The following is a 72,089-nucleotide window of genomic DNA, read 5'->3' as shown; positions in this document are numbered from 1 at the left end:
GAAGTTCGCTATCTTCAGTCTGTTTGCTCTTCTCTGCTCTCTGCTGAACCTGAAGCTCACCTTTAACCTTTCACCTTTTACCTTTTACCTTCCAAATCAAATAAGTGTGTGTGTGGCCTGTAAACAAAAGGGAAGATCTGCTCTCGTCCAGATTCCCCTGTAAAGCTGCAGCGTCTCCTCAGTGTAAACAGGAAGTGATGCGGCAGCAGAGTTTGTCCAGATTAAATTCTGCTGTCAGTTTGCTCTCTGGTGGAAATCTCCTCCACACAGGAAGAGACCGATCCAGACTGAAGAGGGAAATCTAAACTGTCTCCTGAACAGCAGCGAGCGAGTCGGAGAAACTCAGCTGATGATTGGACGCTCAGCAAGCTCGTCGCCACAGCTGAACTTTTCACCATCAACAGCCAATCAGATTTCCTCGTTTCCTTGCAGATGTGATTTAGTTCAAAATGGAGGAAAAGTTGATTCCATCCATTCAAAGCTTCAGTTCTCTACAACTTTTATTTGAAAAACGACAGGAATAAACGTCTCAGAAGTGAAGCTTGGAGAACAGCTGATCCATCGATTTCTCTTTATATTCCATTAATGCTAACCTGATTAGCATGTTCCAGCTAGCTATGTTAGCTCATCACAACAACATAATGTTATGAAAGGTGAAACCAGAGCATCAAAACTCCATGATCTGCCTGTTCAAAACTCAGACCGCTGCAGAGCTGCAGTCAGAGCCTCTGGCCCCGCCCACAGCGTGCCTCTGGCCCCGCCCACAGCGTGCCTCTGGCCCCGCCCACAGCGTGCCTCTGGCCCCGCCCACTCGGTGACTCATCAACCAGTCGCTGGCAGTGTGAACGCGTGCTGTAGCCGAGGGAGCTGCTTCCTTTTTACTGCTGTTTGTTTCCTCCTCTGTTAAATCTGATACAGGATCTGATGCTTGTTCTCTCACATTGTACAGGAGACACTGTGTTCACCTTTAAAGAGATGAGATAACTCACAGGCGTGGTACTCTCTCTCTCTCTCTCTCTCTCTCTCTCTCTCTCTCTCTCTCTCTCTCTCTCACACACACACACACACACACACACACACAGATCAGTTTCACAGGCTGCAGGTAAAAGGTGAAAGGTCACAGAGAAAACCGAACCAACCTGACGATCCCTCTGACAGAGGAGACGACCGAACCTCATCCTGACTGTTGCATATGTCCAGCTTAAACACACACACACACACACACACACACACACCGTAGACCTTCCTGAGCGCTCCTTGTGTCGATAATATTCTTCTTATTTCAGCGCTCAGCTTTTAAGAGTTTTTATAGCTGAGTGAGTAAAAAAGGTTTATGTGAGCTAAAGTTACAGACAGTCTGCAATTTGTTGAACAAGGAAAGGTAAACTGACGGTTCTTCACCAAGGAGCCACAGACAGCAAATTCAGGTCAGTCAGTCCTGTGGACCTGGAGACTGTCAGACTGCATCAGACCTGTATCTGCTGCAGCTGAGTCTCATGATGGAGGAACATGTAGAACTGTGTGTTAGTTAATAAAGTGTAAATCTGTAGAACTGTGTGTTAGTTAATAAAGTGTAAATCTGTAGAACTGTGTGTTAGTTAATAAAGTGTAAATCTGTAGAACTGTGTGTTAGTTAATAAAGTGTAAATCTGTAGAACTGTGTGTTAGTTAATAAAGTGTAAATCTGTATGAAGCAGCTAGAAGCAGAGAGCAGCTGAGTCAGCTTGTTGTGGTGTGGCTGTAGATCCATTCAGTAACGTTCTCAGTAAAAGTGAATAGTGTGATAAGGTGGATTTGGTTACTGTGACACAGTAAACTGTCTTGTCTTTAGCCCTAGTCTCTACTCCAAAACACTCTGAGTTGTAGCTTGAGAAGAGTCAGCTCAGTTAACCTGAACAAACTGTTAGCTAGCTAACTAGCCGGCAAACACACTGATGTTAATGTGAACACGCTAACGCTAGCCGCTACTAGCTACGTTAGCTAGTGTGCTAATCAGATGTGTTAACAACAAGACAGTGATGTTAGCTGACCAGATACTATGGTTAGCTAGCTAACAAGCTGACATTATCTAAACACTAAATCAATCAGATGGATCAGTGATGAAATGATCAGTTCAGTCAGAAACAGACAGAAATTAACCGTCTGTCAGTTCAGTTGAAGGACGAGTCAGTTCACTTTAATCTGAACTGACACTTGGCACCTCGGTATATTTCCAACATGCTTGTCAGTTCTGAATCCGTCAGCTGGAGTCAAATCTGAAACCTGTGAAGCAGCTTTTTGTTTTGATGTGTGTGTGTGTGTGTGTGTGTGTGTGTGTGTGTGTGTGTGTGTGTGTGAGAGAGAGAGAGAGATGCTGGTCCAGCATGACACAGCTTCCTTGACTTTCTCTCTCCTTTTACCTCCTGCCTCTCTCTCTCTCTCTCTCTCTCTCTCTCTCTCTCTCTCTCTCTCTCTCTCTCTCTCTGTGGGTATGAAATGTGCTATATAAATAAAATTTGACTTGATTTGACTTGACACACATTCATACACATACACACACACACACACACACACACACACACATAGCCAAACAAACATGCACTGTGAATCAGGCACACACAGACAGTAACAAAAAGGTCACACACACACACACACACACATAAACAAATGGGCGAACAGAGGAGCCTTTGTCTCAACGCAGTCTGAGCCACATCACAGTGAATGGAACACACACACACACACACACACACAAACACACACACACACACACACACACACACACTCTGCCACTGAACAAACAGACACCCACCAGTCTATAAACAGAGCCTCCAGTCTTTTTTCCAGCCACAGTGGGCCGACTGTTTACCCATCATGCTCTCTGTTCGCCTCTCCCCTCCCTCCTCGCTCTCATCACTGTCTGATCTGATTCTGATGTTTCTGATGAAGGAACTGAAGCTGACTCTACTGTTGACTCTACTGTTGAGACTCTACTGTTGAGACTCTACTTTAACAAGCTGGAACAATCAGAGCGACAGCAGCTTCCCTCAGGAGAAATTCAGTTTTATTGATTTAAATTAAATCTGGAATCCAGTACTTTTTTCCCAGCAATAAATAGTTATTTTATTAAGTTACACAAAACCAGCTGGCAGTATCACCATGGTTATCACGCACACACACACACACACACACACACACACACACACACACACACACGCCCTTAATGCATGCACGCGGTAGTTATTATAGCAAACTAAAACTAATAGAAAAATACTGTTAAAAACCATTGGCATGAACTGAAGTAAAAATAAAACCAAGAAAAAAGTAAAACTGAACTAAAACTAACTTGTAAAACTAACAAAAATAAAAGTTTTATTTTTTGTTTTCAACTTTTTGTTTATGTGACTGAAAAATAGGATGAATTTAGTGTGTAGAAGCTAATTGAGGGTGTATTGGAAAAAAATATTTAAATAATCTTTTTTTAACAATTATAATTTATGCTTTGTAATACAAAATATCAGTTCTGAACTTCTAACATTATACCTTCAAAAAATACTAAAACTAGACCAGAAGCTAAATAAAAACAAAACTAAGACTAAACAATTGTAATAAATAAAAAATAAAAATCAATACATAAAAATTAACCAAAATCACACTGAAAACTACTGTAACTAAAACTAAACTGAAATTGATATAAAAATTGAAAACCATAAAAGTATAAAATGATAATTTGCCCTGTTAAATAAAAAGTAATGACAAATACAAAGCCATGGCACACTCACACACACACACACACACTCACACACACACACACACACACACACACACTCACACACAGTTCCTCTGTATTAGATAATAATGATTATGACTGAGGTGTTGTGTAACTTGTTTTTATGATGCTGCTGTGACACTGCAGACAAAACAGAGAGAGAGAGAGAGAGAGAGAGAGAGAGGTGGGAAGAAGAAGGGCACAAGTGAAACTCATAAGGTCAGTGTATCACACACACACACACACACACACCTATACAAACACACACACACACAGGGGAGAGAAAATGTTGGAAGCAGAGTGCTGGATAGAGAGAATGTGGCTGAAAGAACAGAATGGGGAGAGAAAAAGAGAAAGATGGATAACAGGGTGAGAGAAAGAGAGAGAGAGACGGAGTGTGTGTGTGTGTGTGTGTCTGTGTGTGAGAGAGAGAGAGAGAGAGAGAGAGAGGTAGGGGCGATGCTGACTCAGTGTCGCTTGGCTCCATCGCAGCATTATTGATCTCCTGCAGTGAGAAGGTGTGTGTGTGTGTGTGTGTGTGTGTGTGTGTGTGTGAGTGTGTGTGTGTGTGTGTGTGTGTGTGTGAGAGAGAGAGAGATGCTGGTCCAGCATGACACAGCTTCCTTGACTTTCTCTCCCCTTTTACCTCCTGCCTCTCCCCTCTCTCTCCATCTCTCTCTGTCTCTCTCTCTCCATCTCTCTCTCTCTCTCTCTGTCTCTCTCTCTCTCTCCATCTCTCTCTCTCTCTCTGTCTCTCTCCATCTCTCTCTCTCTCCATCTCTCTCTGTCTCTCCATCTCTCTATCTCTCTCTCTCTGTCTCTCTCCATCTCTCTCTCTCTCCATCTCTCTCTCTCTCTCCATCTCTCTCTCTCTCTCCATCTCTCTCTCTCTCTGTCTCTCTCCATCTCTCTCTCTCTCCATCTCTCTCTGTCTCTCCATCTCTCTCTCTCTCTCTCTCTGTCTCTCTCCATCTCTCTCTCTCTCAGTGTTTTTTTCTAGATAAATTCATTCTCATACCTACAGCTTTATGTAGCCTTATATAACCATATATGTTTACATCCAGCCTTATATAGACTTTTAGCCTTATGTATCCATATAAAGCCTTATAAACATGTATAGCCTTACATAGTCTTATAGTGTTATACAGCCTTATATAGTCTTATAGTGTTATACAGCCTTATATACTGTAGTCTTATAGTGTTATACAGCCTTATATCCTGTAGTCTTATAGTGTTATACAGCCTTATATACTGTAGTCTTATAGTGTTATACAGCCTTATATCCTGTAGTCTTATAGTGTTATACAGCCTTATATACTGTCGTCTTATAGTGTTATACAGCCTTATATACTGTCGTCTTATAGTGTTATACAGCCTTATATAGTCTTACAGTGTTATACATCCTTATATAGGCTTATAGTGTTATACAGCCTTATATACTGTAGTCTTATAGTGTTATACAGCCTTATATACTGTAGTCTTATAGTGTTATACAGCCTTATATAGTCTTACAGTGTTATACATCCATATATAGGCTTATAGTGTTATACAGCCTTATATACTGTAGTCTTATAGTGTTATACAGCCTTATATACTGTAGTCTTATAGTGTTATACAGCCTTATATAGTCTTACAGTGTTATACATCCATATATAGGCTTATAGTGTTATACAGCCTTATATACTGTAGTCTTATAGTGTTATATAGCCTTATACAGTGTTATACAGCCTTATATAGTCTTATAGGGTTATACAGCCTTATATACCGTAGTCTTATAGTGTTATACAGCCTTATATACTGTAGTCTTATAGTGTTATACAGCCTTATATAGTCTTATACAGCCTTATATACTGTAGTCTTATAGTGTTATACAGCCTTATATACTGTAGTCTTATAGTGTTATACAGCCTTATATAGTCTTATACAGCCTTATATACTGTAGTCTTATAGTGTTATACAGCCTTATATACTGTCGTCTTATAGTGTTATACAGCCTTATATAGTCTTATAGTGTTATACAGCCTTATATAGTCTTATAGGGTTATACAGCCTTATATACTGTAGTCTTATAGTGTTATACAGCCTTATATACTGTCGTCTTATAGTGTTATACAGCCTTATATAGTCTTATACAGCCTTATATACTGTAGTCTTATAGTGTTATACAGCCTTATATACTGTAGTCTTATAGTGTTATACAGCCTTATATAGTCTTATACAGCCTTATATACTGTAGTCTTATAGTGTTATACAGCCTTATATACTGTCGTCTTATAGTGTTATACAGCCTTATATAGTCTTATAGTTATACAGCCTTATATAGTCTTATAGTGTTATACAGCCTTATATAGTCTTATAGGGTTATACAGCCTTATATACTGTAGTCTTATAGTGTTATACAGCCTTATATACTGTCGTCTTATAGTGTTATACAGCCTTATATAGTCTTATAGTGTTATACAGCCTTATATAGTCTTATAGTGTTATACAGCCTTATACAGTGTTATACAGCCTTGCTAGCCTTATACAGTGTTATTTAGCCTTATGTAGCACTACAGACTTGGAAAACCTTATATAGCCATATGTAGTCTTTTACAGCTTTATATATACTGTATATGTAGTAGTTTTACATAGTCTTATACAACTATATACTAGCTTATATAACCCCCCCCCCTCCACAGGCAGGTCAGGGGTCAGAGGTCAGAGGTCGGAGGTCAGGGGTCAGGGGGTGGAGCAGGTTGACCTGCTGCTCAGCCTCAGACTGCACCTCAGCTGTTACTGATGAAATATTAAATATTAATACAGACAGAATCTGTTCTATTGATTTCTGCTGCTTTACTTCTGTCCAGCAGACTCACATGTTTCTAATGCAGAGAGGATTTATTATTCATTATTTATGATTTATTCAGACAGGTAAAGAGGATTAATAGACTGATGTTTTATAACAGTCTGCTGGTTAAAGTCTCTGTGGAGGGAAATAAACCTGACGACCCCTCGACCTCTACCAGCCTGTCAGTTAACCAGCCGGTCAGTTAACCAGTCAGTCAGTTAACCAGTCAGTCAGTTAACCAGCCTGTCAGTTAACCAGCCGGTCAGTTAACCAGTCAGTCAGTTAACCAGTCAGTCAGTTAACCAGCCTGTCAGTTAACCAGCCGGTCAGTTAACCAGTCAGACAGTTAACCAGCCGGTCAGTAAACCAGTCGGTCAGTTAACCAGTCAGTCAGTTAACCAGCCTGTCAGTTAACCAGCCGGTCAGTTAACCAGTCAGACAGTTAACCAGCCGGTCAGTTAATCAGTCAGACAGTTAACCAGTCAGACAGTTAACCAGTCGGTCAGTTAACCAGCCAGTCAGTTAACCAGTCAGTCAGTTAACCAGCCAGTCAGTTAACCAGTCAGTCAGTTAACCAGTCAGTCAGACAGACAGACAGTCAACCAGACTGTAGTCAGTTCTATTCTATTATATTCTAGTCTATTCTAGTCCAGTCTAGTCTATCATATTTTTGTCTTTTCTTCTATTCTCTTCTGTTTCTATTCTATCTGTTTAAGGACAAATCCAAACTCTGTTGAAGCTCTTCTGCTCATTTCACTCCCAGTTTCTGAGTTGTTTTGTGTTTTTTTCCTCCTTCTTCCAATATGTGAATGTGTATATATATACTGTATATACTGTATATACTATATATACTATATATACTGTATATACTGTATATACTGTATATATGTGTATTTGTGAAATTTCCCTGTGTAGGAAATGTGCCATATAAATAAAATGTTACGTACTTTCTATTCTGTTGTAGAGATTGTAGAGATCTGAATCTGCTCTGAGCTTCAACAACAAAACAACACACACACACACGCACACACACACACACACACACACACACACACACACACACACACACACAACCTCCGTACTGAAACCATGCAAAGGCTGCAAATAAACGATAAGAGGCAGACAGATAAAACCAGATGAGATGAAATGAAGCTTCAGCAACTCTCCTGCTCCACACACACACACACACACACACACACACACACACACACACACACGGGGGGGGGGGATTACACAGCATTTTTCACTTATTCTATCTATTGATGTCTGCTCTTCCACATGCGCTGCGTATTTATAACTACAGAGCTGCTGGGCTGTGTGTGTGTGTGTGTGTGTGTGTGTGTGTGTGTGTGTGTGTGTGTGTGTGTGTGTGCACGTGCCGTCACACATCCTTCTCTGACTTTATCTCTGTCTGTCTGCCTCCCACTAACTCATGACTGAGCTTATTACATCAGGAATGGGTGAGCATCTGTTGTGTGTGTGTGTGTGTGTGTGTGTGTGTGTGTGTGGTGTGTGTGTGGTGTGTGTGTGTGTGTGTGTGTGTGTGTGTGTGTGTGTGTGTTCACTCCAGTTGATATTTCCATGGATTAGAGGCGTTGTTGCCACAGACGTTTTGCCGCGGTTGAATGGAAAATATCCCATAGAGCCGCGTTCTGCAGCTGCCAGGGGGCTGATGGGAAATATTCCTGAGCGGGGCGAGGCAGGGACACACACTGACACACACACACACACACACACACACACACACACACACACACACACTGGGCTTTTTCCATTAGAAATATATTAACTTTTTTTATTATAAAGCACTTCAGGTGATATTTCACACTGTGCAATTAGGAATTATTTTTTTTGGCATAAAACAAGATCAGACGGGACTTTATCATCCAGGAGGAAATGTTCCATCGACAGAATTGATCTCCAACACAGAAATGTCTGGCACATGGAGCTGCTGATCAATACAGTGACTCATTGATTATCTGGCAGCTGCTGACAGTTCTGACTTTCAAAACCCCCTTTCTGTCCCGGACTCTGTTTGGAAGAAAAACTCCCAAACTCCCCCCTGTTGGATTCAGATCTGATGTTTTTCATTCATTCAATTTGATTTCTGATTACAATAATATGAATTAATTAATTAACTTTATTTATGCAGCAGCTTTCATACACAGAATGCAGCTCAAAGTGCTTAAAATTCAGCATCAAGTTTAAAACACATACACAAGAAAAAGGAAGAAAATCAAAACAATGGGTGTTACTGTTGATGATAAAGCATTTAAAACAATTTAATATAAACAAGGAGAGAAAAATGCAACATATGCAACATCACAGCATATATGGATGGTCAATACTACTAATACATAATCAATACTAATCACTAATAATCAGTACGAACAGAAGGAAGCAGCAGACAGAAGAAGAGACACTCAGGTGTTCTCTGATCCGATTTTTGTGTTTGGCTGTCAGTGTTGTAGAACTCAAGTTCCAGTTTTGATGACTTGTGACTCGAGTCAGTATATTGAAAACTTGTGACTCGAGTCAGTACATTGAAGATTTGTGACTCGAGTCAGTATATTGAAGACTTGTGACTCGAGTCAGTACATTGAAGACTTGTGACTCGAATCAGTATATTGAAGATTTGTGACTCGAGTCAGTATATTGATGACTTGTGACTCGAGTCAGTATATTGAAGACTTGTGACTCGAGTCAGTATATTGATGACTTGTGCACTGAGGGTGGGTCCAAGCACTACTTCTCCTTTAATGGTTCTAGGTGTGAACGGTCCTCCAGCTGGGATGGTGAAATACCTCAGTACAAGTCCCAACTGGCCTCAGTGGTTAAGAGAGAATAAGAAAGTCACTCAGGACATTTTTTTATCTATCTATCTATCTATCTATCTATCTATCTATCTATCTATCTATCTATCTATCTATCTATCTATTTATCTATCTATTCTTCCTGTCCCACTGAATGGTTAGGAAGAGAAAAAAGTTTGTTTCCATCATCGATCGGGTGTCTACTGCAAAGAGGCAGGCAGACAAATGGAAACACACACACACACACACAAGCACACACACACACACACACACACACACACAACTCTTTTGTCTTCATTAATTTCAGAAACATATTTATTTCAATTATTTATTGAAAATTGCTTAATTCTGACCTGCTCTCTCTGTGTGTGTGTGTGTGTGTGTGTGTGTGTGTGTGTGTGTTAGAGTGTAATTACACTGTAGTCTGAAGCCTCTAGAGATCAGTAAAGCAGGCCGTCTGTTCTCCTGAATATTAAAGTGTCGCTCCAGGCTTCAGCTCTGACTCAACACTTTCTGTTCAGCTCATCTGAGCCGACAGAGAAATACCTCCAACCCTGCTGGAGCTCCAACAGCTCTGCAGGCGGAAACCTGCTGCAGCTGAGTCTCATGATGGAGGAACATGGAGAACTGTGTGTTAGTTAATAAAGTGTAAATCTGTAGAACTGTGTGTTAGTTAATAAAGTGTAAATCTGTAGAACTGTGTGTTAGTTAATAAAGTGTAAATCTGTAGAACTGTGTGTTAGTTAATAAAGTGTAAATCTGTAGAACTGTGTGTTAGTTAATAAAGTGTAAATCTGTAGAACTGTGTGTTAGTTAATAAAGTGTAAATCTGTAGAACTGTGTGTTAGTTAATAAAGTGTAAATCTGTAGAACTGTGTGTTAGTTAATAAAGTGTAAATCTGTAGAACTGTGTGTTAGTTAATAAAGTGTAAATCTGTATCAAGCAGCTAGAACCAGAGAGCAGCTGAGTCAGCTTGTTGTGGTGTGGCTGTAGATCCATTCAGTAACGTTCTCAGTAAAAGTGAATAGTGTGATAAGGTGGATTTGTTTCCAAATGTAGGTTACTGTGACACAGTAAACTGTCTTGTCTTTAGCCCTAGTCTCACACACACACACACACACACACACACACACAGAAACAGAGATACAGAGATACAGAGTGGAGAGGGAGCAGGTGAGAAGCATTTAGACTCTGTGGTTCAGCCAGTTCCTCCTGAGGGGACGGCCCATTATTCCGAAACCCCAGTAGTCTGAAAAATGTCCCATATTGGACCGAAAGACCATTTGTCCGACATCCCGGAGGTGGTTGGGTTGAGGCATGGGGTCACTGAGGTCACTGAGGTCACTGAGGTCAGGGTCAGAGCGAGCTTACGGTCAAGGCTGTCAGAAGGAGCCAGGCGAGGAGTTTTCAGACTGTTGGGGTTTCAGAGTAATGGCACGGCAGACCAGGCAACAGATCCTGGTTTGTGCTGTCTCTTCTGCCTGTTTAAATCAGAGGTGGATAAAAAGAATGAAAAAAACAGGAGGGTGATATATGTACTTGTAAAAGAATACACCAAGTTTTTGGAAGACTGTCCCGTTGGTCCACTTAGCCGAGAACACAGACACCAAAATCATCCATGTGTCTCTAGATCACTGGCTTTGGTGCTCCACGCTAACACTTTAGCACACGCTAAGTTGAGTGACGGCAGCTCCATGCTAACACTTTAGCACACGCTATGTTGAGTGACGGTAGCTCCACGCTAACACTTTAGCACACATTATGTTGAGTGACGGCAGCTCCACGCTAACACTTTAGCACACATTATGTTGAGTGACGGCAGCTCCACGCTAACACTTTAGCACACACTATGTTGAGTGACGGCAGCTCCACGCTAACACTTTAGCACACATTATGTTGAGTGACGGCAGCTCCACGCTAACACTTTAGCACACGCTATGTTGAGTGACGGTAGCTCCACGCTAACACTTTAGCACACGCTATGTTGAGTGACAGTAGCTCCACGCTAACACTTTAGCACACATTATGTTGAGTGACGGCAGCTCCACGCTAACACTTTAGCACACATTATGTTGAGTGACGGCAGCTCCACGCTAACACTTTAGCACACACTATGTTGAGTGACGGCAGCTCCACGCTAACACTTTAGCACACACTATGTTGAGTGACAGCAGCTCCATGCTGTGGAAACAGAAGTCTAAAGTCCACCAACAGAAAGGCTCTCCAGCTTGGTAATAAGGTTCATTATAACTCAGTGGAAAACCACTAATAGAATTACGCTACATTTGTTTGGCTAGCTCTGATAAACAGGATGTGAGTGGAGCAGCTGACCTGAGGTCAGTGATGCTAACAGACAGCTACTGATAAAAGATGAAAGATACTTGTGAAAGAACAAGTTTGTTTTCCTATCAGTCGTGTCTCCATCTTTCTGATTGTCATGTGTTTATCATACAGAAGATGATCAGCCGGTCACCCTGTGTGGAGATCTGCACACTCTCTGAAGAGACAGTTACTTCTCCCTTGCTTTTTATGCTGGAATAAAGCTTTGTATCAACTAGAGGAGACCTGATCCACTCCAAGGTTCACAAGGACACTCCAAGGACACAAATTATATGAAAATGACGTTCCTCCACCATGAACTGGATTCTGTGACAGAAACATCAATTGGACATTTTCAGCTGCAGGTTGACTAACAGTTCAGTTTAGGCAAAGGCTTGGGAAAAGGCTAAAGGTCGGTTAAATAAGAAAAACTTTTGCTAAAAACTTTACTCATGGTAGAAATCTTCTTGGCATGACTTGGGAATCGAATCAGGGTCAAAGCACAAAAAGACAGAAGAAATCCGCACTCAACAAACAGGAGGTAAAGTAGCTACTGAGAGAGAGAGAGAGAGAGAGAGAGAGAGAGAGAGAGAGAGAGAGAGAGAGAGAGAGAGGGAGAGAGAGAGAGAGAGAGGCACAGCAGGCTCTTGTCGTAGAAAAATAATGTTGTGCCTATTTTGAAATGGAAAATCATTTTGGAAACTCTTCATCCGTGTCTCTGTGTTTTGTGCATGAGCTGCAGTGCTGCACCGAGTTCAACTCATTTACAGACTCTTATTCACTCTGTCATGTTTAATTTATTTCATTTTAATAAGTCAGCTAAATTTAAATTGACCCACTTCCAGCTCCACTCTCTCTGTGTTTTCCTACAGTTTCATATCCGTTTATTTGTTCTTCATCAGCCGTCTTCACACCCGGTGTTAACATGCATCTGGTTTCCAGACTGTGTCTAGATATGATTTAGTTATTTACACCTAGAATTAAAATGCATCTCCAGTGTTTACATTGCATTTCAATTGCTCTTTCATTCAATACTCAGATGACAGTGTAGATCACGTCCTCTGGTCATATTTACATCGTATTACAAGAGAGAGAAATAAGTTATTGGGAAATCATGTTGGTAGATAATTTTTTGTTACTTTTCAAAACAGAAACAGTTTAATATCAGAAACAGAGGAGAAGGCAACTTTTCTTCAGATTTTGTATTTACTATTAAAGGGGCAGTACGTCGGGTTTTTCCTGCCCATAGAACAAACAGACTATAATCTCTGTGGGGCTGATCGAGCTGCTGATCAATACTGTAACAGTGACTCATTGATTACTTGTCCAGCTGCTGAGATTTCTGCCTTTCAAAATGCACTTTCCAGTTCGTTATTTGCTTTGACCTGCAGGGTTTTCCCAGCTGGTCTGGGATCTGAACAGCCGATCAGCCAACGATGATGCGTTGTACCAGATTTAGCTAATAGCTAGTTTCCATCTGTAGTTCCTGGACAGGTGAACATAAATACAGAAGAGGATTAGAGCCACGTGAAAAAAATATATGAGTCAGAATCCGGAGAATCTGAGATGAAAGTCTGATTTTAATCTCAGGATTCTGACTTTAAACTCAGAACTCAAATAAATGCTTCACATGTGGCCCTAATCCTCTTCCGTGCATAAAATACATAATACAAAAGAAACAATATACTGTAAATACAACTAACAACTTTTTATTATTAAAAGGTCAGTCTTCAGTGACCTGCTGACCTGCTGTCATCAGGTCAGCGGTCTGGATAACTGCACTTCCTGTTTCTCAGAACACTTCCTGTATTCGTCTATAGATATTATATTGACCATAGATATTTATTCCTCATTTACTAACCCACTCATCCCTTTGTCATCTCATTTCCTGTTTTGGTGCTTAATGTCACTGTGAGGCTCTGTGTGTGTGCGTGTGTGGGTGTGTGTGTGTGTGTGTGTGTGTGTGTGTGTGTGTGTGTGTGTGACTCAGCTGTCTGGCATACAGTAGCTGATGTCATGGCCTGTAACAGCCATGCAACAGCACAGTCACAGTCAGAAAGAGGTGGTGATGTCATCAGGACTCAAGTCAACTTTATTTATAAAGCACATTTAACACAACCAAAGTGCAGTACAATAGATAACACACACACACACACACACACACACACACGTTTACTCTCCCTTTGTTCTCAGAGACAAGCTGCTGCCTGGAACAACGTATCACATCATGTTGAATAAAAAAGTCACATGTGAATTCAAAGCACACGTGCTTTTTGGACACATGTTTATTTTCATATGTGAACATGTGAGATTTCCCATTTCCCGTGTGAAAATGACATGTTCACCTCTCTTTGCATGTGAAATAAAGTTTTCACATGAGAAACTAATATTGTCAGGTGAAAATGTGAAAAAATTGTTCACATGTGGAATAAAACACTGAATGAACCGAAATGTAAAAACTCACGTGATGTCAACCTAATGTGTCCAAAAAGCACATGTGTTTTGAATTCACATGTGGGATTTAACATGTGAGCGTTGCTGTCGGTGTTGTGAAGCTGCTGGAGACTCAGTGTGAGTGTGACTTGAGTGTGAATCCTTTCTCTATGTGCACTATGTCTATGTGATTCCACTGAAACACAGTAAACAGTCCGGACTGTCGCTAGGCAACCGCCGCTAATCAGAGCAGCTGCCATCATCCTGCAGCGTTCCTTCAGGAGGACTAAAGATAACTGAGCAAGACACACACACACACACACACACACACACACACACAAACCTTTAAAGCTGCGATAGACAGGCAATATTGATTATATAAACTAAACTAATCTGCTTCAACTTCCTGTGTCTTTATCTAACATGATGGACTTGTGTGTCTCTTCTTCTGTGGTGTTCGTACCAGTGAAGAACACATGAAGAAACAGCTGAATATGAGCATCAGTCCAGACTTCATTTTGTTCTGCTAGGCTTTACAAGCGTCTCCTTCTACCCATAATCCCTTGTGTTTCGGGGTGGTTTCCTGTAGTTGGAGTTGCAGTTCTCTTGTTAGAGGACTGAGACTCTCGCTGCCGTTATTTGGTGCCACCAGAGGTCAAAGGTCATCGTTCTCACCTGGACAAACCAGCTGAACTGAAGGAGGAAACACTGCAGAGAACCACAGCAAAATCATGTAGTGTGCGTCCGCCACTCCTCTTCATACCCACTGCTGTTTATTTTTAAGGAGCTACTGACAGGTTGTGGGGTGGGGGGTAGTGGAGGGGGTGGGTGGGTGGGGGGGGGGGGGGGGGTGTCACATGTCTCTGTGATCTCTCCTGACTGTAAAGTATTCTGAGGTGCGTGGTTGCAGAAAACGAGAACATGTTAACAAGAGTCTGAATATCAGGAGTCACGAGTCGAACTCTTATAGAGCCATGGAGTGTCGTGCAGAGCGTGGTTTGTTCCCTGTAGTGATGTATTTCTGAATGAAACAGGGGGGGAAGTGTCAGTGGGCGGGGCTTATTTGAATATTAATGAGATATGGAGGAAGTGGTTGTGGAGGAATATTCTCCTCCTCCGTCACACGTCTGGGAGAAGAGATTTAGGTGAAGCAGCCATGATACAAAAACACTCCTTTGTCCATGTTGAGCTGAACTGAGCTGCATGCTGGGTAAATATAGTGGGGGGTAGGGGGTTATCAAAATTTGATTGGATGAAATGTTTGTCTTCGACCCCGAGTGCAGGATGAGTCATCAACAGAAATGTGCTGTTTACTGGAAAGAGACACTCTGTTCATTTTGATATAATATTTCTAGAAATCATCATTTTTAGTCACATTGTTTGGTCTCGTCCCTCCACTCAGAGTCTGGTGTTTCCCTCGTCGACGGCTTGTTCTCGCTCGGAGAACCAATCAGAGCGCTTGTGGGCGGGGCTAAAGTTTGAACGGTTCCTGCAACAGTTTTTCATTTTGCCGTTTCAGCAGAATAATATTCGTTGAAATCACCTCCTTAACCAACAGATTGTTTTTGCAAAAACAGATATTTATGTCAAAAACGACCGACAGTCTTGGTGAAGTTAGTAAAGACGCCCAGCATCATGTGACTGAAGTAACGCCAGAGCGGCCGTCAGAGAAAGTCGTTGGTTCAGAGAAAATCCCCCCCCCCTCCCCCCCCCTCTAATGAGGAGGAAATCTCAGCTGAATAATGAAGTGGAACCAGATGGACGTTCAGTCTGGAGATCTTTCACTCTCCTCCGTGTTCAGGTTCTGTCAGCAGGAAGAAGAACACAGATCGACCTGCTGATGAGACACAAGAAACCTGACGATTCGGTTAAAGTTCAAACTCCAAAAAGACTAAAGAGACTGTCCTGTGGTTCCACTCAGCCAGCATCATACTCCTGTGTGACTCAGTAGAATGCTACAGTGTGTGTGTGTGTGTGTGTGTGTGTGTGTGTGTGTGTGCAGTGTGTTGGGAAACACCAGTACACACACCAGGACATTTCAAACAGCAGGTTAAAAGTCACCAGCAGCATCACTGACCGGGTAGACTTTGTCACTATCAGCACAGGGATGAGTCAGTTTCCATGTGAGCTCACTGTGTGTGTGTGTGTGAGTGTGTGTGTGTGTGTGTGTGTGTGTGTGGTATGATCTTGGTCTTTCCTCTCTCCATCCTGGCTGCTCTGTTTCTGTCCTGTTAGAACCTTGCATCCAAAACTAATTAAAACTTTTAATTCTTCTTCTTCATCTTTAATTCTGTCTTCTTCTGTTTATTCACTGTGATTGACAGCTGGACCTGACCTTCCAGTGACAGGAAGTCTCTGAAAGTCTTCCTTGTTATTCCCCAAACTCAAAAATTGGGCTTGGATGCGACTCTGGTGTTCATTTACTGTACGACAGACATGTTCTGTTTTGTTCTGTTCTGTTCTGTTCTGTTCTATTAGGTTCTGTTCTGTTCTGTTCTGTTCTATTAGGTTCTGTTCTGTTCTGTTAGGTTCTGTTCTGTTCTATTAGGTTCTGTTCTGTTCTGTTCTGTTCTATTAGGTTCTGTTCTGTTCTGTTAGGTTCTGTTCTGTTAGGTTCTGTTCTGTTCTATTAGGTTCTGTTCTGTTCTATTAGGTTCTGTTCTGTTCTGTTCTATTAGGTTCTGTTCTGTTCTGTTCTGTTAGGTTCTGTTCTGTTCTATTAGGTTCTGTTCTGTTCTGTTAGGTTCTGTTCTGTTAGGTTCTGTTCTGTTCTATTAGGTTCTGTTCTGTTCTATTAGGTTCTGTTCTGTTCTGTTCTATTAGGTTCTGTTCTGTTCTGTTCTGTTCTATTAGGTTCTGTTCTGTTCTGTTCTATTAGGTTCTGTTCTATTAGGTTCTGTTCTGTTCTATTAGGTTCTGTTCTGTTCTGTTCTATTAGGTTCTGTTCTGTTCTGTTCTGTTCTGTTCTATTCTGTTCTGTTCTGTTCTGTTCTGTTAGGTTCTGTTCTGTTCTATTAGGTTCTGTTCTGTTCTGTTCTATTAGGTTCTGTTCTGTTCTATTAGGTTCTGTTCTGTTCTATTAGGTTCTGTTCTGTTCTATTCTGTTCTGTTCTGTTCTATTAGGTTCTGTTCTGTTCTATTAGGTTCTGTTCTGTTCTGTTCTGTTCTATTCTGTTCTATTAGGTTCTGTTCTGTTCTATTAGGTTCTGCTGTACTCTGTTTGTTCTATTCTATTGTGGAGAGAGAGAGAGAGAGAGAGAGAGAGTGAGAGTGAGAGAGAGTGAGTTCCCTCAGGGATTCTGACTGTGAAAACGCCCTGTCAGTGACAGCCGTGTGTGTGTGTGTGCGTGTGTGTGTGTGCGCGCGTGAGTGTGTGTGTTTTTGTGTTTGTGTGTGTGTGTGTTTGTGTGTGTGTGTGTGTGTGTGTGTGTGTGTGTGTGTGTATGTGTGTGTCAGGATGACTAGGACACTTACCAGCCGAGGCAGAAACAGCCACTTGAGATTTTTTCTGTCTCTTTATCTGTCTGGCAGCAAGACTCCATGACACAGATAGAACACCAGACTACTGTGTGTGTGTGTGTGTGTGTGTGTGTGTGTTTATGTATATATGCATGCATGACCCAATTGCCCACAAGGATCATTACATATTTAGATAATGTCAGCTTGTTAGCTAGCTAACCATAGTATCTGGTCAGCTAACATCACTGTCTTGTTGTTAACACATCTGATTAGCACACTAGCTAACGTATCTAGTAGCAGCTAGCGTTAGCATGTTCACATTAACATCAGTGTGTTTGCCGGCTAGTTAGCTAGCTAACAGTTTGTTCAGGTGAACTGAGCTGGCTACAACATCACTTTTCACATGGAAACGCAGTGAAAGAGCCTTGTTGTTTTTCTGAAATGTGAATGGCACTTCAGACTGTCTCCTAAAGCAGGAATATAAATCCTGACTGACTGTTAACTGTCCTTTACACCTGCATTAACATGCGTCTCTTATCCAGATTGTGTCCAGATATCTTTTAATTTACAGCTGCTGTTAATATGCATCCCGTTCATCCACATTTGGATCAGTTTTCTCTTTCCCTCACCAGATAGTCACGAGTCCTCTAGTAATATTTACATCCTTTAATCAGAATCGACAGTAAACGCCTCGTCTCTCCTGACAGTCCAGTTCTGGTCACATGTTCCTGCCCTGTTGGTTTGTTTTGCTTGAGCTTCCCACTTGGATCCGTGCAAGAAACTTTATTGCAGTTAATGCAGCTCCTACATGTGGATTGAAGACTCATCGCATTCACACTACTTTGTTAAAGGAATAGTTCACCCAAAAATGAAAATTCAGTTATTATCTACTCACCCCCATGCTAGTAGAAAACGGGGTAAAGTTTGTTAGTCCACAACAGTCCCGGAGCTTCCCAGCAGGACTCTGCAGCGTTCTCCAAAACAACTGAAGTTGCTGCTCTTGTCTTCAGAGTTAAAAAAGTAACAGCAAATAACCATAAGTCAAGTCAAGTCAAGTCAATTTTATTGTCCCAGATGGGCGATTTGTGCTGCAGCAAGTATAAAACACATATGACAACATAAATGTCTCCATGCAGCTCTTCCAGCATAATCCAAGTCTCTTGAAGCCAACGGATCCCAAAGTGACTTGAAAAGACCGACATTTACACCATTAAAAAGTTCATGTTTTTTTATACACACTCAGCTCGACGAGAACGAGGAGAAGATGTGTAACTCTAGCTCAAATTACCAGAAAACAAGACTTGCTGTTTAGCCTTCAAAATAAGAGATTTTAAACATGTAGAAATACTGTTTTAAAGCAATTACTTTGTATTTAATCGTCAAATTCAATAAGTGAGCAGTGCACCCATATTAATGTTTCATGCCACTTTCGTCTGTTCTGTATGTATTCTGCACAGTGTAATACATGCAGCATTTATAATTAAAATGGCACGTTTTATGGCATTTTTCATTATTATTATGACATCAAATATTAATATGGGTGCTCACTTATTGAATTTGATGATTAAATAACCTGAAACCTCTCTCTCTGCCTGCCTGTCTCTCTTTCTCTCTCTCTCTCTGTCTCTCTCTGCCTGTCTCTCTCTCTCTCTCTGTGTCTGTCTGTCTGTCTCTCTCTCTTTCTCTCTCTCTCTCTCTGTCTGTCTGTCTCTCTCTCGTTCTCTCTTTCTCTCTCTCTCATGTAGAGTGTAATGTAGATCTCATGATAGCTTGTTGGCAGAGGAAAACGTAACAGGATCAGTCCACACTCACACACACACATGCTCTCTCTCTCACACACACACACACACACACACACACACACAGAGAGAGAGAGAGAGAGAGACAATGTGAGGCTGTGTGGTTCTGACTCTCCTCAGGCTGTGAAAACATTAGTTTAGCCTCAGCAGCGTGGAAACCAGATTGGAGCCGGCTCAGACGGCGAGAGGTCAGAGGTCAAAACCAATCTGACTCCACTTCCTGTGACTTTAGCTCTTCTTCTGTGGTGTTCACACCAGTTAAGAACAAATGAAGAAATAGCTGCATATGAGCATCAGTCCAGACTTCAGTTTGTTCTGCTAGGCTTTCCAAGCATGAAGAACCTGCATCTGTCTCCTTCTACCCATAATCCCTTGTGTTTCGGGGTGGTTTCCTGTAGTTGGTTGGATTAACGAACCGCACCGCAGTTCTCTTGTTAGAGAACTGAGACTCTCGGAAGACAATAATAAACTATCTAAAGACGTGAATAGTTTGATTTGTTTGATGGATGAAGATGGAAAACAAGGGGAAAATGGCGGAGTTACGCTTTAATCTGTATTCATGGAAAACTGTCTTGAGTCACTTGGTTCCTGTGGCCCGGCTGTAAGGAAACACAATGTGAACTGAATGTGAACGACAGGAAACTGAATTAAATTCCATTAAATTCCATGAATTTCCACTTCTAAGAGAGTTTGTCTCGACTCTAAACATTATAAATCAAAACATTATGAATCAAATAAAAGACAGTTCAACAAATCAAACACATTCAGTCATAATGTATGGATTACCATCACATGTTCTGTTGTCTCTAGTCTCTTGTCTGTAGTCACTAGTCTGTAGTCTGTAGTCTGTAGCATGTAGTCTTTACTCTCTAGTCTCTAGTCTCTTGTCTGTAGTTTCTAGTCTGTAGTGTCTAAACTCTAGTCTGTAGTCTCTCGTCTCTAGTCTGTAGTCTCTCGTCTCTAGTCTGTAGTGTCTAAACTCTAGTCTCTAGTCTCTAGTCTCTTGTCTGTAGTTTCTAATCTGTAGTTTCTAGTCTCTAGTCTGTAGTGTCTAAACTCTAGTCTGTAGTCTGTAGTCTCTAGTCTGTAGTAAGAGAGTTTGTCTCGACTCTAAACATTATAAATCACACATTATGAATCATGGATTATGTTATATGGATTACCATTACATGTTCTGCCACAAATACCAGCTGAAAGGTTCCTTTAACATGTTATGATATTCAGTATTGATAATATATAACACTATGTGTAATCTCAGATATGTGGGAAGAAAAAACAAAAAAACACTGCTGCTATCTGCATTCATGTCAGTTGAGACAGAGAGGAGGGAAACTAAACATCTCATCACACAGGTTGGACCGGTGAGGGTTTTTGAACCCTGAAGCTGCCGATAGCTGATAATCAATATCTGTAAATTTAACCATTCATTCATTTTCCTTACGCACCTATTCCTTTTAAGAGTCTCAGGAGGCTGGAGCGTATCCCAGCATGCACTGGGTGGAGGGCAGTTTAGAGTCGTGCAGACTGCACACAGAGCGGACCGGGAATCAAACCTACAACCTTCTGGCTCCCCTCTCTCTCTCTCTCTCTTTCTCTCTCTCTCTCTGTCTCTCTCTCTCTCTCTCTGACAGACACTAATGCAGCCATGTGGGGACAGATGTATATACTTACATTTTATTTTTAGAGCCAAGTCTATCCTTAGCATACAGCGGAGTGGAGCCTGTGAAACCCTATAGCTCAGACTGAAGAGAACCACAGAGACTATCTATCTATCTATCTATCTATCTATCTATCTATCTATCTGTCTATCTATCTATCTATCTATCTATCTATCTATCTGTCTATCTATCTATCTATCTATCAAGAATCGCATGGAAAAGATCACAGCTAACAACGTTCTCTCTTCTAAAAAGTATCTCAGGAACTTTTACTCTGAGGACATTTTAAATGAGACACTTTTTACTTTTACTGCGGTAGATTTTTACACCTGTACTTTTACTTTATTTCAGAAGGTTAACAGTGGCCTACTTCTACTTGAGTAGGATGTTTTAGTTCTTTTTCCGCCCCTGGTTGAGTGATATGTGACTTTTTTTGCCTCAGGATTTTTTCCCCCCATTTAACTGTTTGTACAGCATTTCTCAGAGTTACAGGACTGGCTTTACACTAGCTGTAGGAGGAGTTTGTGTAATAAAAAACCCCACAGTAAGTTAAAGTTATATAATATTGCTCCACACACACACACACACACACTGAACTGAGCTGAAGTTATGTCACAGCAAACGGGACTGACAAAACTCTGCTCCTCCTTAAAATTTTGGACAACTCCGCAGCGGTGGAAGGCTTCAGAAAGGGGCGGAAAGTTTACTCCCACATCCAGGTGGGCGGGGTCGGTTGACTTCGGCACGCACTGATTGGTCACGGTCGGCGTCGCTCAGGTGAGACTCGGCATGTGATTGGTCAGCGGAGTTCCCCTTCTCCTTTTCAACATTGTGGAGGCTGTCTGGGACTCGGGTCCGATCCGATCTGAGGTGGCGGTGGTGTGGCGCACTTCTCCAACTTTGTCCGGTCTTTAAAAGTAGAATTTCACGGAGAGGGGAGTTTACCGGTGCGTTTTAGCGGCGTGTGTCGGTGGAGTTTTGTTGCCGGATCTAGTTTAGCGGAAAGTTAATCGGATCTGAAACTTTTTTTTTTTTTTACCCTCGGGAGACAGTTTGAAAAAAAGATGGCAGACAGCGAGGAGCAGCAAGTCTCTTCCACCACGTCGTTCGGCGAGGAGCTGATCCACCTGGTGGACCCGGAGCCCGGGCAGGCCGAGCTGGGCCCGCCGAAACAAGACCTCTTCGACGCGGATGAAATCGTGGACTTGGTCGGCGGGGCGCAGGACGCCATCGAGCGGCACATAGCTGAGGACAGTGTGCCGAGTGAGTTCACAGAAACTTCCTTCACTCCTCCAGAGGAACCGGTGTCGTTACCCGAACCTGTCTACGTAGCCGAGCCAGAGCCGGAGCCGGAGCCCGAGGTAGCGCCACCGACCCCCTACACCCCACCGCAGGAGGAGGAGGAGGAGGATGCCCCGGTGACAAAAAAAGAGGAGGTGATCCCAGACTCCACCACCACCCCTGTTGCTCCAGAGTCTCTTCTTCATGCAGAAGAGCCTGTGGTTTTCGCCCCCAAAGCCGAACCGGAGAGTGCTAAGATCGTAGCGGAGCCAGAAGTTGTGCAGCAGCCGGAACCCGTCCCGGAGCGCGGTTCCCTCCCACCGGTTGAACCCCCGACCGCAGCCCCAGCCCCCGCAGAGGCAGCAGAGGAATCTGCGGTGACAGAGGAAGCACCGGCTCCAGCATCTTGTGAGTATCCAGACGGGAAAAAGATGATAAATAACTGGGGAAACTGTGTTTTTGCTCATTTGACTTGATCCACGACCCTAATTCATCTTCACATTGATATGGGTGAGATTGTATTGAATTGGGTTATTTTTTATTCATCTTGCCAGTTCCCGTTTCTGTACATCTGGGCTAGGTTAGCATCGTGCGCGTGCCAAGACCGGGACATGATGATGAACAACTGGGGGAAATGTGTTTTTTTTTCTTCGTTTAACGTTTGTCCACTAGTATAAGTGAAAGAATGTTTTATTTGTGTTATTTTGTCTAGTTTGCTGTCATTTCTTCAGTTAGCGTTACATGGCACGTTAGCCGGTTAGCTGGGTTGGGGATGCTAGCCCGAGGGGAGCGGTGGGCTTTCAACATTATGCTGACTAGCTGTTTGACATTTGGGTGTACTGTGAATGGAAATTACACACTTTTTTACTAAATAAGCATATTTGTTTTGAAAATTATGCTACGCGTCTTCTTTTCACAGAAGATTGTATCCAGATAAGCTAGCAGGTTAGCAGGTTAGCTTGCCTTCTGCTGTGCAGAAGATGCGGCCCACCTGTTTTGACAAATAAACGGCAGGAAGCATAATGTTAACTGTTGACTGGATGAGCTGGCAAAAATGCAGCATTTTGACTTTCTCAACGATTTATCAACAATAAGTGTTCACAAATATCGCAGCCATGTGTTTTATTAACGTTTTATTGGAACATGTATATGATTTAGACCGTATGGATGCATTATTGTCAGGCTGAGCAGCGCCCATCTGCTCCGCCTCTCCCCGCTGCGTGGCCGCTGTTGCTAACGGCAGTTGCTACTACGGGTTCCATTATCGGCCACGCATTTTACTCGTATTTCGTTCGTATAACCGCAAACGACAAACGAGCCACTACTGACACAAGGCTGCTGGGCATCTGGACCGCAGCACTGCCCGCTAATACAAGGCTCTGGAGTCGGAAAACAGAAGGAACCGTGCAGCGTTGGGCGATTGCGCGTGTCCGATTTCGGTAAGCAGCGATCAAATTGACTTTGTACTCCGACACATGTGACGTGATGCATAATCACAGGGACAGTATATCCTTCGGCGAATGTGTTAAACACTGTGGAATTGACTATTGTATGTGTGTGTGTGTGAATTTGGGGCAAGAGTGTCGTCATCCAAATTTTGCGGATAAAAAGGGGGAAAGAACCACGTCAGACAGTGATGTGTCCGATAATGGAAGCAGCACGGCGTTAGCACAGTAACGCTGTGTACCAAAGCTGTAACCCAGAGATTAGTCACAACAAAGGAATCCGCTCTGCGTCCACTCCCTGCCGGCTTCCCATGTTTTCCACATTATACTGAAGCCACTTTAACACACGAAACCAGTTAAATTTAATCCCGTTTCCGACCTGGCTTCTGCTTTTTAGCCGGCTGCCCCCCCCCCATCCACACCCCAATATATGCACATTATTTAGCAAGAGGCCTGTGAGCCTATTTCGGGCTCCCTTTGAGCTATAGAAGTGGTCTTTTGACGTTTTATTATAATGTTGTGGGCTGTTGGAGTTGTGCTAATTATTAGGAAGTGTGTATTGTGAGCGGTTAGTGTGGTTTTTGTGTGGATGAGGCAGATAGCAGGTAAACAGGCTGTAATGGTTTTCCCAGACATGAGGCAGCAGGAGCGGGCAGGGTGGGGCTGGGCTTGGCACGGCTGCTGATGTATACTGGTAAATAAGAAGGCTGGTGATTAAACCTTCACCTCCCAGCATCGCAATCACCAGTTTATACAATAAAAAACAAAATCAGATTCATTTTCAGATGGAGCTGAAACTATTAGTCAACAGAAAATTAACTGATTTAATAGGTTAATCATTCTAAAAATATCAAACATTTGCTGGTTGCAGCTTCACAAATGCGGTTTTCATATCAATATAAAATGAATGCTTTGGGTTTTTTGGCTGCTGGCCAGACAAAGTAAGACATTTGAAGAATCGCTTTGGGCTCTGCTGGCATTTGTCATTATTTTTGACATTTTATAGACTAATCGTTTAGTGGAAAAAAAGAATCGATAATGAAAATAATTGTTAGTTGCAGCCATAGTTTCAGAAAAACCTTAATTATGGCTTTTCCCTCTTAAAAAGACCCTGCCTTTGCTTCAGTTGCATCAGTTTGATGCTACTTACGATGAGCTGGTTCTGTGAGCTTTCAGGTTTGTGTCGGCCTAAAAATGTGTTTAAACTGAGCTTTACCCTCCACACCCCGTCCCTGTTGTCGGGCGTCTGTCGCCCAGACCTGTGACTGACAGGCCGGTTAATCGTCCCGGGACTCGACGATTACTACTGGCCTACATCTTATTTTTGGGTCGCCTACATCCGTCACTCTCTGTTTGTAAAGTGCTGGTCAGGTGGATTAGATGGAGAGGGGGGGATGTCAGATGCACAGGCACAGTGGCTTAAGCTGTGTGTGTGTGTGTGTGTGTGTGTGTGCGCAGTGTTGTTGTTTCTCTGTCTCCTAGTGAAGGCCACAGATGAGTGGGGTTAAGTGCAGCAGAGTCAACATGCGTCTCTCTCTCTCTCTCTCTCTCTCTCTCTCTCTCTCTCTCTCTCTCTCTCTCTCTCTCTCTCTCTCTCTCTCTCTCTCTCTCCCCCACACACACACACACACTGCCAGCACAGCAGCTGGCCTTTAGATCCAGAAGTGAGCTGTAGACACCGCAGAGTCCGGCTCCTGAATATGATGAGGACCACATGGTGATCTGTTTTAAATCTCACTGCTTATCGCTGGGATGTTACCCACCGGTCCTGTACCGATGTGTCAGATCCACGCTGACTTTAAGGCCTTAAAGACTTCAATGTAAGAATTGAGCCGAGTTATGAGCCTGAATCAGGAAGTGGATCAGGAAGTTGCAGCAGAGGAGAGTGTCCAATTACAAATAATTGAGACACTTTGCTCTTTTTGCCCAAATCATGATTATTATTATTATTATGGTGCCAAGTATTTGGATGAAATGTTGGGATTCAACAACAGATCCTGCTGCTGTGATGTTCAGTTGACTGTGGGTCGAATGTTTTAGAACATAATTTCACTAAATAGCATTTTAGAAGAGAGAGAGAGAGAGAGAGATAGAAGAGAACGTGGCGGAGGGATACCATTTAGGAGAGGTAGTTCCTGTTTGGGAGACCGGATCTACTTTTATTTTTAAATGCTAATTTTAGTGTAAACCAAGAATAGAAATGCAAAATGAGGATGGACCAGTTACTGCTTTGTTGTCTTACAGCAGGATCGTGTTACATGTCATGTTTTCAGTCTATTTTCGTGGCTTATTCAAATTAATTTGTAAGTAAAAATCTGAACGCTACAAACTGGTCCAGCTGCATCTGATCTTGGTGAGGAGATTATATTCTGGTTTCCACGTTAAAACTAAGTGGAATATTGCTCGAAGTCGTCAAAATGCAAACAGTTACCTCTCGCTGCCATGTGGGGGCGCCAGAGTGTGAAATTGCCTCGCGCAGCTTTAAAAGGAGTCAGACGCCATTAGAAAGCTTTTAAATGGGTTTTTGATAACGGCAACTCACACTTTCTTCATGTTTATGGTCATTTCTACTGAAGAAATCAGTTTAATGTGTTTTGATTCTGCTGTATTTAGGTTCGTATTCATTAGAGATTTCATTACAAAACTCAATATTCCTTTTGGAAAAAAAACATAATTGCCTGAAGTATTACCATCATTCACCGTGTCTGAATTAGAGAGGATCCGGTCTGTGAAAGTGTGTCATCATGTTGTGTTGAAACGTCTCACAAACCGCCCGCCGTCCCGAACGAGACGACAGCAAACCGACAGCGGCTCGAATGCTGAAATGTTTTCTGTACTTTCTCTCTGCAGTTTAACAGAATATCTCCACACTCTGGGACTTTGGCAATCCATTTTCTTTTATTGTTGTGAAATTCTGGATGGGTTTCCACATTCCCCTGCCGAAACCTGTCTTTCATTATGTGACTGAGGCAACGTGTACAAGGTTGAGCCCCGGGGCCTCGGCTGTGTTAAAGTACAGCCTTCACTTCTGTAAATCAGATGCGTCAGCACTTCTCTCCGGCCAGCAGCAGCACCAGATCTTACCGGGATCAGACCCGGCTCAAATCGGAGAGAACTGGTTTGGATTCACTGCTTCAGTACAGGAGCTGGAGGCCAGTCTCTCTCTCTCTCTCTGTTTCTCTCTCTCTGTAGGCAGGAATAGATTATATGAATGAACCAAAGTCGTATCAAAGCAGCTGGACTCTGTTTTTTTTTTTGTGTGTGTGCTCCTGTCAATGTTTCCCAAACTGTTTGATGTCGAGGACCCTTCAGCAGTTACATACCGGCTCACAAACCCCCATCTGATGAGATTTTAAGTATAAATTAGGGCAGAATTACATAACTGTCTAGTTGGTAGATGGAAAAACAACAGTGGAGAGAGAAAAATCAATTGTCAAAGTCTCATGCAGCCTGTTTAACGAACCAGCAGGGGAGGAAAGGCCAAAATATATTCTAATCTACTAGAATATTTACCTCAATATATTGCTTTCAAATTAATTTTGATACCATAGTATAATGGCTGTAGAAAAATGAGACCATCACGGTGAAAATTGGTTTATTCTTTATGGAAGAGGATTAGGGCCACATGTGAAGAATCTGAGTTTTGACTTTATTCTCAGAAGTCTGACTTTATTTTCATCATTAATCTCAGAACTCCAAAAAAATGTTCACATGTGGCCCTAACCCTCTTCTGTACTTCTAAATGTGTTGCTTTCTATGTGTTTATATCTCCCAAAATGTATAATGAATTGAAACCTACTTGAGTAAAAGTAAAATCACTGACTTGGAAAACCTACACACTACAAGTACAGGAACTAGAGAGGGCTTTGGGCTTTGGGCTCTGACAGGAACCATACATTTAGTTCTTTCTTTTTATGAGATGGCAGCAGGTGGGTGTTGTCCTGAAGTCGTATATCAGGGTCAGGCTGTGTAGCGTTCCTCAGTCCACTTATAGTCCGAGGAGACGAATCCCTCGCAGGGTTAGAAGTCGTTTCATCCTGCGGAGTTCAGTCTGTAGAGCAAGGCACTCACACTGCCCGGGTCGGGGGTTCAAATCCCACTGAGGGCCGGTACGTGATCTGAGGTTCAGGATTCAATACAACCAGGATACGATGTGATCAATAAAAGTTCAGTGGCAACAAAGTCTGACTGTGCAGAATTCTGTTTATTTCTGAGCTACAAATCTTTCTAGCGATGCCATTGGCTGCTAGAATGTAAACAACAATTTAAAAATGTCGTTACAAAGTGACAATAATATAATTTGGATGGAGAGCTTGTGAAACTGTGATGGTCAAGAGTCTCATTAGTGATTACTACAGCAGAATAACATGGAGCTAGTATCGCAATATATTTTCGATATATCTAAATGGCTTCAATTGAAGTTGAATGTAGAAAGCCAGAAGAATGGATCTGTAAAAGAATGTTTTTTTGTACTTGCTTAAATTTTGAGAGGATGTTTGATAAGGAAATGAAGTTCTGAAGTCATGAATCACTGTATCCAGCTCATAGTTCATATCACAGCCCATTCATATAGCCTGTCCCTAGCTGTTATAAATGTAGGTTGGTGCATGTGAAGTGAGGATGACACAGCATACAACTCAATCAGTTCATTCAGGCCGTTTTTTTCTGTTCCTGCTTTTTTTCCACATCTCCTCCTGCATTTTTTTTCTTGTCTGACCCTGATACATGGCTGGTATTTAAAGCCATAATGCAGTTGTTATTGATAGAAGCGGAGCAGTTGCTCTGCTCGTACGCCTCCTGTCTGACTCCTCCAGATCCAGACCGGATCACATTACCAGGCCTGCAGCCAGCCTCTCAGAGCTCCATATGGTGTGACGTGAACTGACTATAGCTGGATACACTGACGACTTCTTAACTTCATTTCCTTAGCAAACAGACGCCGTGCGAGACCTCCAACATGAATCTGTAGGTTTGCCTTTCTTACCGTGAGATGGGTCTGCCTGTAGGTCTCATGGGTCCAGATGAGGTGGATGATGAATCAAAAAGATAGTGTAGGTTAAAGAAAATGATTCACACGATAAGTTCAAAGTATCAAATCAACAAACGGGAATAAAAGGTAATCAACAAAATCACTGCAAGTATATTACATCATGTTTAGGCTCAGCCAGTAGAACTGTTTACAAAATATTTACAAGATGTTCATTAAAGGTCCATATGGTGTAAAGCAGGACTCCCTCTCCTCTGTGATGATAAAGGAGTTGGATGTGTATCTAAACATGGTGAAAGTATCAAAACTAAATCCATACAATCCATATTAGAAAAGCGAGCCTCTAAACGAGCCGTTTGGACTTCCGTAACTTTGTGGCGTCACAAAGGTTCGCTCATTATCGTTTCTGTAAGAAATAATAGACTAACAAAGTGTTTTTTTCAAAGCGGTCGAGCGGTCGTCATCGTTTATTACCGGAGAGTTTTCCCTACCTGTAGCCGCCGGGCCGCGGCGTCTCACGTTTCACTCTCGAAACGGTTAGCCGATCGGAACGGAGGGGTCGTTAATATTAATGAGCCTTAAAGACACGGCGACAGAAACGGCCTGTTCTTGGTAAGGCTCAGAGAGATGCTGGAAAATGAACGTGGAGAAATGGATTGAGAGTGTTTTTGGTTCATGACACCACACACACAGCTTTGAATGGACAGAAAGACACTAAATAAAACTGGACAGTGCAGAACATGGGACCTGTAATTGAAATGGCTCCAACATCCATTCCTTTGAGCACTGTGGATTTGACCCTTGACCTCCTTACTTTTTGGTTGCTTATAATATTTGTGATCAAGGAATTGAAGCCTATTCTACTGTAGTATTCACTATGAGACAAGACAAGAGTGTCAGCTTAAATGCCTGAAATGTAAATATATTTTTGAGCTACTTGAATGGGAACATTAAAAACCTTTTCAAGTTCCAGTGTCTTCTAAGTATCAGGTGATTTCCAGAGTCTGTTTTGTTGTTATCTGTTCCACTGAAGACGAAGAGCTTCAGAACCCAACATGTTGAAGCGGTGTAACATCAGTACGCATGATTAGCCTGAGAGCGAAGCGTGTTAGTTTCCTCCGGCTGAAACCCGACCGCAGCCGCAGCCGAGTCGAAGCGAGCCTCAGGTTGCACGGGCTGCTCATCCTGCCGTGACCTTTCACCTTCCACCAGCCTTTACCTGCTCATGTTAAAGGACCTGGGCAAGTATAAACTGTAGCTTACCTAGCACTGGGTCAAATTAATGTAGGTTTTTCACTAACTATTTTTTTCGGCATGTAGGACACTTTTGATGTCGGTGGTGAATTCCCTACAGACTGTAGAGACTAGGTTGAAGAAATTTGTCGACTGGAAGTCCGGTCTGTTGGACATGGCGTTTGCGTGGGACGCTGTAGGCGATACCCAAAATGTAATATTGCGTTGCTGTCCCACTAAAATATTGCGATATACCATATTATTGCGGGTGTGGGTTTTTTTTTATTTTATTTTTTTATTTTATTTAATTTCTTCTAAATCACATGAAAAGTCTAGGCTACTAATAATAAAAATGAGAATAAGAAGAGTTATTATTATTATTATTATTATTAATAATAGCCTAGAAATTCAATCTTACTATTCAAGCCATATTCGATACCGCAGAAAATATTGTGATATTCGGTCATAATGAATATTGGCCGGTGCAAGCCTGCAGTATAGTGTGGATACTTCAAGATTCCTGCGTGTTAAAGCTACAATATGCAACTTTTCTGCTCGAGACAGGAAGTGTATAGTTAGCCCCGCCCTCCTCCCCCTCCCCACCACCTGTCAGTCATCTTGATGATGTCATCTGTCCTGAGGCTGAGGTCACCCGCAGCCTAAAGTCCTTTGCTCTTCTTTCTTTTCTTCTTCTTTCCTCCATTGTTGTTGTTGCTGTGACTTCCTGCTCTGCGGCCGCTCGCCTCACCTTGACAGACACAACTGGCTCACCGCTGGCCCCGCCCACAAGACACGCCCACAGGAAATGGTTTACACCCCCCTAAACACCCCAACATTACTTAAAAGACAATTTCAGACAAACTGGAGATTTAGGCCTGAACTCGCAGACTGAGAATGTAGAATAGATCCTATTTATTGGTATTTTAATGTCAAATAAATTGCATATTGCAGCTTTACTGCAGGCTGAGTAATAAAAATTTGAATGAACACCAGCCAAAGTCTTGGCTGTAGCTGATAAGTTAGTTATTAAATATAATAAAGATAAGTTAGTTACTCTACCAGCCACTTTGGCAGGTAACCAGCCCTCATTTGCAGGCCCTGTTTGACTCTAAAAGTCTAGTTGGCTGGTAAAATAGTGAAAGTGGCTTCTGAATTTTTACATTTCCCAGCTAATTTAGCCAAGGATGTTAGCTTCCTGCCCTGATCTTTAGATTAGATTTAGATTAGATTTTATTTCGAACATGTTAAAAATAACCAATAAAATTAACAGAAAACATATACAGCAAACTCTCAATAAACAACATAAATTAATTAAAAAAGTATTTCATGTCCGAAAAGGAGCAGGAAGAAGTGAATACTTATGAAGTCCTGTCCCCTCTCTTCGCCGTACGGCCGGAGTTCCCGTCCTTCCAGCTCGGGTTCAGATCCGCCTGCTGAGAGGAACGCTGTGACGGGATGTTCGCTCTCATCTGGTTACACTAGTCGAGCGTGGCCCAGTTCCCGCCGTGTGAGGTCTAGATCTTGTAGTGTGTGTTCGCCCTCAGCAGGACAGATGGATTGGGAGTTAGCGTGGGCTCCAGTCATACTGCCGTCTAAATTTGTGCTTCACGACTTCTTTTTTTGGTTTCGTGACTCCCAAAGATGAAGAGAGGCGTACATGTGACGCTGTAGCAGACAGAAACACACCGAAGTTTGACTCCTAATGATGATTTTTCCTTTTCAGACTATTGAACCAATTTTTGAAACGAGACTAGAGGCAGTACATAGCCTATTCATTATTAAACAAGAAAAATGTATGATAAATATTAAAAGCATGATAATACATTTGTAAAATAGAAATATGAGCATCAGACCAGACTTCATTTTGTTCTGCTAGATTTTCCAAGCATGAAGAACTGCATCTGTCTCCTTCTACCCATAATCCCTTGTGTTTCGGGGTGGTTTCCTGTAGTTGGAGTTGCAGTTCTCTTGTTGGAGGACTGAGACTCTCGGTGCCATTATTCAGAGTTCAAAGGTCAATGTTCTCACCTGGACAAACCAGCTGAACTGAAGGAGGAAACACTGCAGAGTTTGAATAAACATTTGAACCCCTCTACTGCCGTCTAACGCTGAATGTCTCGTTGGTTCGATCCTAGGTCCGCTTCACCGCTGGAGCCTGAACAGCAGAGGTAACCCAACAGAACGGCCTAATCTGAATAATCATTGGACCCAATCTAATCATTATCAGATTAGCATGGGTGCAAAGGCGGAGATTTAATTCTCTTACGCTTTTGATGCACATTAAACCAATGGATCGGATAATCAATAATCAAACTCGTATGAGACGTAGGCATTGCTTATGATGATTTCTGATTTTTCATTTTTGAAGCTTCATTATGATTGTAGAACTCATCCAAGCTTGATTTCTGTGCTTCACACTCAAACCTTTGATGGAGCCGGCCGCAGTGCATGCTGGGACTAATTTCCCACTGGTTTACAGCAAAATCCAGAGTTCAGATAACGGGATTGGAATTATAAAACAAGCTTAGTGAACGTTGTAATTTTGATCATCTGTATTACAACAGTAGATACTCCTGATTAGATTGGCTTTGCTTTAGATTTTCTTTATTTACCCAAGGTACAGTATGTATGACTGAGCCCCACCCCACTTCACATTCATACTGGGAGTTGCCCAGTACAACCACAGCCTACTGTTGGCTACAAAGCAGCTCCACTGTAGTATTTTAGGGGTTAAATGCCTTGCTCAAAGGAACTTGTGTTGTTTTTCAGGGAACATCACGTTTGGGTTGTCTGTATTTTTATTGTCCTGCCACATGCAGTTCTCTGTTAGTGTAATAGAATTAGGCAGATTGGGTAAAAACACCAGAAATGGGAAAGTATTTTAAGCATTCTCCTCTTAGTTTCAGTTAGTTTAATTTGTCTTTACAAGCCATCTGCTAATGGGTTGAACTTATTACTTTACACAAGAGCTCCAAATTAGGTTTCTTCTCTGTGGAAGCATCGCTGGTGCAGGGTTAAACTTAATGATTATTTTAAAGGTAATTCTATTTGTGGATAGATTTCCTGTTTCTTACATGTAACTTGATTTGTAGGTACGGGTGTTTGTACACATGTAGTTGCAGCATCCAGGTTTCCGTTTTGCAGCACACTCCAGTCAAATCCCAGGATTACACCCCACTAAACATAATCCCTTTTCATTCCCTCCTGATCAAAGGTGAATGCTTTCCATTCTTGTGGCTTCCCTGAGATCTGTGTCTCTCTGTATGCTTTAAATCTGTTTATCTTCCTCCTCAGCGAAACCGTCAGCAAAGTGACTGGCTGTTTGTAACTGTCTCTTATGTCATGCTATGGCACTGATGTTGCTTTCATTCCTTCTTATCTGACCTGTTCTGTCTTCCCACTGTCGCCAATGAAACCTTGAGCTCTAAACAAGCCTGGACCTACCTGAGAGAATTTTTGGGTTAAGCAATGTGGAGGTAGCTTTACCAAATCGCTTGTGGCTCCGATGCTGCGTTCCACAGATGTTGGAAATTCGGACTTCCTTCCAGGACAGATGCGATGGGATGGCCCTGAGGTTTCCGAGATGCAGTTATCCTTGTCTTGTCAACCTGGTGACATACACTGTTAAGGATAATTTATACTTAGGCCTGTGCGTCGAAGCTACGCCGTAGAGTTTCAGAGAATGTAAACACGACTACTTCTTCTGCTATTACTTCCGTACTAACAATACTCGCCACTGCCGTCGAGCGTTTCGGCAGCCTCTGCCAACACAGAACTGTAAATGCTCGCCCCGCCGTAGCGATGCCGTCGACACCTACGGCGTATGTTCGATGCAGAAGTATAACTTTCCCTTTAATGCTACACAGCAATATTTTTAACATGTCTATAATCCCCAAAATACAACCCCAAACCCAAATCTGTGGTGAAGCCTGACATCTAATGGTGTAAAGTAGGGTACTGCACTGGCACTCTGCTGTTGGCTGGTCTTTGTGCCAGGTGATGTCACCGCCTGTTGTACTCTATGGAAGGTGACCTCAGCATTCAGTATTGCATGACCTTAAATCTATCAAACCACCTGCATGGTTAATAAATTAGAGATGTAAACTTGTACTTACTGTACGGTGGCTAACGTTCTATGCCAATTGGCTAGCTACTGCTGCCAAATATCACTGACATGACTTTAGCTGTTGCATGGGGAACAGTATTTTACATTTGGTGAAGTAAATCCCGCAGGCGTCCATGTTTCCGCTCTGGTTTGTCTGAACTAAAGCTCTGGAATGAACGGAGGCTGTAATCTACCAGCTGTGAATTTCTGACTTCCGCCATTGAATGGAACGCAGCATTAGGTCGCCACAAGGCCATCGTGCCACTCGAGGTGTAGCCTGTAGATTTTTTATTTTTTAGGTTTTAGGATGCGCAAATCCCAGTCTTCTGTAATGGGAGATGCACTTCTGTCTGTTTTGGTGTCCTGGTCACATCCCTGCAGGCTTCATTGGGCAGTCGGGCTTTCCTCTTATCTTACATACTGACCTGTTTCCCTCTCTGCTGCTGTCTCTTTGTCTTCCACAGATGCACCTTCTCTTCCTAAAGCTCAGCCTCATCCTCTGATGCAATTCCCTACAGGCAAGTTCTCTCTGCTGGTTGTGTTTCCCAGCCTCCCTCTTTCGTTCTCTCCTGCAACTTCTTTAGTTCATCCCCCCCCTTTGTCCTTAAAGCACTTCATTTTGACTGACAAAAAAAAACCCATTGCATGTAAGCTGTAGATTTGTTAGATTTAGCTTTTATGTAGGATTTTTGTGCATTTGTCAGAGTAACTTTGCGTAAATTTGATATTTTACATTGCTTGTGTTTGTCTTGCATTGTGACTCCCATGCAATCGTGGTAGAATAGATTGAATTTGTAACTTTGTATTTAAAATATACAAGTAGTGTTTAGTGAAATAATGATTCCCCTCATTGATTAGCAGGCCTCTTAATTATAATCCACAATATACGGCCTAACTGAAACAAACTTCTGTTTGAGACTGTAAAATAAGATTGTTTCCATGAATGTGACTATATTTTAAAAATGTGTTTTATTTTTGAGAGGAATCATTATCTGCCTTCACTAAACAGCTTGTGTTTGTAAGGCACACTGGGCATGATTTGTTGGCGCCAGACCTGGGCAAAAACTATATTACCTCGATACACCTGACCAGTGTGGTGAACCACTCCCCAGCCAAATACTGGAAAATTTTGATTGTGGCTGGGAAGTTAGTCTACTTTCCCAGGCACCTTGGCAGGTTACTGGCCTTTTACTGGTAGTATTTTATTCTAAAAAAATATAGTTATCTGGTAATGCTCTGAGAGTGACCACAGTGGCCTGGAGACAAGTTGGTTTCCTTCTCTGCTTTTCCCAGTTTGGAATCCACCAGCCACTTTGACCGGTGGATGGTTAAGTTAAATGCTGTTCCTTATTTTACCAGCTGAAATGCTTTTTGGAACGGAAGAGATGCTTGGTCACCTGCCAAAAATGTCTGGTAAAACAGATTAAAGCTACCAGCCACACCAACCTTTAGCAGCATTTGGCCGGTATTAATCTCCCACCCTCATTCCAAATGTATTCAGTTATGTTCTACCCAGGTGTGGTGGGCACTGTATGGAATGGAGTGTGTCTTTGATATGTGCTGTATTGCATTCTCCCTCCTCCCTCTCTACTCAAGCACTTGGGCAGAAGGGTGATTCCCCTGCTCCCATCTCTCCTCTCTCCCCTCTTCACTCTCCTGACTCTCTGGAAGAGCTGTCTCTGACCGAGAGTCCCAACCAGCCCCCTACTTCGGCATGTGCTGCACCGTTCGGCTCCTCCTCCGCCGTACCCCCCGAAACTCGTTCCAAGGACATGCCTTGGGATGGTGAAGAGGGTGACTCTGGACCGGGCCGTAGTAAGAATAAGGAGGATCTTCTAGATCCGTTAGCTGGTCCTTACCTGAGTTTAGGGAAAGACCCAGGGCCCCAGAATCCATGTGAAGACAGCGGAGTTTCCGTTTCCCCTGAAGACAAGCTGTTTAGCTCAGACAGGTCCTCCACCGGCCCCTCTCCCATGACCCCCCCGATGAAGGTCCCTGAGTCTTACTCTGCCTCCTCTAACCCAACAGAGCACTGGGATTCACCGTTCCTAGCATCTCAAGACAACTCCAGAGTCTCCATGGATACCTTCTCCAAGGACACAGCCCCCCGGTACGAGCCCGACCTGCACGGCAACCAGTCTGACGAAGACGATGACTTGATGTATGAGGTGAAGAAGAATAATAACCCATTCGAGGGCTATTCCCCCTTGGCGGATGCTGGCTACTCCCATTTTGGGGACACCAAGTCTGACAGCAGGGCTGCCAAAATGTCAGAGAGTCCCACTCCGGATCTGGTCCAGTACGGACAGACCGGAGACTCCCAGGATAGCCCGCCATCTTTCTTTGACGAGGGCAAATTGTACGAGACAGGCAAGATTGCCGCCGACTCGCTCATGCAGTCAGTGAATCAGTTCTCGTCCAATCTTAAAGATGATGATGATGATGAGGAAGAGGAGGATTCTGTTCTGCCGCCGTCTCTACCAGACATCCTGAAGTCTTCCCCTCTCAACCCTGACAAAATCGACTCTGGCTCCTCTGAGGGAAGCCCAGAGGAGCAGAGCCCCGTCCTTGAACGGAGGATGATGGAGTCGCCCAACCCTCCAATCAATCTGTCAGTTAACAATCCGTTCGCTTTTGATTCCAAAGTGTCCCTGTTGAAAGAGATGGCCGAGGAGACGGAGGCGAGAGCGGCCGGAAAAGCGAAGGGTGACGACGACAAATGCTTTGGCGCATTCGACCTCGTCAAAGAGGCAGAAGAAACCACTCCGACTAAGGTCAAGGAAGAGGAACCCGTCAAGATCGAGCAGAAAGATTGGTTTTCAAGCCATGATTCACCAAAAATGACCGACAAATTTGAGCCGCTCGATTTCCAGAGCAAGAAAACCCCCGCTGAGGATTCGGATTCTGAGTCGCCGACAGCGGACTCCCTGTCTCCAGTTCTAGAAGCCATGGCCAAGAACCCTGCCAGCTTCCAGGTGGAAATGGAGAAGAAGGACCTGAAGATGGAGGTGGAGGAGGTGGAGGAGGTGGAGGAGGCAGAGGTGGCGGAGGAGGTCTCCGAGCCCGAGGTCTCCTCTGAGGAGTTCGAGTTCATCGAGAGACCACCCAGGGGCGTGATCGACGAGTTTCTGGAGGCTCTGGATAATTCCAAGTTTGCCTCCTCCAAGGCACCGGAGATGTCCATGGATGACGATCTAAGCTTCGGGAAGAAAGATGTGGCTCCGGTTTCAGCTCCGGCTCCGACAAAAGTAGCCCCGCCCCCAGAGATCGAAGAAGAGGCTCCAAGCCAGAGCTCCTACCTCCTCCTCTCCCAGGCCTCCCCCAAGTCCTCCCCGCAGAAGGGCAAGGCGGAGCTGGAGAAGCCCGAAGTCCAACCCCCGTCCCAAGCTCCGCTCCTCCACTCCCCTGTCCGCAAACCAGAGGAGGCCGTCGCTAAGAAGAGCGCGGAGGGCGGCAAAATGTTTCAGATGCCAAACCTGAGCGCAGAAGCAGGTAAAAATAAATCCATCTCGGCATGGAAACCATCCCCCCCCATCCTCCTCAGTTTTCATTGGTTCTTCCATGTTCGCCGGCATCATTTTCATCATCACCATTAAGTTCTCCTTGGTCATCTTCTCCCACCCACCCAACCGACTACCGGCAGACATCGTTCACTTTAGACCCTTTCAGTTTCTTCTGGGTGTCACCTTTCTTTTTCTCTCGCATCGTCCTCTTTTGCATTTTCTTTGAAATTAACCATTGCATTTTGTGTAGTGTGGTCTGTGTGTGGTTGTATGTTCCATCGTAGTTTTGCCTTCTTTTTGCATTTCTGCTCAGTAGAAAGACAAATCATCTCTATACTTAAATATTTTACTGCTTTATTTAATCTTGAAATGCGGTAAGTACAATATGTTCACTTTCATAACTTTTTTGTGTTGAAAGTATGACCACCTTCTCGCTTTCTATTTTAAAACCATTGGGGGGGAAAATCCAAGACATTCTCTAAGGTGTCTTGTCTTAGAAGGAAGGATTCATGGGAACCAGACTTGCGATTTAACTACTGAGGGGAAGAGGGCGCACACACACATACAGCCATTTCTGAGTATTTGCCTTGAGAGCATTTTTGCTGTCGAATTGGATTACCTTGCCGTCTGGTTTTAGCCCCTCTCTGCTCTGGAAATAACCCGAGATGCCAGTCAGAAACCCAACACCACCTGACCGACCCCCCCCCCCCCCCCCCCCTCCCAGAGACCCCACCCAGCATGTTCCCCCAGCGACCGGCCCCGCCCTGCCACTGACTGAACAGGCAGCCGCTCTGATTATTATGGGCTGTGTAATATCTACCACACCCTAGTTTTTATGTACCTGAGGCTAAACATTATGTTCAGAGATACGCCTGTGCTAATGTAAATAGTCTAATCATGTCAGAGGGTATTGAACCTTTTCATCCACCAATCACAGTAGCTGTTAGGTTCCAGATTTCATCTACTACTACTACTAGATGGATAGTGAGCGTTAATTTCAATTATTATAGAGCGGTATGGTTCCCTGTTGATCCTAACTTGAGGTGTTGTGAGTCCAATTCAACCAAATAACAGTGATGGAAGGAATCCACTTCATATAATAGGGATGGGACGATGCACTTATTTTATTATGCGATATGGGGTTCATGATGCGATACAACCCTAAATAAAAGTTCGATGAGAGCAAAGCATGACTGTGCAGAATTATGCTTATTTCTGAGCCACAAATCTTGTATGTAAATGCTAAAAACAATTTAAAATGTCATTCCAAAGTGCAAATGATGATGGTCAAGCCGTCTCATTTATGATTACTACAGCAGAATAAAATGAAGCTAATATCACGATTCATTTTTCTGATACGTATTGTCACATGTTTATTGTAATATATTGAATTTCGATATATATCGTCCTACCCAGTGACACCTGCTCTTGTCCACCACCCCTTTCCTCTGATATCCATTTCCACATGGGCCCTCACTGTAAATAGCGCAGGGGACAGATGGTTACATAAGAGCCTGTGTTTCAGTTAACAAAGCTTTTTGATCTCCAAAACCCCAATGTTAGAATACATCTTGTGTTTTTGCACCCGTGGGTGAGTGTTAGAGGTGAAACTGCAGCGTAATGATATTTCTCAGCAGAAAGTGTCTGTTAGACGGAGCATCAGCCGGCCGGACCCGGCTCCTTCAGCGGGGCTTTTAGAAAGTGATGGATCACCTCTCTCTCTCTCTCTCTCTCGCTCTCTCTCTCTCTCTCTCTCTCTCTCTCTCTCTCTCTCTCTCCTCCCCCCCACGCTGCTTAGTCTTCATTTTAATGGATGACTCAGTTTTATTTAAACTGCTATTGATCCCTTAATATACACACACACTAATGGGATTCATGCACCATAGTTCTCTCTCTCTCTCTCACACACACACACTGCTACTGTATGGTTGTAGGATGACATAACTAGTGCAGTGGGACTTTGCTCTTTGGGATTAGCTGGCTGTGTGTGTGTGTGTGTGTGTGTGTTTGAGGAATCTCCTGTTAATTAAAGCCCTCCTCCCTGCATTGCGACACTGGCCGGCCCACACAGGGTTCTCCCTCCCAGAAACCCCTCAGCCAGCGTTCTTCTTCGTGTGACTTGAGATGCAGCGCTGCAGTCTGAACACAGAGGTCCCTCTTTTAGCCGGCGGTGCTAAACAGATGCTAGCAGGAAGCGTCGGTCGTGGCTCCTGCTGCTTCTCTGACCCGCGTTCACACTGTGAGCGACTTGGGTACTGTGTCGCTCTGATCTGACTGTTTGTGGGCGGGGCCAGCAGCTCAGTCATGCAGCTCAGTAGTTTGCCAAAAAATAGTCCCTTTTTTCAGACTCCACCCTCAAATGCTTTCTGTGACAATTCAAACATTTCACAATATCTTTACTATACCAACTCCCTAATTTGTGTCTAAATGACTCCTCAGATTTGTGTTTTTGCACCTCAGCAGTAAAAAGGTGCAGAGCAAAGTCCTCTAGAGACCGGCATCAGGGTGATGAGTCACCTTGTGCTGCGTGTTGCTCTGAGTATGACTGGCCAGGGCGCGACACCCAGCCGGCCAGAGAGACCTGAACTTTGTACTGCCTTCATGTGTAACTGACTCTTTCGCCATGGAGATTACCTTATTTCACTGTGTCGCAAACCGCGGGTCGTGGGCTTGTTTCGGGCCGGGCTCCAAGTGACAGAAGAGCCAGCAGGAATTTATCAGAAACTCTGAGGTTAAAGGGCAAATCTGTCAGGGTCGGTTCATTCATGAACTGAACTGAGGATGCATGGTCAGCTCAGCTCCTGCAGCAGAGTGAGAAAGTCTCAGCTGTAAGGAAACGCAATGTGAACTGAATGAGAACGACAGGAAACAGAACTGAATTCCATTAAATTCCATTAAATTCCACTTCTAAGAGAGTTTGTGTCCACTCTAAACATTATAAATCAAAACATTATGAATCAAATAAAAGACAGTTCAACAAATCAAACACATTCAGTCATAATGTATGTGTTACCATTACATGTTCTGCATCAAATACCAGCTGAAAGGAACCTTTAACATTTTATGATAGTCAGTATTGATAATAGGTTGTTAGGTTATAGGTTTTTTCAAATTCCGGTTCCTCAGTTGAGTTGGAGCTGATGAGTTCATTCATGAATTGACCCCAAACCTGCTGGTTAGAGTCTGTCCAGAACTGAAAGGTCACAGGTTCGATCCCCGCAACCGTCAGTGTGTGTGTTCAACTAATCAGCAAAATGCCTAAAACACTCAGTCCCTGATTTAAATACATGAAGTATACAACGTATTCGGACCACTTTCCTAATATTGAGTTTATCCCGTTTTGCATAATCCAAGTCTCAGTTTTGTCAATGTTTAAACTTGGTAAACTAACAGGTGAATCAGTCAGAGATCAGAGCTCCACCTGGACTCACCTGCTGCATGAGAGAAGCTGATGGGTTAGTGCAGGAATCATAGTTCTTTATGAAAGTGTCTGAAGTGACTCAAACTTCAGAGTCACTTCTGTATTTGGTGTTTCTGACAGTTTGAGGTTGTGAAACAGAACTGACGAGTCATACTGAGGAGACCAGGAGCCTCATTTAGAAAATGTTAGCACAGACAATTGCTTTGCTTATGACTCAGTCCTAGTTATTTATGGGGAAAGTGATGTTGAACCCCAAATCTGGCAGTTAACTCTGATTTTCTGTCATGTACACTCACTGGCCAAAATAATTGGAACAGCAGTTTTCCATAAAATATAAAAAAAAAAAACCCCTGCAGCTCCTGTCACTTCACTCTTCAAGGACCAAAGACTTTCTGTATTAGCTGAATATTGTACTCACATTATTACTGACATGATAGCAACATTTGATTCATAAATTATTGTTTGATAATAATATGATTACCAGTCAATTATGATTAATTGCCATACTCAACAAAAAACTGAGTCATAATCTAAAAGTTGCACATGAATGCTTTATATAATCAGATTCAGAAAATATATTTAACTTGAGTTACCAATGCCATGAAATCTATAGATATATATTTTTAGATATGAGTTTTCCGTCATCTTTTTTTTTTTTTTTGTTATTTTCTTTGAAATGATGATGAAGTCTCTTAGCTGGAGTGTGAGAGGAGGACAGGCAGAGGGTTTATGAGATGAGGCAGCTGCCCTCTAGTGGAGAGACTGAACCGTTACACACTGAAGTCTGTCAGGACTCATTTCAGTCATCCAGGTAGAAAGATCCAGGGAACAAAATCCACTGGAAATCCACTGAAAATGAAGAGTTGACATTGTTTCCCCGCTCATCCGAGAAGCTTCTTCACTTCTAATTAGTGCCGGGGAATATTCATTCATTTTAATTTTGAGTCCAGTTGATTTTGTTTCTTTTTTTTTGACAATTACCCCTCTTAGTTCATAATCCCAGTCAACTCCCTGCTAATGTAAAACCATGTGATGAACAACTGTCCAAACCAGCCGTCATCTGAGTCCTAAACATTTAGTCGGATGACAGAATAGTGAAACCGGTTTGTAAGTTTAGGACTTATTTATTTTTTAGAGACAGTGTATACGAATGAACATTTAAAACCAAATGTAAATATGCCAGATTTATCCACCAGGCTAATTTTCCTCTGTTGTCCCCTGGCAGGTCGATGTCGCAGTTAAAATACATTTCACAGTTTCATGAATCCACATAAAATAATTATAGTAGTAGTTGAAAGTGACTTGTGGTATTTACCTGCCACTGAGTACTTTAAGGTGCTTTTACAGCGTTTGTGTTTTCCCTGCAGCGACTTCAGTATCAGCAGGTTTTTGCTTTTCACAGAAATCTCACACTGTCGTGTCACGCTGCAGCAGGCAGAAGCAATCAGTCCCAGAACAGGAAATCAAATCCATTTCAAATTCCTCGAGTGACGGGGATCGTTGACCCCGGTCTGTCTCCCTGCTTCGTCATCAGATTTGAGGAGGGAGGGATGACAGAGGGAAGGAAAGGAGAGATAAAGGGAGGGGAAGAAGGGAGAGAAATGAGGGAAAGCGAAAGACAGAATGGAGGGTGAGAAGGGAAACCTTGCCAAAATGCCGGGACAGAGGGGGAGAGGAGGAGGAGGAGGGGGGGAGGAGGGGAGGAGGAGGAGGAGGAGGGGGGTGGAGGAGGAGGAGGAGGAGGGGGGAGGGGGGGGCAGAGACGGTTATAGGCGCTGCGTCAGAGTGCTGGCAGATCTGAGGCAGCAGACAGTCAGCTGACAGCCGGCCTGCAGGGGAGAGAGAGAGAGAGTGTGTGTGACAAACCAAGTGTGTGTGTGTGGCTTGGAGAGAGAGAGAGTTGGTTCCCTCACTGCAGTCGTCTCCCTGGAGGAAGTCTTGCCTGGGTTCCCCCCTCCCTCCCTCCCTCCCTCTTCTTCTTCCTCCTTCACCGCCTCCTCGTTTGCAGCCGAACACACACACACACTCACTCTCTCTCACACACACACACACACACACGTTTACCGCTCCTGCCGTGTCTTTCTCTGTGGAATGTGTGCTTGCTGATCGGACAGCATGGAGAACGCGGACAATTCAGCGGATAAAATGGACTGCCAGCCGTCCTGCAGGCACTGGAAGGAGCAGGGTAAACCTCGCCTTTCATCTAGCTGCTGCACACCTTTTCTTCTTCTTCTGGGTTTCTTTTACAGCCCTTCTGTGGTATTCTAGCTGTGTGTTGCGGTACACTGCCAGGGTTAGGGGTTTGATTCCCATGCTTAATGTCGCTGCACTTTAGGTAAAAGCCTCCACCAAACGGCTTGCCTTTAATAGCTTGGGCTCTTTTTATTATTCTGTCTGCATGGTTAGTTTGTCTGCTGACTGTGGGGGATCCAGGTTTGACATTGATCCTAACACAGAGAGGTCTTGTTGGACGTTAATTGATTTGCAGTACAGGAGTCAGACATTGCATACGGCTGATTTCAGCGCAGCAGCTTCACTAGTAACTCGTTAACTTGGAAACGGGAGAGCGGCTCGTCGCAAGTCCTGCCGTCTCGCCCGGGTCATGCGAGAGACTTTCCGCCGGGTGGCCGAGCGGCCGGCTGCGACCACTCGGCCGTGTGCTTGTGTGTTTTTGAAGTGACGGCTCAGGACTCCAGATGCATTATTGCAGGTTTTTTTCCAGACTGCGTATCTGTCTGTCCTTGGCTGACTGCAGTAGCTGCCGGCCTCGCTAGCAGAGAGGACCTTTGGACAGAGAGCGGCCGCTGCTGCTGACGGGCGGACCGTGGCCAAAGGTAGACGGGAGGGAGGGAGGGAGGGAGGGGTTCCTGACCGGGGTGACGTCAGCTGGAAGCTTAATGATTGGCTAATGTGCCTGGGGTATGCTAATGATCTGGAGGAGAGTCAGACCGGCCTCAGAGAGAGAGCCAGGCTGACCCCGGCTCCTGCTGCCAGTTCACAAGACAGACTTGGTGTTGGACTGACTGCAGGACTGTTTGATCTCATACAGCAGTGCTGAAACCATTAGTCGAATAATCAAATAATTTTTGGTCAAAATGTAATCGATTAATTGTTTTCGTTATTTTTGAAATAGAAATGCTAAACATTTCCTGGTTGCAGCTTCATAAATGTTAAGATTTGCTGCTTTTCTTTGTTTCATCTCATTATTAAATGAATCCTTTGTTTCTGTCTGCTGGTCAGACAGGAAGAAACCTGAAGAAGCACTTTGGACTCTGAACTGAGATGGACATTTCTCATAATTTTTGACATTTTATAGATTCAATGATTAATCGATAATGAAAATAATCGTTAGTTGCGGCCCTATTATACAGTTGATGTTTTAAAGGGTTTCATAAGCTCAGGGGTTGTAAAATGTCGCCCACATGTCAAAACATGAAAATAATCTCAGTTGTAGTCGGGAGGTTTTCACCTGATGTCAGCCTCTGTAACCGAGCGTTCACACTGCGAACTGATTGGTCGATGTGTCACTTGTGGGCGGGGCCAGAGCCTCCGGTCTGCAGCTACAAAGTTTTCAAAAGGCACATCATGTGTTTTTCTGCTTTGGTATTGTCTTTCATAATGTCACGTTGTTTTGATGCGTTAACATGGCGAGCTAGCAAGCGTAGAGTTAGCTAATAAGGTGGAGTTCGTCAAAAATAAACAAAAAACTGACTTCAGATCTTAGCATCGACCCCAAAGATGGATGCAACCGTTCTCCAGGAATTGTTTTTGAGATGTTTGTTCCTGTCGTCTTTCAAATAACGGTTGTGGAGAAGCCTGTGAATCTGATTGGCTGAGCTTTTCACAGTCGTGGCGAGCTTTTCTTCTGGTTTTCTTTCCCGGGTCGCTCAGCTGTGCAGGAAGTGAATGCACTGGACTTGTTGACGCGGTGTGGTGTTTATGTCGTGTCACTACAGCTTTCTCTAGTCATGTGAGGGTCAGCAGCTCGATTCAGACGCTCTTCAGTATGTAGAGCAGGCAGACAGAAATAGTCCAGGATCTACGCTGCAGGTTGACAGAACTGTGTTGGATAATAATGCCAGTAGTGCTAATATGTCAGTAACACCAACCTGAGAAATCGAACCGCTTTATTGACTGAAGGAGAATAGCATCGTGTCATATAACAGTATTTCTTCATAGCTAGCGTTAGCATGAATGTGGTAAACCATCTCCTGAGGTTACGGAGGCTGTGAGTCTGCTGCTCTGGAGAACTTTCACCCAGAAAGTGTCATCAGGCTTACATCATCACTGAGTCAACACCACAGGGTGATGGAAATGTACAGACTAACGGTTTATTAGTGTGTGAGGAAAGCATGGAAACCCAAGGATCAATATCAGTACAAGTAACCAATTAAGTTCATTTACAATTTAGGTATTTGCTTGTCCAGAATGATGATAAGTGGTCAGTGTATTGCTCCGGGACATTTCTATAGGACACATTGGCTGTTGTGGGAATTTGGGATTTGAACCCTAACCTCTCTGTCAGTGACGGGACGATACGCTTCTCTCAACCATATGTTTCGATACTCGATCTGAGGTTCAGGATTCGATACAACCAGGATACGATGTGACAAATAAAAGTTAAACGACAACAAAGTCTTGACTGTGCAGAATTCTGTTTTATTTCTGAGACTCAAATCTTTCTAGCGATGCCATTGGCTGCTAGAATGTAAACAACAATTTAAAAATGTCATTACAAAGTGACGATAATATAATTTGGATGGAGAGCTTGTGAAACTGTGATGGTCAAGAGTCTCATTAGTGATTACTACAGCAGAATAACATGGAGCTGATATCACCATTCATGTTCCTGACAGCAGAATAACATGGAGCTGATATCACCATTCATGTTCCTGACAGCAGAATAACATGGAGCTGATATCACCATTCATGTTCCTGACAGCAGAATAACATGGAGCTGATATCACCATTCATGTTCCTGACAGCAGAATAACATGGAGCTGATATCACCATTCATGTTCCTGACAGCAGAATAACATGGAGCTGATATCACCATTCATGTTCCTGACAGCAGAATAACATGGAGCTGATATCACCATTCATGTTCATATGACATATTGAATTTTGATATATGGTCCCATCACTAATGTTCAGGCACATAATGATAAACACGGTACAGGACAGTAGAGTCTCACATACAGTAGACTGTACAGGTCAGTCTGTGTAGACAGTGCTCTAGAGCAGTGGTTCTCAACGTGGGGTGCAGGGACCACCAGGGGTCCTTGAGGGGGTTCCTGGGGGTCCGCAGCAAATTAATGAAACGTTAAACTTCAGCATTACTTCATTTACAAGAAGTGAACACAACTAGAGAAAGTAGAAGAATGACTGTTTTGATTATAGTTTCTCTGTTATCTCTCTACCTACAGTACAGATAGTCATGGAGTTCTGGACAAAATCATATCTGACAATAAAAAATATTCCCAGATTTGGGTCCGAGAGACAAAAATCTCATCGAATGGGGTCCGTGGCCCTAAAGTGGACTACATTTGGGGTCGTAGATATGAAAAAGGTTGAGAATCACTGCTCTATAGAGTGTGTGTGTGTGCTCTCTGTCTGCTGATCATCATGCGTCCGGTCGTCGTTGCATCATCTGAGGCTGTAGCACCGCCGCCGCCGCTTCATGTTGCAGCACTGAGGCTTTGTGCTCCGCGTGTGTCGGCGCTCTGCTTTATAACGGCGTGTCGACCGCGTGTGACTTGATTACCCATCAGTCACTCTGCTCGGTAAACTACGGACGGCCGTGAACTGACGGGACGCTTTCGTTCCAGTACAGCGCTGTGAAAGAGGCAGTTGTGTCGCTATCAGGCAGGGTTTTTTGTGTGTGTGTGTGTGTGTGTGTGTCACTACGAGGCTGAGTCACACTGTGACTAAGCAGTATTGGGGTGTGTGTGTGAGAGAGAGAGAGAGAGAGAGAGGGAGAGAGAGCCTGAGTGACTGCAGCAGTAGTGCAATAGCCAGGCTTTGTGCTGTAAACCAGACTGAGCAGAATGTAATCCAGCGTCTTCTTCTGAACTCTCACACACTTCACTGGCAGAGTGACTCATCTTCCCCTCCTTTCCCATCTTGGGCCATTTTGAGGTTTTAACTGGATTTTACTTTGAGAGTTAGGTGACTTGCTAAAAAAAAAAAAGGGAACAAGCTCTGACTATTCAGCAGTCACAGTGTGCATCTTCTGAATGTTTAATAGCAACACCAGTTTAAAGCTGCAGTAGCCAGTTTTGTACGTTAGTCCCAAATGGCAGCGAGAGGCAACTGAGTGGAATTTAAGGACTTCAATACCCAGAAACCCTGTAAGGTGACGTCACTTTGGTCTTAATCCAGTTCTACACATTCACACTGGGAGCTGCCCAGTACAACCAGTCTTTGATCCAGGGATTGGAAGCGTTAACCCTCCGCTCCCCAGCTGCCCTCTGACCTCTGCCCTCCGACCTCCAGGCTCCTGCCGCCTCACATGGGAATATTATTCCAGTTTCTCAGGTTCTGGAAGCTTTTGCACCTCTGCTGCACTGTTCAGGTTTCAGACTTTGGACCGGCCAGGAGTTGCAAACAGTTTGGTTTTAATTAGTTAGTTAAAAGAACAACATGCACCCTCCAAAAAAGTCTAATTCGTTGTGGTGCGGGGGGTCAAGTGGCCCCTTGTTTACTATGTCACACAAAAAAAAACGTACTCCTGCACACAGTTATTCTGCTGTCCAAACTGATGATAAGTTAATTTTATTTAAAAACTCTGACAAAATAAGACATGGTAGGAATATTAGTTGAAAATGTCAGTTTTGTTTGACATCACACCTAACATTACCATTTGGTTCAGTGGGATGAACATTAATTTGATTATTTAACATGTGGTTTTGCACATGTGAGCCATACTGTGTATATATATCGATATCGGCGGCCCTAGTCGCCTGGTCCCAAACCATAATGAATGTATAAAGAGTAAACTTGGGTCAGGCCTAACAGTTGAACCCCAGTAGATTTGTACTGACTGTTAAATTCTTTGTCTATTTGCCCTGGTTTCAGTTTTGGCTCATTTTTTGGGCTTGGGAAAGAAAAAGCTTCACACTCGCAGCCTCCATGTTTTTCCTGGACAGATTTCAATTCCTTAAATGGATTTTTATTCTCTGCCCACTGCCTGACGTAAAATCTGTAGCTCGTACTCAAGTCCCAGTTGGTTGGTTTTGAATGCCTGACTGTCTCTCCTGCTTGGCATTTCTGCAGCTAGTTATCCTTTTACAGCCTTTTGCAGTTATGCAACACACATCCACACCCTCCCCCCTCCTCCCCCCCCGCTGTAATACTTGTTATGAGACTCATTTCTTCTGTGATAACAGATGGCGTTTCAGACATTAACCCGTCTCTCTCTGCCTTGGTTGAACGTTGGGACAGTTTGCAGTGTGAAGTGGGTCTGCTGTCACCTTCCTGTTTCAGTAGTTATGAAGAGAGAAACCCAGCCAAACTCACTTCACCCACCTTGATATCTGCAGCATAGAGTTTAACCACAGACAGTATTGTATTACAGGGACTTTGGTCAGCCTCCTCTGAAGGCTGGTGTTAATCTTCATGATGTAAATTCATCGTATACTTGATGCTAATTGGTGTCAAACTGATGGATGTTATGAGGATTGGGGCTTTGAGAGAAGTGCATCAATTAATGCTTTTCAGAAATTTTTTATTTTTTTGTTTTTTGTATATGTATATATATTCTGCACAGTCAATGATTCAAAAAGCCAGATCTGGCATGAAACAGTACACCAGTGTACAAAAATAGATGAGCAAAACACTTCAGATCTCTTTCCATTGGCAGAAAATTTGACGGATTTAAAATCCTCAGACACAGAAGAAAGGTTTTCCTTTTGTCTACTTAGGATAAAAATAAGATTAATTAGAAAAATTGGCTTTTATATCTACTGTTGTAGTCAAGGAAGCCAAACTAAACATTTTTGAACAAAAGAGAGAAATCGTCACAAATGTCAATTATAAATCTGGAGATACATTTCCATTGTTTTGGTTTTTGTAAAGGTGCAATGTCAAAGTAAATGTAAAATAGTCTTGAATGTTCTTTATAGAGGAAGCAGGTTGCATCAATATAACATTTAAGTTATTTAGCTGGTTAATATCTGAATTATACGAAATTAAACTTTTTTTTTCATTATTGATTGATTGATTTTTATTTCAATTTGTTTGCCTTGTTTATCAGATCATAGTTTACCCTCCTTTTTGTTTACCACTACGTCACTGCTTGTGAAGCTTTAAAGTGGATCTTCTCTAAATTAACTAAAAGTAAATATGTGCACTTCGTCTCACCCGCCTTGATTAATATTAATATCAATCCAACATTATTTTTCATCCGCATTAGTTGAGGGCCTAATTGTCAGTATAGGTGAGAGAGACGCCGAGCTGCGCATGTCCCTCCCTCTCTCGGTCTGTCTCTAGGTCTCTCTCTCTTTCTCTCTCCCTCTCTCTCTCCTAACGTCAGCCAGACAGAGCTGCGTGCTGCATGCTTAGCGGAGGTTCAAGATGGACGCCAAACGGGGTTAGTCTTGTCATAATCTTTTGTTTACCGACCTTCCCTTCCTTTACATAACGCATTTGCGTACGGTTATCTCGCTTTTACGACGGGTTTTCTATTTGCATGAGTACCGGGAGCGTGGTTGCAGACAGACCGGGGAGGGTTCGGGGGAGATCGGGCCGCCGGCGGAGGTCAAGCCGGACGGTTTAACGTTTTCCCCGGCGGTGAGGACGGGGCTCCCGGGGGCTGTCAGACGGCATCCCGGCGGAGATAACGCGCATCTGGATATTTACAATGTCGCAGAGGAGGGGGGGAACGGGCTGATGATTGAAACATAGTGTGTAATGAAACGGGATCAGCGGCCGGGGTTTATGATGCGCGGTCTATTTTTAGCGAGGCTCCGGCGATGCTAGCTCACGCCTGCTACCATATGTAGCCAGACGGCCACATTTGGACCGAGAACCACCTCCTCCTCCTGCTCCTCCTCCCGTGTCGTCTGCTCGGCCCCTGGCTGTACATCCACACAACGGCTGTCTGTCAAAACGACGGTTCACAGCCGCTGTTGTCGGAGCTGCTATGTGGCTAATACTGTCGCTAAGCCTTTCAGTTAGCATGCTGTGCGGTGAGATGATGAACAGATAGCTAGCTGTCAGCTAACGCGATAGCCGCTGTTAGCCGTTAGCCGCAGCTAGCAGACTGGCTGTCAACGCCCTCATTTACACCCACAGCACTGACTGAGCGAGGAAGCTTCCCGAAGGTGAAGCCATTCTGCTGGTTTTAATGATTTCGGTGTGTAATCTAGAAAGCCACTCGACGCCATGCTATACACTGACTTCAGACCAGCTAAAGCGTTTTCTGTGTTTAAAACCCTCGTGGTTGTTCCAGAATGTGGCTCATTTTCATTATAAAAAGGCAGCAGCACCATTATATTAATACAATTAGTAACTGGGCTGGGTTTCCAAAAAACATCTTCATCTCTATTCCATTGTAAGGGAATGTAGAAAACACAAACTCTGCTTTTGTGAAACCGTCCTGCTTCATACATTTTAATAGACAAAACTAACGTTACTTTACATTAACATTAGTTAAACAAAGACGTTGCTATCGACACATGCTGGTATGAGTGGTTATTAATATTATGCGGTCACAGGTGTGTTTATATATATATTAGAATATATCAATATTTAATGTTATGTGGTCGCAGGTGTATATTTATTTATTTATATATATTAGAATATCAATATTGAATTTAATTATGTGGTTGCAGGTGTGTGTTCAACTGGTATTTAACAATTGGCTTCAGACATTTTTCAGCCAATCAGAGCTGAGGATCAGAGCTATCCTGTTTGTTACTAGCCTTAATATATTTTTATTTCTGTTTGGAAAGCATTGAGCCAGCATGCTGCCTGTTGATTGGTGTTGAGCAGGCTCTGGTCCCTCGCAGTGAGAGCGGTCGGCAGGATTTGTCCACTTGGCAAGAACAACTTGTTGCTGGAAATGTGATTTGGGACTTTCAGCCTCATAAGCTCATTTATTGCCTGTTAAGCCATTTTCAGAAATATTCTGGTCGGCTGCCAGATGTGTTGCGGCCGGCCGGTCGGCGGCGGTGCTGCAGCACGGCGGCCGGCGGTCACAGCACCTGCCCCTCTCTGCATGGGACAGAGCGTCAGGTCAGACTGAGGCCCGAACTTTGCATTTTAATGCTGCTTTACTTATCAGCAAACATACTTACATTGTAGAACAATTCAAGACCTTTGACTTGAGACTAGGGATGTCAGTTTAGGTTAATTTTGCTTTCGATAGGCCGACACCCATTAACCGGTAACTAACCGGTTAATTTTGAAGAAAAAACGCAAAATGATGTGAAATACAAGAAAGTGCCGCTTTCCTTTTAGTCCGGCGCTCCACTGACTCAACTGCAGTGCCCGTTCGCCCCGCTGCTGCACAGAGCGCTGTTCACTTGTTTATTCAAAGTTCATTAATAATGAACGTGTCGCGCCTCCAAATTGCACCAAATCCGACACCGCACGTCCTCGGGTCCCCAGCGATACACCCGCCAAGTGTGAAGTAGATCGGACGAACGGTTCTCGAGATATGTGAAGGACACACACACTCACACACTCACACAGACTCACAGACAGACAGAGATTCCTTGCTTTAGTAGATAGATGAGCTTTGGCGCCACATTTCGAAGCGCTGTCCATTTGCTGTAATTTGCATATAAATATCTGCACTTGTTATGCACGCCGCGGCGTAGCCCGTTTTAATATTCAGTGCTGACTCCGCCCACCTGGGCCAGTTTAGGCATACGCCGGTAACAATTACAGGTGGACCCTATCCTACAGTCCCTGCTCTCAGCGGAGGGAGGGGCTACGCTGTGATCATCAGACCTCTCTGGATTAGACAAGCAAGTAGAGAAAACCGGCATCAGCCGAACCAATTTATTGCCAAATGCTTTGGGATTCAACACTTTAACATTGTTCCCCATGGTCAGAAAAAGTCGCCAGATTTGTCGCTAGTCGCTTTTGAGAAGTAAAGTCGCCAGGGAGGTCTGAAAAGTCGCTAAGTCTAGCGACAAAGTCGGCAAATTGGCAACACTGGTGTATGCAAATTAACCTATAGACCGACATGCATAACCGGTCAAAAATATTCTCGGTGGTTAACCGATTAACGGTTAACCGTTGACATCCCTACTTGAGACCTTCTCCAGATGGTTTGAGTCCACACTTCAGTTCATACATCTGATCACCATGCAGTACTTACTTCTATACATTTTCACTGTCTAGAATTGGTTCACCTGTTATAATTTAGCCCTTTTTTCCACCCAAAAACACTAAAAGCCGACATTTTATTGAGGGAAGTGCTGCTTGGTGGGTTGGATGCATGCTGAATTGAAAAGTGAACCCTAACTATTTGGAAAAGGTCTCCAGTCACGTTCTGCGAGGTTTGAATGTTTGCCGATAAGCAAGGCAGCGACATGAAACCGTCAGATTCCAGCGTGCGGCTCGTCGTCTCTCTCTCTCTCTCTCTCTCTCTCTCTCTCTCTCTCTCTCTCTCTCTCTCTCTCTCTCTCTCTCTCTCTCTCTCTCTCTCTCTCTCTCTCTCTCTCTGGACGGAGAGAGAGAGAACGGCATGTATCGCTCAGCGGTGAGCGATGTCAGAGGAACAGTCAGTCCGCAGGTCAGCACACGTCAGCCTGTAGGAAACCCGCGTCTCGTCCACTTCTAATATTGTCCGCTGACCTGCCTGGAATTCCCCGGTGAAATGTAAGCGTGGTCAGTCGGGTACCGACGCCCTGAGCTCAGCTGTCCCAGGAGACTCCCACCCCCCACCCAGCACCCCCCCAGCACCCCTCGACCACCAGGGAAGCAGCACCCTGTTTCACCCTGGTTCACCGGTTCTCAAGAGCAGGGCTGAAAGATATCAACAAAAAATCTAATTACGATTATTTGACAGAATATTGCAATTTCGATTAAAGTTTTTCTTGTCGTAATGTTTTTTTAACACTTTAAAATTGAAGAAAGAAAAGGTGATTTTGTTAAAAAACTAGATTTACTGAGTTTGAGTCTGATGAAAGGTTTTGATTCTGAAACTCCTCGTTCACAAATCCAGTTTGGACCAAACTCTCTCTGAAGAAACTAACTGCAGCCTCTGAGATTTGGAAATAGCAGAAGTTCATATTGCGATTTCGATTTTTTTTTCCGATTGTTCCGTTCTACCCGAGAGTCTGCAGATTTCAGTCCTTAAAGTGCTTAAAATCCTTGAATTTAACTTTTCAGAATTTAAGTACTGGAATACCTGTTATTTGGGGAAGTGCTTAAAAAGACCTTGAAATAAATAAATGAATAAAATGTTTGCAGTGTTTGACAGAATGCAAGTCCATACATAAAAGAAGACCGACATTCTAGAAAAAGACGACTCAGAAGCACGTGAACATGTGATTTAAAGCACTGACGGTTGTTAAAACGCAGTAAGGTTTACGGAAATGTTTCTTGCTCTTGTGTGAAGAATTTGATTTGATATAGTCTGTATGAACCCTGCAAACGCTACAGAAGCTGATTTCACAAATTAGCACGACTTTAACCAGACAGAGGAGCTAACAGTGCTGCAGTGTTTGTTTGAAATGAAAATCTGTCGGCTTTTAGCTCAACATGGCTCATGGCTGAGAACCGCTGCCCTGGTTCACCCTAGTTTGGGCCGTTTTTGTGGTTTATTCCAAGTAAATTAAGTCTATTTGAAGACTTCTCTTCCGAAACTTCTGCAAGATTTTAGGGATCATTGCCTGAAGCTTATCATTCAGTATCTCTAAAGTACAGTGCATCCGGTGTGCCACTATGTCAGGGACACAAGTTACCTCATTCAAAAAGCACCATAGTTTGCTTTAATTTTTTGTTAACAGTCATTTTGTTGGTGTCACTAAAAGTGTCGAAAGCTGGAAATATTTTGGAGCAAAGGTTCATTTCCTAACTGGTGATGTCTGGGTAATGGTTACCTTGTGCAGCCACAGGTATTTCAAAAAATAGATTTTTTTTTGGCAGTCAGAACTTGGCAAACCGACAAAGCGGGAGGAGGGAAATGAGCTCCAGCGTGTAACCGCAGGAATCGGTGACATCACCTGAAAGCCCTCTGCATGATGCGAGGGTGGAAATGGGAAGAAAGAACAATCTAGAAGTGAGAAGGAGGAAGTTTGATGGGGAAGTTTGTGAGTCAGAGGCGGAGTGAGTTTCTCCTCCGTCTGAATCAGCTGGACCGGAGGCCGCCGGGCTAGAGCAGCAGGACGGGGTTCAGTTTAGACAGAGTCAGATCCTCCGTACCTCCAGATCATCACATGTAACAGGCATGTGACTGCTGACTCGGCTGAATCAGCAGAAAATACTTCCAGCTGTAACCTGATCCAAGGCAGAAACCTGTTTGTATGCAGGAGTGGTTTTTGGCTGATTTGAGATGAGTTTGTGAGACTGTATGTTTTGACTGAGCCCAAAATGAATTTACTCCATTTAACTTTGACTTCCCATCGATCCATGCGATCACCTGGCGTACCCATAATCCCTCCCTTCCTTTTCTCATCTTGCATATTAGACAGATGAGAGTCGCCGCACATTAAATGAGTTGTAACATTCAGAAAACGAGTTGGTTAACGCTCCAGACGCGGGTTAAAGGCGCTCTGTGATGATTAATTGTGGAAACTAAAATCACAATATATCATGAATAAGTGAACAGTAGAAGCTTGTGGTTTTACTGGGCTGGCTGGAAGAAGGGCTGCTCAATTAATTATGTTTAATTGTGTATTGTGATTTTTGGCTTTCACAAATATTCATAGAATATTGGCATATCAGCAATACTGAATCATTTCATTTCACTCAAAATGCCGCCTGTAGTGGAAAACAGTCAAGCTTTTGATATAAGGTTTTTGACATAATTTTGTTCCTCAAATCTTTTTTTTAAGGCTATCTTTTTTTGCCTCTTTATTAGAAAGTTCAAATTTGAGAGAGTCAGGAAATATTGGGAGAAAGAGAGGGATGACATGAGACAAAGATCCCAGGTTCAAACCCGGGACGTCCCGGTTCCATGGTGCCGCCTCAGACCGCTGAGTCACCAGGACGCCTTTTTAATTAATAATGGTGATTATAATATGTAGCTACAGTTCAGCAGAAATCGTGCAGCTCTAGTTGGATCAGTGTGAATGTGAAGCAGGGTGTGAGTTCAGTCAGCAGTTAATAACCCCCCCCCCCCTCCTCCTGCAGTGGTGGAGCTCCTCTACTGGCGTGATGTGAAGACCACGGGCGTGGTGTTCGGCGCCGCCCTGCTGCTGCTCCTCTCCCTGACTGTGTGCAGCATCGTGAGCGTCTGCTCCTACGTCGGCCTGGCTCTCCTCTCAGTCACCATCTGCTTCAGGATATACAAGGGCATCCTGCAGGCCATCCAGAAGTCAGATGAGGGACACCCCTTCAAGTGAGTACAGGGGAACATGTCAAGAAACCACTTCACTGACATTTGACCGGCCATTTTGGAGTAACTTTCATGATCCTTGGGCCGTTAAACCTCAAAAATGCACGGTATAATATTGAAAATACACGGGAATCATTAAAAAAATAAGCATTCCTTTCTTCATTCCTGAAAAGAAGTACGTTGTGCAGCGCTCACCTGCCGCCATTTTGGTTCTCTGCTAGTCGTCCAGTGGCACAAGAGGAAACTGTAGCCCGAGCTCGAGATGAATCTGATCAGACATGGTTATTAATTATTATTGAATATAGAATTGCAACATAAATTTATGTTGCAACTTTGATTCACTGATGAAATGTTTTCATCATGAAAACTTCAGACCAATTAACAGGGCAAAACAATACTGGGTTTAGTTTGCAAGTACAATAAATCAAATGTGTGCTTTATTAAAAAGATGAAAAATTAAAAAATAGTGCCTTAACATGCTTCAATTACTTAAAAAATAATTTATCATATCAATCACAAGACAGTTGACTTTTTTTACTTCAATTACAAAATTATAAAATACTGGTTTAGCTTATAGAAACTGTATTTTCTAATCATTTTTGTCAGTTGTGATGGAAAAATCCCAAACATCTAGTACACACTATCAGGGTGAAAATATAAAATCCACATCGATGTTAAATTTACATTTCAGACATTTAACTGACGCTGTTATCTTACACTGAGTGCAACTGTAGAATAAACCTCAATTCCCAGATCACTAACATTACAACCAACCAGCAGTGAGGAGGTCAAAGGTCACAGCACCCACATAATAGATAGAAGAAATGTTCCCGTGTCTCCAGAACAGTCGTGTCAGATGGAGAGTGTGTTTTTCCCTCATCAGTTGGAGGTGTAGTGAGTTTTCTTGTACGCTGAACTCTCTGAACTTCCTCCAGTCATCCTGCAGCCTGGCTGTTGGACAAAACCTTCTTACCAGTTTTCCCTGCCAGCCAACAAACTGACCCACAGCACATTAGGGGCCAATTAGCTCGGCTTAAGATTAACTGAGGAAAGTGAGCTCAGAGAGTCAGAAAGTCATATCACAAGCTGGTTTTACAGATCTGAAGGGTTTTGGCTTTGGGGTTTAGACCTCGGTGAAAGGGATTTACAGCTGTGTTTCTGAATTTGCATTGAGAGAAGAGAAATGTCACGATCAAAAACACAAACACACCTCATAAACATGTCAGCAAAGATCTTTAGGTGACTCGTAACTTTGATAATAACCCATAATGTGCTTTACTTTCATGTGAGCAGTCGGTGTGCAAGAGTAGGCATCAGCTTTTAAAAAATTGTAGATATCTTATTTTAGTGGTTTTAATAGGATAAAAACTTGGTAAGAGCATCATGAGTTTGATTTCTATAATCAGTTTCAACTTCAATAAATTCAATCATTCCATACAAATTCAGAAAACAGAATTTAAATTCAGTCGTCCGCTGGAACAAATCTCATCACTTTCAATCTAAGTCATTTACACAAACACAAGATCTCAAGTCAAGACTTTAGAAACCTTTTCAAGTCATCAAAGTACAAGTCAGAGTCAAGTCCCAAGTCACCAGAACCCAAGTCAAGTCAAGTCTCAAGTCTTCTCTTCTCTTCCCCCCCCACAGGCAGTACCTGGACCAGGAAGTGGCTCTGTCTGAGGACACGGTCCACAAGTACAGCGACGTGTTCCTGGCTAAAGTCAACAAGACCATCGGTGAATTAAGGCGCCTGTTCCTGGTCGAGGATCTGGTCGACTCCATTAAGGTGAGGACGGTTTGATCAGATGATGCGTAACTGAGTGTTGGATATTTATTTCTAATTTCTGTCATCCTGATTAGTGATCGGACGGTACGCCTATCTTATGGGGTTCAGGATTCAATACAACCAGGATACGATGTGATCAATAAAAGTTCAGTGACAACAAAGTCTGACTTTTGAGACTCAAATCTTTCTAGCGATGCCATTGGCTGCTAGAATGTAAACAACAATTTAAAAATGTCATTACAAAGTGACAATAATATAATTTGGATGGAGAGCTTGTGAAACTGTGATGGTCAAGAGTCTCATTAGTGATTACTACAGCAGAATAACATGGAGCTGATATCACCATTCATGTTCCTGACAGCAGAATAACATGGAGCTGATATCACCATTCATGTTCCTGACAGCAGAATAACATGGAGCTGATATCACCATTCATGTTCCTGACAGCAGAATAACATGGAGCTGATATCACCATTCATGTTCCTGACAGCAGAATAACATGGAGCTGATATCACCATTCATGTTCCTGACCCACGATGCATATTATCACATTTTTATATTGAGATAAATTGAATTTCGATTCTCAATTCCATTTTCCTGGGCAATATGTTTGTGAAATACACCACACTGCCCAGGAAGATGGAAAACCATATTCCACACTACAGATATCACATTAAGTGAAATAGTGAGTTTGCATATTACTGGAGGTCATAATGCGCTGGGACTGAAAAGGTTTCCACAGCTCAGTGGAGGAGGGAAGAGCCGCCTTCCAGAGCGCTGCAGCTGTCCGAGTCCTGTCATCACCCCCCCCACACACCTCCACACCTCCACCCACCCCCCCATCCAACCCCCCCTGAACCCCCTGTCCAGACCTGGAGACAGTTTAGCCAAGAGAGAATACATAGGAGACTCACTGGTGGAGGAGAAATGCCCTTAGAGGGAAGTAAAGTTTGATTTTTTTGATGTTTATAATTCTCTCAGGAGTTCAGAAGTACATGTAAACCCACAAATACTCCACTTGATGCATATATGATTTATGATTGGCTTATTCTGACGTCTGCCCACTTACCAGTCATGAAGGGTTAGGGTTAGCACACCATGAGCACACCAGTAGATCCAGATGATCATGATGCCTTCCTCACCCCCTCAGGCAGAAATCAAACCCTTTGCCATCTTGGGGTTTTGCCCTGTTGCTGCTCACTGGCAGCCATGTTGGCTCCACGGCTGTTGCCTGGTAACCGGGGGGGTCCTACCACTCCCTCTACAGTGCCAGGTCTCTGATCATAGAGACACTGTGAGCTGTTCATAATATTGAGCGGAAATCTAGGTGTTAACTGGGTTTTGCTTAGACCAGATAAGACCGAGCTCTGATTGAGACTGGATCAGACTGAGCTGTTTACAGGCCGTTTGATACAGTGAGTATCGTCTTAATCAGGATAGTGTAGTTAGTGTGCATGTAAACACACTCGATGTGTCCCGTTATTTTATTTAGGTGTATTTTATTTAGCAGCCAGCCTGCTGTGCAGACCGGTTTAGTCTCAGACGATTATTCATGTCTGTGTTGATGTTTTTATCGTCCGTCCCTCCTGACTGATTTGACCCGTCCCATCATTTTTAGATCGCTCTTTAGCTGGTCCATTTATATAGAGATTGACTATCAGAAGATGATTCTGTCACATCTACACATATCCATGTACGGACCCACTTTAAAACTGCAGAAGTGAATAAAGAGGTGAGATGAAACATGATCCAGATGAAGAGCAGAAACAGAGTAGTGACCTGACACAGGACTTGTTTCAATAAAGAGATTGTCTGTACAAAAACTAAAGTGAAGTGAAAACCATTTAACAACATTTTCTATGTTCGTATTTATATTCTATTTTTCTTTGCTTTCTCCTGAAGCTTATTGTACTACAGCTGTCAGTCACACATACACTAACTCTCTCTCTCTCTCTCTCTCTCTCTCTCTCTCTCTCTCTCTCTCTCTCCCCCCCCTCTCTCTCTCTAGTTTGCTGTGTTAATGTGGATCCTGACGTACGTCGGTGCCTTGTTCAACGGACTCACTCTTCTCATTCTGTGTAAGAATCACACTCACATGTAAACGAAGCCTAAAGCAAAACTAAACCCCTGCATAAATATGAACTTATATTTCTGGTTATTATGTTGTTTGAGTCAGAAAATAGGATTTTTGGATGAGGTGTCTGAATCAAAACCATTTCCAGAGTTTTAGAAGCGAAACTGCTAAGGAGTATTTTTCCACCATGGTCTGGGTGAATATGGATTCAGACGGGTGAAAACCAGAGAGGGCGATCTTTACTGTGATTACTGTTCAATAGTAATGCAACAGACAGCACCCTGCCTTTTTAAACAGCTGTTAGCCCTGAAAGAACTTCATCAGTCTGGTTTCAGTGGAGAGATAAATGCTAAATGTCGTTTCAGAGGCTTTTCCACCCAGATGAGAAGAACATTCAGGGGAAAAAACACTGAAAACTTGACTTTTTTTGTCATGAAAATGCTCAAATTCAGAGATATTGAATTTTCAAAGATACTCAGTCCAGTCATGATGTGATTAACACTGTAATGCTCAGTCAGACTCTGCAGACTCAGACATGAACCAGCATTTAAATGGAGTATTGATCTCTGTTGTGAAGTACAGTGAATGTCTGTTTCTCTTCCTGTTTGCTTTTACAGATATTTAATTAATTTCATTGTTAGAAACTATTTGTAAAGCTGGTTTCATAGAAGTGTAGCTTTCCAATGCAAAGTGTAAAAGCTAACTGAAGCAGGATTTACAACAATATGATGATCCTGTAACATAAAAATAACATCTGGTCACATCATCTCACCTTTTCTTCCTCCTCCTCCTCCTCAGGTCTGGTTGGAGTGTTCAGCTGCCCCATCATCTATGAGAAACACCAGGTAAGCACCGGTTCACACTGCACTCGTTACCCACAATGCAGTGCTTCCTCTGTGGTGTTCTGAGGTCATTCTGGTTTCCTGGGATCTGCGTCCGCTGTCTCCCCTCCTCTCTTTCCTCTTTGTCTTTCTCTGTGTTTTGTGTCTTGCTGCCTGCTGAGTGAAGCTGAGCCTCTTCTGTCTGACATGTTGACTGACTGTCTGTTGTGTCTGTTGTGTCTGCAGGTCCAGATCGACCACTACCTGGGCCTGGTCAACAACCAGATCAAAGATGTTGTTGGAAAGTAAGTGGCTCGCTGGAACTGGGTGATGGTTTTGTTACAGCAGTAAGACTGAGAGAGTGATGCAGGACCAGCAGCAGGACTGAAGTCCCAGTGAAGAACTTCCTCTGGGGGTTTATATCTTTTACCCAACATGCTACTGACTGACTTTCTCCAAAGTAATGAACACACAAGAATAAGAAACAGTAGAAAACAGAAAGACTGGTAACTAGCTTTTGGCTGATAGAAGATTTGGCATCGCAGCTAATAAACCACAGCTAGCAGTGCATTATGGGACTTAACTGTAGGGCTGGAATGTGTTTTTTATCAATCAGATTACTTTGATGAAACCCTCCATTGTGTAATTAGTTATACAGTCCTGCCAGCAGGTCCTTGCCTGCAGGGTAATTTAGATAACACTGTTGTTAGGTGAAAAGCCGGGTTTAAAGTCGAGAAATGAAAAATGCCTTTTTAACCCTTTCAGATCACATCCCCGGTCATACAATTTCTTTGTATTCTTATATCAAAATTCAATCATGTTTTCTTCCTGTAAAACAAAATATGCCGTGTGCTTACGTAAGCATGCCCGTAACTAATTTCAACCAATAATATCATGACATCCACCCATCAATCAATCTTCAACTTTTAGCGCACAGAGCTAAGATTCATTAGTTAGCTAGCTAGCAGCAGCACGGTACTTCGGTGTGTCTTCGGGTGTTATGACACGCCCACTTTTCAACGTTCAAATCAAATTCCTCCCAACGTTACGTCCCGCCTGTCTTTCCTGTTTCACTCTGAAACACGTCACGATACGGAAGTTAGATACTCTCCAAATGCCGTTTCATCTGGACTTTAAGAACCCAGAACAGAACCTTCTGGATAACTTCAGTCACACACAGTCAGTCTAATGCTGTGTGTTCACTCATCAACCAAACTATTCAGATAAGATAAGATATCACTTTAGTTTCACTATAGATATCTTATCTTATCTGAATAGTTTGGTTGATGAGTCACATTGTGGGCGGGGCCAGAGGCTCCGACTGAAGCTACAAGGTGTTGAACAGACAAGTCCTGTAGTTTTCACTGCTCTGGTTTTGTCTTTCATAACGTTGCGTCGTTTTAACAAGTTAAACGCTAACTGGCAAGTGCTAATTATGTAGCATTAATGGAAAATAAAGTCACTAAAACAGCTGGGAAACAAGGAAGCAGAAATCTGATGTTGATCAGAGTGAGAAGTTGAGCTGCGACAAACGTTGAACACAGAGAGACAGTTTTAACTCCTGTAAACACTTGTGGAGGTGGTGTGTTTCCACCTGACAGCAGTGTGTGTGTGTGTGTGTGTCTGGTTCTGTGACTCCTCTAACCCCCCCTCCCCCCCCCCCCCTCCCCCCTGCAGGATCCAGGCCAAGGTGCCCGGACTGAAACGCAAAACGGAGTGAAGATGACGAGGCGGCGTTTGGTTTCAGGAAGTCCTGGGAGGAAGACGGAGGGACGGACGGGAGGGGAGGAGGGTGTTGGGACGGGGGGTGGGGGGGTGGGGGGGGTGAAGGAAGTCTGGAAGGAGGGGGGGCGGGGTCTGGCGTGACGCAGCCCTTCCCACGTTATTATTTGTCAAAATAAAAACACTTTTTTTCCAGTTCAGAATTCCTTTTTATTTTTTTTGTTGTTGTTGTGAGAAGCGGAGTGGGCGTGGTTTCAGGTCGGCGTCCGGCTCGCCGCGCGCCGCCATCTTGGCTGAAGAGATTTTTGAATTGGTGTAACGCCCCTTTAATCGGCTTTGAAATGTTTGTTTCTGTGAGACGACGAAACTCACACAAACATTTTAATCTTGATTTAAATCCCCCCACCCTCCTCCTCCTCCTCGCTCCAATGCATTCTGGGAGGTCGGTGGTTTGTTTTCCCTTCCCGCACAGTTCATCCGGGCGGAGTGATTTTTTTTCTTTCTTTTTCTTCGTTTGTGTCTTTATTTTTTTGTGAAGGGGGGGAGGGGAAGAGCGGTACCTTTTGGGGGAAAACGGCACCTTTTTTTGTTTTTCTTTTCTTTTTTTTGGTATGATTCTTCTTCAGTTAGTGGTATTTGTGATTTTACTGTTTTTCTGATCCGCTGTAGCGTCTCGACGAACGACCGTTTCTGAACGCCGTCTGACTCCCGGCGGGGGGGGGGCGGGGCGGGGCAAGGGGGGGTGGAGGGAGGGAGGGAGGGGCGGGGCGGGGGGGGCGCTACTACCATAAGCACTTCATCGCTTCTGAGTAACTCTAGCTAGAAACATCTAGAAACCTTTGCGAGAAGAATAAAGTACATTTATTACATAAGTCGTCATTTCATGTCATTGCAGCTGCCTAGTATGAAAAACTCTGGAAGGAACACGTTTACATACATCGACATAAGATAATATGAAAAACTTAAAAAAATGAAATGGGGGTTTAAAAAATAAAAAAAAGAATAAAAACAACAAAAAAAAATAACCATACTGTCTGTGGAGCCGATATCTTAAAGCTGCAGAACGATGTAACTTGGGAAATCTTCAAGCATTTGTTTGTTATGCAAGTAATTGTGAATGAAACTTCATACTTCAATGTGACGATAAGCTCCCGCGGGAGCCGTGTTGTGGAATGCATTGTGAGATGTAAACAATTATCAATAAAGCTTCTAGACGAAGAGTCCCGAGTCCGTCTCCTCTGTCGCCGCCGCAGCTGTCAGTCAAACAGGGAGGTGGAGAAGACTTCCTGTCTCCTCCCACTCTGACATCACTGGTTTAGTGTTTCAGCACAGTTTACAGGGTTCCTACGCAGGTCTGGAAAAGTATTAAAAATGAATTTGATAATTTCCAGGTCTTGAATAGTTTGGGAATTTGAAAAAATGTCTGGGAAAGTATGAAAAATGTTGTGGTTCAGGTCCGATACACACATAATTATAGCTTTTATGTTGTTGTAGACCCACTTTGAGTCCACAGTTTTTGTTGATATGAAGAATAATGTTCAGATAGAGGGATGCTCTTATTACCCAGCATGCATTATATCAAATACCGACCAAAAACAAATCCAGTCAAGAACATAGGGTCTGGGAAAAATATGGAATTTTACATGGAAACCGTGTAGGAACCTGCCAATCATCTCACATATTCTGATATTTGTCGCTGTGAAGAACAATCTTCATCTATATAGTGATATGACCTAGTTAGCAGGGGCAAGATGTCTGTCTGCGTAAATCATATTGAACACCAGACAAAATCTTCAAAACAAATCAAGGTCTGGAAAAAGTATGGAATTTTTTAATTGAAAATGTGTAGGAACCCTGAGTTTAGTTCAGTGATTCTCAACCAATTTCATATCAAAGACCCTAATCTAGTTCACATCGAGGTCCCCGCGGGTCCTTGAAATCCTTGAAAGTTTGTGAATTTGAGAGAAAAAAAATCAAGGCCTTGAAAGATTTTGAAAATAAGACATAAATAGACATGGGTCATTGAAAGTGCTTGAATTTATATATTTGTGTTAGAGAAGGCAAGAGACCACATAGTCTGCCATCACTGAGAAGTCTTCATTCAAGCCTCTCTCTTTTTCATTGTCTGTGAGCTTCTGTAAAGCTGCTGGTTCTCATTATAAAAATTCTCAGTGTTATAGCAGTAATTAACCTTGATCCGTGTCTCAAACTATGCCGTGTTGGGTCCTTGAATTTAAGGGGAATTGGGCCTGGAAAGTCCTTGAAAAGTCCTTGAATTTGATGTTTCAGAAGGTGTGGGAACCCTGTCACATTAGAGCCACAGACCCCCATCTGATGAGATTTTGTCTCTCGGACCCAAATGTGAGAATATTTTTATTGTCAGATATGATTTTGTCCAGAATCCCATGACTGTCTGTATTGTTCATAGAGAGATAACAGGATGTAGAAGAATGACTGTTTTGATCATAGTTTCTCTATTTGTTTTTACTTCTTGTAAATGAAATAATGGTGAAGTTTAACAGTTCATCAATTTGCTGTGGACCCCCCGGGAACCTCCACAAGGACCCCTGGTGGTCCCCGGACCCCACGTTGAGAACCACTGGTGTAGAACAGAATCCAGATCACTGACAGATCTTTCTGTTTCTGTTGTCAGAGACTGAAACATTATGAAACAGATGTGATGGAGGCTCACTAAATGCTAACGGACCAGAAGTTACAGTTAGCTTGTTAGCCTGTTAGCATGCTGGAGGCATCATTTGGGTCATGATGAAACTTTCAGTTCAGTTCTCCTGTTTGTGTTTGACTTCTCCTGTCCTCGTGTTCTGCTTTCTGATGAACTGGAAATGGAAAAGCAAAAGACCGTTTCACACTTCCTGGAGATACCAGGACCTGAGAGTTCAAACACAAATTGGTTTTGTTCGCTACAGTCTGAAATAAAGTTTCATTCCAAAACACGATCATTTTGGAAAAATTCTGCTTACAAAATTTAATCAGTCGGTGTTTCAAAAATGCATTTGAGTCTTAACAGTTTTGTAAGTAACGGTTTTAAGATGAATCCCGACTTAATTAGTTTCCCATAATGGACCTGATGAACTTAAATACCTGTTCCTTTGTGAGTCTGTCAATGTTTTCAAATGCTGGAAATTTCATTTTGGAATGAAACTCCTCAAATGTATAATAATTCTTTTTAACATTTGGTATAAAAAAAGACAAAGATCACTTTTTCCTCTAAAGACTTGTGGAGGTCACAGGATTATGACCTTAGAAGATTTGTAGTAATAGGGGAGACCGGGGCGTTTTGTCACACTTTTTACTCATTGGTGTATTTCTCAGCAGTGCCTCACTACTGAGGTACAATATATTTTTCAAGCTAGATTAAGGTCTTCTCTAAAAAAAAAAAATGGCATTTTTGCATTTTGAATAATTTACTGTAAACAAAACTTATTACTGGTGAAATACCACTTGTGACAATTTCCCCCACGTCAGGGCATGTTGTCACGGCTGTTTGTGTACTCAGTTACATTTCCTCTGAAGTATATATATCATATATCATATATCATATATCATAACTTGAAAAACAAACTCTTGTATTGAACCGACATACTTCATCTCATCTTCACACTCACCTCACATCGGGTAAAATAACTCCTCCTCACCATGCTGGGATAAACAGACAAACACAAATTCTCATACAATTCCTGGCAGTATGATATATTAATGTAAACTACCAGTCAAAAGTTTGGACACACATTTTTGTCTTTATTTGTACTATTTTCTACATTTTAGAATAACAGTAAAGACGTCAAAACTATGAAATAACACGATAAGTGCAAGATAAGTGCAATTATGCAGCGACCAAAAAAGTGTTAAACAAATCCAAACTATCTTATATTTTAGATTCTTTGCCTCGATGGAAAGGCAAAGGCTCTGGAAAGAAATTCATACATAGGATCAACTTCACTATTTATATTTGTCTAAGAAACTCATTTCAAGCATTTAAGCAGAAGCCTTTAGATCCAAATGCTTTAAGAGAATAAAACAGAACATTCAGTCAGGTTCAGACTGTGGACTGGTATTGTAAATATAATAGATACACATTAATGTGATGTTTTATGATGTGAAATGGTTTCTTAGTCACTTACAGAAAACAGTAATAATAGTAATCTGCCTGCCCTCTGTGAGGCCGGTCCAGAGAGGTTTGTGGTTTCAAGTACCAAAATAATATTTATTCAGAAAAGAATGAATGTAAAGCTATTTCTACCCAAAAAAAACCCCAATTTGGATAGTTGTGACAAAATGCCCAGACCCAGACCCAGGCCCAGACCCAGACCCAGACCCAGACCCAGGCCCAAACCTAGACCCAGACCCAGGCCCAGACCCAGACCCAGGCCCAGACCCAGACCCAGGCCTAGACCCAGACCCAGGCCTAACCCTAACCCTTCCTGACAGAGGTCAGGTCTCTTCACTGAACCATTCAAACTTCTTATCAGGTTACAGCTGAACCTTTTATGTGTCACAATGAATAATTATTTTGATTCCTTTATAAGAAGAAAATGAGAAAAAAAAAAACACCTGAGATTTTCATTATTTACTTTCAGGTATACACATTTTGGTAAGACTTTAGGGAACACATATTAACTTAATAAGTTGCTTATTAACATGCACATTAGTAGTATATTGGTTAATTATTAGTCATTACAAACCACTTATTAGCACTTTATTCTGCACTATTGTATTCTACAGTTTACCCCTTTATGAGTTTTCCCTCAGCAGCCTCCTAGTTAGTGCTTATAACAGTCAGTGAGGAAGTTTGCTTTTCTCAGTTTGGGGTTTATAAGATGTGAGTATCACATATTGAGAGAAATTATTAAACTATTGAGGTAAAACCCATAGGTAATAGTTAATGTGTTCCCTAATCTAAGCAAGTGTTACCCACATTTTTATGTTAAGAGTGTTTTGACCTGGACTGTGTATTCAACATACGTAACATCTTATTAAGAAAGTAAACATTTGTGTAATTGGACCTCTGGCTCTAAAACGTTTAGTTTCAGAAATGAAGCCACTGAGGCAACATACCCACGTGACAACTTACCCCGCTCTCCCCTACTATAACATAAATAGTAGTATAGTAATGTGTCTATACTAGTAGTAATAATAAGGCTATAGTCAGTTTATTAACAAAGAAAGCCAACAGCCAGTCATCTTGCTCTAGTCCCATTTAATCAGTTCGTACACTTGGTTAACATCTGCACAGATACAGTTTCACACACACACACACACACACACACACACACACACACACACACAGTCATTAACTACAATAAAATTGGTATAAAAATCAACCTATGATTGTCATTCATACCGTAAAATATCTCGCCTCATTCACAGAGATGTCGTTTTGGTTTAAAAATAAATTCATGCATTTGAGCATAATTTATATTAATGTACAGTATGATACAAATAACTTGAAAACAACAGCTGGACAATCTCATACAAAAAAAAGAGAAATGAATAAAAACAGAAGATATAAAAACAGCGTCGACTGAAAAACATTTTCACTGCAGCCCAGAAACTGATTCCAGAGCAGCGCTGATCTTTTTATTTTAACCCATTTACTGACTGGAAACTCATTTATAAAAACATGTTTCTTGGCCTTTTCCTTGATTCTAATTCATTTTTTTTATATCTTTTATATCTATCTACAGCCTTCATACCTTGGATAATGTTCATCACTACACACTGTACATGATGCTCTATGCACTGGACTGTAAACTTGTACATCTGAACAGACAGCAGAGTGAAAAATAAATGTAGTACTTGATCAATCTTTTAATATTTCTTAAATATCTTAAACTGGTTTTATGTTTTGTATAGCACAGGATATTGGAGTAAAGACACCGGGTGTAAAACGATGATTTTGGCATCAGTGAAGCTTTTTCTCCTGATGCTCCAGTTTCACTAAACTGAAAACTGAATCATCAGAGGTAAAATATTATAAACTCTGTGACCTTTGACCTCCTCACAGCTCACAGTAAAGATTTCCAGTTCTTTATTTCTTCCGTCTGTGTGTTGTCTGTCCATCTGTCAGCAGGATCTCTCTGACAGCTGAGCACGGATTTGCACAAAACTTGGTATGAAGGTCGGTTATGGGCCGAGGAAGAACTGATTCACTTTTCGTGTTGATTGGCCAAAAGGGGGCGTGGCTTATCGCGGAGGTCTGTGCACTACTGAGCACATTTTCTAGTTCTACTGTGCGGTTATTCAGACAGGAAGTGGAAGAGAGAGAGAGAGAGAGAAAGAGAGAGAGAGAGACTGCATAGTGAGCGGCTCGTTAAACCGGTCCAGCAGAGCCAGATTCACACCCTAAAAAAAAAATGCTTTAACCTCAACTTCAACTTTTATAACAAAAGGTTTACAAAAATCTTTTCTGCCTGGTTCTTATGTCTTTCAGTATCTCCTCTCTGTCATCCATGATAACCCACACAGGGTCACAGGAATATTTGTTCCCTCTAGAGAGGTTTTCAGCTGACATAACCCCCCCTCCTGGCGGCCATCTTGGAGGTCTTCAGCTCTGTGAACAGCTGACTGTGTTTCTGTCGTCTCAACAGAATTGAACAGACGGTTAATTTCTGTCTGTTTCTGACTGAACTGATCATTTCATCACTGATCCATCTGATTGATTTAGTGTTTAGATAATGTCAGCTTGTTAGCTAGCTAACCATAGTATCTGGTCAGCTAACATCACTGTCTTGTTGTTAACACATCTGATTAGCGCACTAGCTAACGTAGCTAGTAGCAGCTAGCGTTAGCGTGTTCACATTAACATCAGCGTGTTTGCCGGCTAGTTAGCTAGCTAACAGTTTGTTCAGGTTAACTGAGCTGACTCTTCTCAAGCTACAACTCAGAGTGTTTTGGAGTAGAGACTAGGGCTAAAGACAAGACAGTTTACTGTGTCACAGTAACCAAATCCACCTTATCACACTATTCACTTTTACTGAGAACGTTACTGAATGGATCTACAGCCACACCACAACAAGCTGACTCAGCTGCTCTCTGCTTCTAGCTGCTTCATACAGATTTACACTTTATTAACTAACACACAGTTCTACAGATTTACACTTTATTAACTAACACACAGTTCTACAGATTTACACTTTATTAACTAACACACAGTTCTACATGTTCCTCCATCATGGAGACTCAGCTGCTGCAGCAGGTTGGTGAGGAAACTGTAAAGTGTTTCTGGTCTGGATGCTGTCTTCTTATTTTCATGTTTTAAAGACTGAATTTTGATCTGTTGTGTCAGCGTATCCATCCTATAATGACAGTTTAATATGTATATATATATGAGGATAACTCTCCCCTTTCTCAGCAAACAGGACAAAACAGAAAAACAGATCTCAGCACAGTGGATTAAAGCTCCTCAGCGGTTCATTCAGCGACCTTTGACCTCAACAGAATGTGAATCAGGTAAATGAGTGAAGCTGCAGCCTCTGGAAGAGTTAAAGTTTATCTTCTGAACATCAGCTATTATATTATTTTCATCTGTACACACACAGCGTTTCACTGACACTTTCCACAACAGGTAAAAGTTAATATTCAACAATTCGGACACAATGAAATATTCAGAAACGCTTCGTTCCGCTCGCACACTTTGTTCATGTCCACAGACTGTGAACTGGTCTGCAGGTAAAATAGTCGATAACATTTAGATATTTCCATAAATATTTTCCATAAAGTCATCATACCTCACAATGTATTTTTTTTTCCATATTTACTATATATTATGCTATTGTGATACTTTGGATGTTTTATGCCTTAAAAACAAAAAGCAGCAAAGCAAACTGCTGTTTTCTGCCGTTTGGATGAGTAAAACTTCAACATTCTCAGTAGCACCAGACAAAGTACAAAATAATTTCAATCATGAATCTTTAAAAATAAATATGAAATTTAAAAAAAACACAGGTAGAAAGATCCAGAAAGGCACTTAAGTGTGATGATATTCAACAACAGATAAAGGCTCTTTCAAACGAACAGTGACGTAAATAAAATGTTTTTCTTTTCAACAATAGATAAGCTTTAGAATTTTTTTTTTAAATATGTAATTGCTAAATGCACTGTGACAGATTGTTTAATATCTCAGTAATACTAGTGAGGATGATATTTACTGGGATGTGGTGAGGTGCGACAGAACCAGCAGCATCACTGGAGGTAATCCCAGTAAAGAGCGTCCTCAAGTTTTACAGCTTTTATACAATTACCGACATGTGTACTTCTTCCAGGAAGTGTACATACATGACATCAGGCTGCGTTCACACACACCGCTTTTTCTGCCACCGCCTTTTTTTACATTAAAGCGTAAAGGGGAACGGGAACAAGGGGAACAACAATGAAAATTGGATTCGTGCTGGGGAACATCTTCTTCATCACCAACGGAGCAAGTTGATAAATCAAACTTTTGCCAAATCCAGTCGGAAGAACGATGAAAACGTCTTTTCCGCCGAGAAACTCCGCGAGTGCATACTCTTGTTCTTGTTTAATTGTTGTTATTGAGTCTATTTCTGCAATAACTGCACTTATGGCTGTGTTTAAGTAAAGGAACGCAGGAAATCGATGTGGGCGGCTGGAAGTCCAGACTGATCCGTGGAGCGAAACAGAATGTGAGGTCACGTGATCAGGATGGTCTTACCAGGCTAGAGAAATTCAAAGTGTGGGTTGAGAAATTGAGTGAAATTGTGTTGTGAAAATCCGGAGCTTCAAATATCACAACACCGAGCATCAAGAGGCAGAGTGGATCAGACTGGTCAGCACTGTTTATCTGACAGAAGAGCTAACCAGCTCAGTTAGCTAGCAGCTAGCAGCTAGCAGCTAACGTCAGATAACATTATCGTGATCCACTTTTTATTTCTCCTCACAAGAAGCTCCAGGCAGCTTTTTCCACACAAAATAACGCTGTGTGTGAACGCAGACCAGTACAGAAATCTGACTGGATCCAGTTGGTTCCACCCGGATATTCCAGTAGGAAATTCAACGACTTTGTAACTGGTTTTTATAAGGAAACTGGAACAAGTCTCCTGGTGTTTACTGGTGTTATGTCATCTGGTGTGGCTACTGGTCTTACAGGGTGATTCTGGGTTTAACTGGTCTCTGCTGGTTTCAACCAGTAGCAGCTATTAGCACCAGTAGATCTACTGGGAGTGAAATGGTTTCAGTCTTGTGATCTGGTACCAGCTGAATCCAGTTGAAACCAGCAGCGCTCTACTGGAAACTGGACTGGACCAGTAACATTACAACAATCCAGCTGAATCCAGTAGAATCCATTAGCAACCCATTCATCCCAGTAGAAACCAGTAGACTTGCTGGAATCAACTGGAATTTCCCTTGTAGTCGACAGATCATTAACTGGTTAACACCGCGGTTGGCATAGCAACCAGGTCCATTTTAGATAAAGCGAAGCTAGAGGTGCTTGATGGGAATTGAAACCTTCAGACTGGTCGGCTGAATAAAGTCAGCTGGAGCTCGTCAGGATCTGAGCGGCTCGCGTCATCCTGTGACCGACGTACGAACACTTCTATTCCAAGGTCATTAAAGTTTGTCATTAAATATTTCTATAATAAAGTGGGCCCAGTCTGTGAAAGTGCTCGCATTCTGTCTGCCAGGGTCTTGAGTTATCGACTGTCTTTTAAAAAAGTCCAATCATTTGTTTTGTTTACTATGAAGCATTCTGTAAGAGTTTTTCAAATGTTTGAGATTTCATTTTGGAGTGAAACTTTCACCCGTTCACCAGCTGTCACCTGCTCTCCTCCACCATTCATCATCTCTGTACCTGTTGCTGCTCGCTGCAGATTAAATTAAATCACTCACACCGTGTTCACATCATATCTGAAGAAGCATAATGGATGACGTCTGGTTACTGCAACATGTTTAACTTGTTGGAGCCGAGTTTAAAGTCAACTATAAACAAACTGCAGCAGATTTGGTTCGCTTTTCGTGTGAATATAACAGAATTTTAATTTTTTATTACCTTGGACGGCCGACATCGGTGGATTCGCTGCCATGTTTACCGCTGGTGTCGACACCAAGAGTGAGAACAACAAAATCCCACCTGTCCTACTTGGAATCACCACTAGGAGGCAGAC

At 42.7% G+C, this 72,089-nt stretch overlaps 1 protein-coding gene across 5 annotated transcripts; it reads left to right on the top strand.

The window, feature by feature from the left end:
• The first annotated feature begins 21,900 nt into the window (after window positions 1–21,900).
• On the top strand, window positions 21,901–62,664 carry rtn4b (reticulon 4b). 5 transcript variants are annotated; one of them, XM_071896720.2, is made up of 10 exons: window positions 21,901–22,418; window positions 22,491–22,746; window positions 34,573–34,626; window positions 35,705–37,600; window positions 55,343–55,550; window positions 57,195–57,333; window positions 59,342–59,411; window positions 60,206–60,252; window positions 60,475–60,533; window positions 61,906–62,664. In XM_071896720.2, the coding sequence occupies exons 1-10, from the start codon at window positions 22,122–22,124 to the stop codon at window positions 61,946–61,948; spliced, it is 3,069 nt and encodes a 1,022-aa protein (XP_071752821.2). In that variant the 5' UTR covers window positions 21,901–22,121; the 3' UTR covers window positions 61,949–62,664. The 5 variants fall into 5 exon arrangements, with proteins under 5 accessions (XP_071752821.2, XP_071752820.2, XP_078144894.1 ...); XM_071896719.2 differs by having other exon boundaries at window positions 21,901–22,746; XM_078288768.1 differs by lacking the exon at window positions 35,705–37,600 and having other exon boundaries at window positions 21,901–22,746.
• Window positions 62,665–72,089: the final 9,425 nt, after the last annotated feature.

Source organism: Centroberyx gerrardi, chromosome 15 (assembly GCF_048128805.1).
Source record: "Centroberyx gerrardi isolate f3 chromosome 15, fCenGer3.hap1.cur.20231027, whole genome shotgun sequence".
Classification (NCBI taxonomy): domain Eukaryota; kingdom Metazoa; phylum Chordata; class Actinopteri; order Beryciformes; family Berycidae; genus Centroberyx; species Centroberyx gerrardi.
Note: the sequence above shows the minus strand (reverse complement) of the source record. Positions and strands in the feature narration are given on the sequence as shown.

What these genes read in the sequence shown, in the direction of transcription:
- rtn4b (XM_071896719.2), top strand. Translation starts at nt 22,122, where the DNA reads ATGGCAGACAGCGAGGAGCAGCAAGTCTCTTCCACCACGTCGTTCGGC. An exon ending in ATCTGGTCGACTCCATTAAG is followed by an intron (nt 57,334 to 59,341) that starts GTGAGGACGGTT and finishes CTCTCTCTCTAG; the next exon opens with TTTGCTGTGTTAATGTGGAT. An exon ending in TCATCTATGAGAAACACCAG is followed by an intron (nt 60,253 to 60,474) that starts GTAAGCACCGGT and finishes TTGTGTCTGCAG; the next exon opens with GTCCAGATCGACCACTACCT.